This window comes from Oreochromis niloticus, unplaced genomic scaffold (assembly GCF_001858045.2).
Source record: "Oreochromis niloticus isolate F11D_XX unplaced genomic scaffold, O_niloticus_UMD_NMBU tig00003245_pilon, whole genome shotgun sequence".
NCBI classification, from domain to species: domain Eukaryota; kingdom Metazoa; phylum Chordata; class Actinopteri; order Cichliformes; family Cichlidae; genus Oreochromis; species Oreochromis niloticus.
The window spans coordinates 56,910-128,998 of NW_020327822.1; the positions used below are offsets into that span (position 1 = coordinate 56,910).

The following is a 72,089-nucleotide window of genomic DNA, read 5'->3' on the forward strand; positions in this document are numbered from 1 at the left end:
TTGATCGAGTGGAGTGGGGTTATCTTTTTGCAGTCTTGAGGAAATTTGGTTTTGGTAACAATTTTATATCTTGGATTCATCTTTTATATGCTACTCCATTGGCATCTGTTTGTACTAATACTGTGAATTTAGAGTATTTTACTTTATTACGTGGTACACGTCAAGGTTGCCCACTCTCACCTTTACTTTTCACTTTAGCAATAGAACTTCTCTCTGTGACTCTCAGAACCTCTCCTCTGTTTCAAGGGGTTATTTGTGGTGGTACAGAACATAGGGTTGCTCTATATGCAGATGACTTATTATTATATGTTACAAATCCAACAATTCATTTATGTTCTATAATGAAAATACTTTAAAATATATTGGCTCTTTTCTGGGTACAAGATTAATATACAAAAAAGTGATTTTTTTCCTATAAACCCAGCTGCACAAGAGCTTAGTTAAAGCAATTTTGACTTCCACCTAGTTTCTTCAGGCTTTAGATATCTAGGAGTGCATATTACCAGTTCATTTAAAGCTTTGCAAACTAAATTTTAACCCTTTGCTGACCTATGTAAGGTTGGCTTTTCAAAGGTGGGCAAACCTTCCTGTATCACTTCTTGGCAAGATTAATATTAAAAAAATAAATATTATAAAAATGAATATTCTACTAATTTCGCTATCCTTTTCAGTGTATCCCACTGTTTTTACCTATTTCATTGGTATATATCTGACCCAGATTTCATCATTTATATGGTCAAATAAGACCCCCAGTATTAGTATGACCTCACTACAACAGGGTAAGCTCAGTGGGGGTCTCGCTTTGCCCAACTTCATGTTTTACTATTGGGCAGCCAACATTCAAAAGTATACCTATTGGCTGAACGATGCTCAAGCTATTTGGTGCCTTGGTTTCATCCCTTCCTGTTTCCCTGTTACAATTTACAGATAACTTTGTTGTAATTGCCTCTCTAAAAATATGGTATCAATTCCAGTGTCACTTCAATTCAGTCTCTGCTTCTGCTCTGACCCCAATCTCCAACAACCACCTCTTCCTCCCATCTCTGTTGGACTCCTCCTTCCGTATATGGGCAAGAAAAGGCATCAAATGTTTTTATGACTTTTTTTTAAAGATAACACTTTTCTCAGCTTTAGTGACCTTTGTTCTTTGTATGATTTGCCCTCGTATCATTTCTTCCGATACTTTCAAATAAGACACTGTGCATCTTCTATCTTGCCAGAGTTTCCAAGTCTGCCTCTCAAGCCTTGGTGGGAAGACTTATTCCAGTTGAAGCCTCACAGTAAGGCTCTAATATCAGAAATATATACTTTAATTATGGCATCGGGTAATTACTCAACCAAGAAAATTGCTTCATTTTTTGAAGAGGAACTGGGTCTTAAGTTTGGGGAAGGTTACTGGGACAAAATTAATATCTCAGCTTCATGTGCAAGACTCTCCCTTATTCAGTTTCAGACGGTATACAGATTACACTTCTCAAGATCTAGACTATCTAAAATATACCCCGGCATTCCTGACCTGTGCAACGGATGCAACACCTCCCCTTGTGATTTAACTCATATGTTTTTTGCCTGCCTGACACTTCAGTTATACTGGACTTTTAACTTTGAAGTGCTCTCTCATGTTTTGAGTGTTACGCTAAAACCATGCCCACTAGTTGCCATTTTTGGTGTTTCTGAAGATGCCACCCTAAACCTTAGTCGTAAGCAGCTAGATGTTATTGCTTTTACTTCATTGCTGGCACGACATAGAATTTTGCTGTCTTGGAAAGCTCCTCAACCTCCAGCCTGATCATGCTGGCTGGAAGATGTTCTTTTTTTTTTTTTTCTTTGTTTCAGTTTTTTCTTTTTCTTGTTTTTTATTCTCTCTGTGTGGGTTTTTTTCCTTTTTCCTTTATTTTTATTTTATTTTTCTATTTTATAACCCAGATTTTAATGGCCTAATCTGTATCTTTGTATCGGTTGGCACTTGCTTTATTGGGCCTGATATGTCAAATTGCATGTAAAAACTCTATAAATAAAAAAATACAGTATGTCAAAATGAAAACATAACTGTAAATTCAGACATGCGAGGTTGTGCTAAAAGAATGATACCAAACAAGGCAAAGTAAATAGTTTTTAAAGGTGAAATGTAGAGGTCAAATCAAAAGAAGTGAAAAATGGCCAATTATACCCTGGACCCCATGGTTAAACATTTTTTAAAAGTAACACATTAGTTACTTTTCAAGTAATTTATTACTTTTAGAATCTTGTAACTCAGTTACTTTTTTGAAGAAGTAACTAGTAACTATAATTAATTACTTTTTTCAAAGTAACTTGCCCAACACTGCAGGGGAACAATATGAGAACAGAACTACCAAGGCTGGATACGGAGCAATACTGGAAGAGCATATGGGAGAAGGACACAATCCATAATGGCGGTGCTCAGTGGCTAGTGGATCTGAGGACAGACCACAGAAACCTCCCTGAAAAGGGTCCAGTAACAATCACCGTGGCAGACATCCAAGGAAGGGTCTCCAGTATGAAGAGTTGGGAAGCACCAGGCTAAGACATGGTTCATGCCTACTGGCTGAAGAAGCTGACTGCACTCCACATGCACCTAGCGGCACAAATGAACCAGCTGCTAGTCAACGAGAGATACCCAGAATGACTAACCGAAGGCTGGATAATACTGATCCTCAAGAACAATGTTCCCTCTAAGCTACACGCATGCGCAATTGCGCACTGCTGGCACGGCCTCTGCACACAGAAAATCTGCGTTGCACACAAAAAAAAATCTAACCTGAATTGAAATTAAAATTAATACTTTAACAATTCTGTTTTGCAGTGTTAGTCAGTAAGTGACTGGCTGCTCCCGTTGTGGTCGCAAATTTTGAAGCCATCCTGATAACCTTCTCCCACCAACGATGTGGAGATCCAACCCTTTTAGATCCAATTAAAACCAAGACACTCAAAAAGATGCTCTGTAAAAGAGTAGAATTCTTGGAACAGAGTTTAATACACTGAATCATATGAACAGCAGGAAAAATACATACAGACATTTAGCAATAGAGTTACATAGCAGAAAGCAAGCAAAGCAAAACCCCGGGGTGTACAGCCTTAAGCACAGACAGCAGAGCAACACAGAGACGGACAGAGAGTAACAGCAGAGGGGAAAAAGTGCTGGAGGTGTCCTCTGGTCCCCTAATATATAGGGACCAGTATCCCCGCCCCCTGCTGCTGGGTAACTTTCCCACATGCCCAAACACAGCTGCAGGGGTCAGGTACAGGCCAGGGTACGGGCAGGGCTCTGGCTTAGGGCCCTGCCCAAAGGGACACCCTCAGGTTAACCCTTTGCTTTGCCTTCTGACAATAGGTCACAACATGGTCAAAGGTCAGACATTAATCCTAATTATTAAATCTTCACAATATATAATCTTATAACTACATAGGTTCTTAAAACACTTCAGTGTAGTTCAAAGTGTGTGTGTGTGTGTGTGTGTGTGTGTGTGTGTGTGTGTGTGTGTGTGTGATTATATCGTATCTCAGTTACAATGTTACTGTTTTGGTTGTGCAACATGATGTTAGGTGAATTGGCACGGATGGATTTAGTGGCAGAAACACACGGGCACAAGATAGTAGTGATGCAGATTTATATATGACGGTGGGAAAATATTTACAAAGGAAAGGGCTATATACAATAACAAGTAAAATGTGCAAAATGAGCAGAGCTCAAGAGATGAAACGGAGCCGAGGTATGCGGGTGGACAGATGACGCACCTGAGCTACCTGAGAACGAGGGACAAACAAAGTTAGGAGCAATGTCGATAACCGAGAGGGAAACTAAAGTAGACGGGGAGAGTTGGAGAGCTTACTTGAAACAAAGAAATACAGCTGTAGCAGTGGTCACAAACAGGTGCAAAGTAACTCCCCGTCACGGATCCAAGGAAGCCAATCACAAAGAAAACTAGGCAGGCGAGCAGGCAGGCGGGACAGGCTAGTACAAAGGAAAAAAGCAGGCAGGGGATAGATCTTAACACATGCAGCTCAATAGCGTGGAATCCATAGATTCAGCTTGCAACAAACGTTACCACTAGTGAAAGCGACAATACTCCGACACCAGACGTCCGTGACTCAGCTCCATAAATGCGCTCACTGATGACGTCCGATGCGCCGCAGGTGTGCCGGAATGCCATCAAGACCCTGCCCCGCCAACCTATGCCAAGAAGGGAAACAAAACCCAAGAACAACAATACATCTACCCACCACCTCCTAATACATGAAAGACGTTGAGTGTGTATTAGGGAAGGTTAGTTACCGGAGCTGGAGAGTGAGTTATTCAGGCGAACTCTCAACAGCATTAATTGCCCTATTACTGTAAAACCTTAATAAACCTCGGTGAAGGAAAATGTCTTGCGCTTAAGACTCTACATGAAAGTTAAAATATATATGTTCAGTGCACTTAGATATATAGTGTATATAGTTACATAGTTATACATATCACACAAAAATTCACCACACTGTATGGGATTAGAATGATGCCACCTTATCCCATAGTCCAGCAAATAATGCGATTCACATTCATGTATGCGCAGCTAATCAACGTCGTTGACTGGCTATGACAGCGTCTTTATGTGCTGATGTTTTAGCTATCAAAGCAGCGTGGCTGATGTGGAGTGAAGCCACGTTAATGACAACATGCACAACCATTGGAGATGTGAGCAGTGTGAGTACAAGAAAATAATTATTAGAATGTAATGTGTTAAATTTGCTTAGATGAGAGGGTCCAGCAGTAGATCAGATGAATAGGAAAGGATTTGTGTGTGTGTTTCAGTTTGGCTTAGCTGTAGGCCTGAGAGAGTGTGTAATTGTTTAGAGAGAAAGGAATTTACGGACACTGGGGGTCTGCCTGCCATAAAGGAGACAGGAAGCTACAGTTGGGGGATGCTGATGCTTGTACCTTTAATAAAAACTCATAATTGTTATAACTTGGAAGTAGGTTTGCAGGAGACTCTCCACCTGATCTGTAAATGTAAGACAGCAAGAGGTCTATGGCCCAGTAGATGCAGAGTGGGAGTCTCAGTGTTTGTAATATGTTAACTGTGTTTTCTATGTTGTGTAGAGGAATCTGGTGTAGCTTGGGTGAGGAGATTACTTTTATGACCGGCAGGAAGTCACGTATACAGAGACACACACACAGTGTTTTAACTGTTACACTCCCACACCTACATGCACACTCACACATACACACAGGTACGCGCACTTAGTCACTCACGTGCACTCACATAGACACACGGGTACGCGCACACACACACGCACTCACGTGCTCGTGCATACACACACAAACACAGAGTCTCCAGCACACCATGGGGGTTTTATGATGGGGTCACTTCTATAAAGCTGACTGTAACAAACAAAGGAGTGAAGATTTGCAGAGGGACACCGGCCTTGCACGTCTTCCCTTCTAGAAGATGCATGCTTAAATGAAGATGAAAAAAGATGAATAAAGGTTTTGTGAAATAACTACTGAGTCCGGTGCCGTCTCTGGATGATCGAGGAATAAAAAAGAACCGGGGTGAAACTGATTTCATAACAGCAGGACAGACGGAACAATTGACGGAAAAAGTGTGGACTTTCTACCAGTTTTTAAATTGTGTTAATAGGTCATGTAAAACCAGAGTTATGATAAAAATATATGCAATGTTTGGTTTTCTTCCTGAATACTATCGTTGTTTATGTTTACTGCGGGAAGAAACGTTAAAAACTGTGTTTTGTAAGGAAACCGCTCGAAACTACTCTCCGCCTCTGAGCAAACCCCCCCCCTTTCCTATTGGTGGAAAAATTTATCATTTCGACCAATCAAAAAATGATATAACAACATGGCATTTAGTTGTTTAGGAAGGGGGTAAGTTTTAGGAGTGACAGCGGTGTTTTGAGATGTGAGAGATTTCTGACATTTAGCGCAAATCTTGTGTAGTTAGTGTGTAGTCTAGTCAATAGTTTTGTTGTGTGTGTCAGAACAATGAGGCGACTGCTAAATGTTACAGGTGTTACAGGAGTGATACATCTCCTGTTGTCAGGCCTGCAGGTATCAGGCTGTTGTTCTCCTTTATCTCATAGTGGACAGAAATTATTTTTTGGAGTGGCACAAATAATTTGTGTGGCATCAAATTTGATGCAAACACCTGATTGTTCTGTAAATAGTTTGAAATGTGATTTTAGGTAAACAGCTGCAAAAAAATTTTTTGTTTGCAAAACAACAATAACTTTTTTGAATAAGTAACTATATAATTAATTGCCCAACATTGGTCATTATATACTGTATTTTGCAGAGAGAGACACCAGGACTCTCTCCCAGACCACAGACTCATAATACAAGTCAGAGCTTTATAAAAAAAAGTTGAGTTCAAGTTATTTTTCCTTCCAATAGTATTAACATACTACACAGGTCATCAACAAGATTTTTTTTGTTGTTGTAATTTTCATTGTAAGTAGGCGAAAGCACTTAATTAAAAGTAGTCTAACATAAATGTAAATGCTGTAATTTGATTATTTTAATAAACCATGTAACTTGGATGTATTCGATGCTGGCGTGACCACAGTGCACACATCTGCTGTTACTCACAGTGGTCCAAGGGACTGCTCAGGGAGTTTGTGTGTTCGCTCAGACACATGAAAAATTAGAGGGAACATTGGTTGTGCATGTTTCTTCTTCCTCCCAAATTGTTATTTGACTTATTTTGAAAAATTTGGTCAAGGTGATTGAGCCTTTGCCTCAGATTTGATAACTGAAGACTCCAACCTTAAACTGATGTATTATATTAAAATCTGTGATTCTGAATTACACTTAGACACTGCAATAGGTCATTCAAATATTTAAGTTGCTTTTGAAGGTTACATAGTACATACCCAACTGAAATGAGGTTTACAAATAAGAAAAGAGTTGACTACAAGTAGCATATTCGTTTAATATCATTGGAGGGAACTGTATGCAAGACACATTTAAAACAAGCATAATACACGACACATATAAGTTATGTTATGTATAAACAAACCTCCAAAAGTTGAATCTGTTCATCTGGACGTAGCGTTTTGTGGGAGAAACGTTTCGTCACTCATCCAAGTGACTTCTTCAGTCTCAGCTGACTGCAGGTTTTTCCCCAATCTTATAAACAGGACGTACTACATTTCACGGATCACATTAACTCGGTGGACCGACACATCAAATTCACCAGGGAGGATAGGAAAAGTGGCAAGTTAGCTTTCTTAGACTGTGAGATTTCCATCAGTAATGGGGGACATCTAAAAGCTGACGTGTACCGTAAACCTACACATACGGATCAGTATCTAAGGTTTGACTCTCATCATCCACTGGAGCACAAACTGGGTGTCATCAGGACGCTACAACACAGAGCGAACACCATCTCCACTGACACAGCGGCCAGGGAGGCAGAAGAACAGCACATCAAGAAGGCCCTGAGTAAATGTGGTTATCCCAGCTGGACTTTTGTCAAAGCGGGAAAGGCACCTAAAGAAAGCTCCAGCCGATCCAGGAGAGAAGGACAACCGCTGCCCAAGCGAAAACCTGTAGTGATCCCATATGTGTCAGGAGTATCGGAACAGTTGAGACGCATTTTTTCTAAACACCGGGTCTCTGTGGCTTTTAAATCCCAAAACACGCTGCACCAAAAACTGGTCCACCCCAAGGATCGGGTCCCCCGACACAAACAGAGTAACATAGTGTATGCTGTTAAGTGCCAGGAGGATTGCCAGGATTTATACATCGGGGAAACCTAACAACCTCTAGCGAAGCGGATGGCACAACACAGAAGAGCTACCTCGTCAGGCCAGGACTCTGCAGTCTATTTACACCTACAGGCCAGTTACACTCTTTCAATGATGAGGATGTACACATCCTGGACAGGGAGGAACGCTGGTTTGAGCGCGGAGTCAAGGAGGCCATTTACGTGAAAAGAGAAAGACCATCTCTGAATCGAGGAGGGGGCCTAAGGGTACATCTTTCGCCATCTTACAATGCTGTGTTTGCAGCCATTCCCCAACTCTCTTTGAATGGTACTCATGGCCATTGATCAGTGTTCTTTGATCAGTGGGTTTTGGTCAGTGGTTGTTGATCAATGGTCATTAGAATTTGCATAATTATGATTAAGGAACTGACCTCACAGCCCATTGTTCCTTCAGTGGGCTGGTTTCAGTCATTATACAAATGTACTGTTTATAAGATTGGGGAAACCTGCAGTCAGCTGAGACTGAAGAAGTCACTTGGATGAGTGACGAAACGTTTCTCCCACAAAATGCTACGTCCAGATGAACAGATTCAACTTTTGGAGATTTACTTTCCTGGATGATTGAGAATGCATCAAGACATATAAACAAACCTGTTAAGAAGCCTGATTAATTACATAATGATGTGGAGGCAGGGAACTCACAGCACAAGCATACTCCTAACCTATTATAAGATTGTTTTGTATATTATTATATATAATGTATGTTGTTTTAATATCTAATGACAAGAAACAAAATAAGATCACAGCGAGGCACATGTGGCGATATTTATTCATCAAAATAATATTATTAATTAAATAAAAACAACATGTATTTTTTCACCCCCCAAAAATACATGCACCACAACAGCACCCTGATAGTTCACAGGCATGTCACATGGTATCAAACAGAAGTTGATAACTCGGCTCTGTAGAGTGGGTAATCATAGTGAAGCAGTTCATTTCAAGCTGTAGATGCAAGCTGCTCTTCATATTTGTGGCCACCAGATATCACCAACGAGCTTTGAGTATGAATTGTTTTTCAAAACAACTTTCAGAAAGATTAATTTGGTCATTGATAACCCTGATTCTCTTATCAGTGTGCATTCAGTCCTGAACTGCCACCTTCAGTATGATATTTTAGATAACACCTACCATGTGAACACTTTTTGAACCCTGCAAAGAGATATATAGTTTCAGTTTGATTATTTTATAACAGGCTCAAAGATCAGCAAAGGTATTCTCTAGAAAAAGTCAGCATAACGAAAATAAACTACACCTAAACTTGGTTTATATCTGACCCAGATAGACTGCAGGTCATAACTTCTTACATGAAGTTCAGTTCACCTGACACTCGGACCTGATGCAATATGCAATCAAGGTCAACCGACCCTGTGTTCGTTGTGCTCCGTGTTTATCTGATAAATACACCAAGGAATGTGCAGCAATGAACGTTAGAAACTGATCAGACAGGTTTGCAGTGACTCGTTAATCATTGTCTCAGTTTTTGTTTCCTGCTTAGCTCCAGTAAGCCACTTCACTTTGACAGCGGCAGTTTGGATCACTGTGTCGAAGTCTGGGGTCTTCATCTGTGGTAAGTCTTTGTTTATTTGTTTGTTTGGTTTTTGAGTCAGAGAACAAACAAACACGAACGTTATAACAAAACAAAAAGATTTGTTGTGAAAAACAAAAGGATTTTCTTTTCTAGATGTTACTGAACAAACTCTGAATAAAGTCAGACTGTTTTTCTCTGTCAAACTGTGAGCATATTCAAGATAACAAATGTCTGTCAGTTGTTAAAACCTTACACAAAGCTCCAAATGTAGCAGCAAAGTGTGAGAAAAGCTGTATTTATGTATATAAAGAACTGTTCTTGGAGTCGTGCAGAGACCTGCACTGAAAGCAGGACTTTGTCTCATCAAGGTGACTTAAAAGAAACTCTGAGCTTTCAATTCTAGGTACTTATGTGCCTATAAGTTACACTGCTATGGAGCAGGTCATAGTCTAAGCTGATCTGTGTTCCCGGCGAGTGTTTGATGGGTCACCTCCAGTCTTGGCTGAGCCTTTGTGCTTTTCTTTAATGTATTTGCCAAATAGAGATAAAACACAGAGCTGACTGCAGCAGCAAGTTTCTCAGATTGTCTTCAGGACAGCTACATAACCACAGGCTGCTGGTTATTGGTCTGCTGTTTACAGAGTGGGTGGAGTCAACTCACATAAATTGTTTCGGTTTCTCCTTTGAAAATGACTGCTTGATACAAACTCAGGAGCCAGCTGTCTAAAATGACTGAAAATGAAGCTCTTTTACTAAGGTTACGTAAAATAAACGGAGTATGTACCTGTCTGTGTTGAACTGTGACAATCATCAGTTAACACGACTTTGCAGCTGTTTGGGGGAAGAGTCAGTTTCCTCCTCAGAAAAAAAAAATGTGGGTGTTTGGAGGTGTTTGGTTGATTTTAAGCTTTAGAGTCATCAGGTTTGTTCTGCACTCTGTCAATCAAAGCTAGAGAGCTCACTTTTCTACTTTTAAAGGAAAATACTATCGCGGCTGAAAGAGAGGGTGCAGTAGCCCAAAGACTCATGGTTCATTCTGAAAAAAACCCCCAACAACTACAAAAACGGTTATCCTGATGATGACAGTTGTGATGTATACATAATAATCAGTGAGTTATATCCTTAAGAATGCTTAAAACACAAGTGGACATTTAATTTATGAACGTGACCCCTCTTATTTGACAAAAATACTATTGTGACAAATATTTTCTCATATTGTTTCAACAAATCATAAAGTACTGCACAAATTACATATTACACAAATTATAGCATCCAAAAAATGGTGATATAAAAACAGCTCTCATTGTGAAAGAGATTGAACAACTACTTCTGTAAAACTGATTTCAGGGCTGACTTCAAAAAGTGTAAAAACACATTTTGAATAATAATTTACAATAATTATTGAAAAGGGGAGAACAATCAAAATTTGTCCACTCGTCCACATCAGGTGGAGGCTGCAGGTACCAAAAAGGTAACCAAAAAAAGTACTGTCAAAATTACATTTGCACTTTTTAAAACAAACATTTTTCTTGTTCTTTTTCAGATTTTCAGAACAGCTTTATATTGAGAATGCCTCGCTTTTGCAGTCAGGTGTCACTGCTCTCTGTGGTCTGTAAGACAGAATAAAATATTCTAAAATAAACACACACATATTTTTCACATAGCTTAAAACCCAGGCTTTCTTTAGTAAGCAAGATTTACTCAAGAGTTAATAGACATGTACATAACTTCACTCGCACCCTTACAACAGTACAAGTTTTTATCCACTACAGACTAATACGATATCTGTTTTAGGCCTAGCACAATTACATGGCCATTTCACTGAATATACTATGCATGGCAGCCACTGCAAATTGAATGCATTTCTCAGAACGGAAGAGGCTAACTTTCAATATAAGGAGGATACATAATGATTAAAAGTCTTAAGCCACAACTAATTTCTTTATATTTTACTTGGGAAATTGGAAATAAGTGCAGCAATTTCTTGAAATATGTAGTGTAGAACCACAAGAATTCCAAACCACTGAAAACCAACTGCGGGAGCCACATCAGCAGTATTAGCAGTCCTTTCTTGAAGGAGTGGTTAATTTTCACTTCATACTTCTAATTCAAATGAGTCATTATAAATTTAAAGGTATTCAAGATGAATTTTTAGGTGTTTCATTAGTGATGACAACTAACCCCTGGGATTGATATACAGGGATGTTATACTATAACAATAGTTTACAGCAAGTAGAAAAGGCCAAAGACCAGTAGTCTTACAATTCGGATGGAGGAATAAATATCTTCCTTGACTGTGAAGCCTGGGCCTTCACCTCCTCTAGAATTCACTGCAAAGTCTGATTCTGCTAAAAAACAAGAAGATTACATGGTTTACTTTAATGGAGAAATGATACAGCAATCTGAAAACATTCCCATAAAAATATTTCAATAACATAAAATAATTAGGAATGTATTAGCAACTTTTGATTTCACTGGCATTTCAGTTTAACATCTTTAGTGACAAGATAAAGTTAAAGTTATTATCTTACAGTGGCTCTAAAGAGCAATCAGTGTGCTGGTATCATAATATTGTAATTACTGGAAAAAAATTCTATATGCATTCAAAATACTAACCCAGCTGGCAACTTTGTTGTGCCCCACGTATGGTTAAAGTGGAGTACACAAGTTCATTTGAATCATCTGAAGAAGAAAAAAAACAGCTGTATATAACATAACCAGTTATAAATACTGATATTACAGACTGAACTTGTGCTTTTTCTGTCTGTGGATTTATGCTGTGGTTTGACATAAGACATGTTCAGATTAGCACAAACACCAGATGGGTGGAAAACAAAACCCTGAATATAACACATCAAGAGGAGGTAAAAATATGTATGCAGCGCTTCTCAAACATTACACGATGACACTTCAGCTTCCAAATTTGACTCTCATGATTCTAGAAGGTTAACCTTTTAAAAATATTAAAAATATTTTAGTCTCTCAAATGAAGTGGTGCATGTAAAAAAAAAAGTGTTAATAATTCAGACATTTTGTGATTATCACACTGAGCTAAAGAGAAATTTAAATAAAATATCAAGTAAACTTCAATGTATCAACTATCAAATACTCTGCTTTGTGGCAACATATACAACAGAATAAAAAGAACCATGTCTTTCTAGCAATTGAAAAAAAAATATCAGTTGACACAATGACACTATTTTGCTGCAAATCACTCACCTGCTTGATTGGCTTCAGCAGAGTGTGATGTTCTTGTTAGTATCCTTTGTAAAGGCCACGAACAGAAAAGCAGAAATCCTGAAATGAATAAAAGACACAGGGAAAGAAGATGAATTCAAATTTAGCTTTCTTCTTTAATACAAAATTAGATAAAAAAGAAAACTGAAAGCCATTTCCTGGTTAATGTTTTGGTCAATCATTAACATAATCATAAAGAACACGATTTATAAAAAAACTACAAAAGTTAAAAAAACCTTTTAAAGTTGTAAGCCAATATAGCAGTGAATTAAAAATAAGTAATCTATTCCAGAATTTTAGAGTCAAATCCAGTACTAGACTGCTACATGTTTCGTACACTTTGTGTTTCGTTGAGTCTTTTGCCTACAGTTTATAAAAGTAGCAGTCATTTTTACCTCCACCTTTCCCTGTATGAAGAAATCGACCCAGCACAGTCACCAGTATCATGATAAAAATGATGATGGCAGTCCAAAGCAGGGCGATGACATATTTGTAGTCAGAACCAGGACGGTGAGTCTCTTCATGAGGCAATGCAGGTAACGCTACAAATAGAATGTTTTTGTAGTTGAAAATGATGCATATCATAATAAATGAATAAAAAAATATGCAACAGTTATTGTTTAATGAGCACTTTTAAATTAAATTTGTGCCAATTAATATAAATAATTCTCTCAGTTTTCACACACATTCTTTTTTTTCCTTCTGTAGTGAAAAAAAAGAAAGCTGAACTTTTCTTCCAAGTTTCTAATTACTGGATCTGATCATGTGCCTATACATTTACATTACTTTGCTTAAAGCTTAATAATGAGGTATTTCAATTCAAGGATGTGTTGATACTATGACTCACCTTTCATGGCCAGCCAGCTTCCCGGTGAATATCCAACATGAGGGATGCTGCACTTGTAAAGGCCTTCATTGAGCTTGGAAAAATTGTTAATTTTTATGTTTTCTACAGCGACTTGTTCCAACTTGATGTCATCTTTGTAGAAAAATGCAAAGTTAGTAGAAGATGTCTTATTTCTGCAGAGAAGAGTAACACTGCTGCCTTCAGGTATAGCAAGAGTCAGACTGTCCAGGATCACAGAACCACCTGAGCAACATGTTTAAAACAAAGAATCACTTGTTTAAAAAAATTACAGAAACATGTTTGTTATGTGGATTCCTGGTGTTAATCTATTAATTGATTGATAATACTTTATTCATCCTGTGGGAAATTGGGTTAAGGCTGCCAGCCATGCCAGTGCCATCTTACCCTTCTGACCAGACACACATCACAAAAACATCACATGGGGTTGACAGGTCAGAGAGCTATAACAATGGAAAATGCACAACATGAGGAAAGATGAGGAGAAAAAAAACACCCCCCGAGACTGAGCTCCAACAGGGAGATCAGTTTGAGAACAGAAAATAACACCTCAGCACATGAATCATCACATCTCACAACATAGAAAACATAAGCTTCGAAGGCATTTGGAGGGCGTGGGGGTGTGAGTGCAGGTCTGTGCCAGTGTACATGCGTATGTGTGCGTGTGTTCCGTGTTCAACCGAGAGAAAGTGTCCCTTCACCCGGTTAAGCAAAAGTCAACAATCTTCGATCAACACGGATGGCCTTGAAGGAGGTACAATGAGCTCTGACAACAATCCTGTTATCATGGAAGAATATTTGTTGTTCCAGTCAGCTTCTCCAAGATGTTATCCATATTGCAGAGCCATGAGCTTCGCCAAGATCTTATCCATATTGCTGAGTAATATGAATACTCACAACCCTGCCAATCGTCTATCATGTCGGCCAGCCTTGTGGGATTTTGAACAGCTGTAGCCGCTTCTTGTACTTCGATAAGCCAGGTCCAATCAGCCAGAACTCTGTTATCGTGGTTCCGAATTGGTAGATGTCGTTCAATGTCCTCCATGGAGGGTGTCGCCAGACACACGACGCAACTGACCATCGAGTATCCGGCAGCAAACATCTCCGTGGGACAGTCGGGCTCTCCCAAGCCCAGGAAGGTGTCAATTCCATTACGTGATCAGTTGATCAGATCCATAATTCTTTAGGTTTTAGAGAACAAGACTGAGAAACTCTTTGAGGGTTAGTGAATAAGCAAGACTATACAAAAGACATGAGAAGCCAAGCAGGAAAGATAAGGGGGAGAGAAGGTGAAAAGTGCGACCGCCTCCATCAAGAGCCGATTACGGCTCTGGAAAGATTATGTAAAATTCTAGTTTGATAAAGAGAAAAATACAGTTTAACTAATATGCACAAAAATACAGGGTTCAAAAACATCCAGATAATACTCTTAACTGGCAGAAGGTACACATGATTACTAATGCAAGTAACTGCGTGCTCTTTTCATAAATAAACACACATATATAAATATATAAATACATGAATAAGTATAAAGCAAATTGATTTGCAGTATAAATCAGATATAATACACATACCGGTGACTGTGATGTTGATAGTATTACTTCTCTTTCCACCTTTAGCCCCACACCAGTACTCTCCACTGTCTCCTTGATAGACTTTATCAAACACACAGGAGGACCCTGATGATGTCTTCTTTGTTATACATGCTGGATTAAATGTTTCATTATTTCTAAACCCTCTCAGCTGAGTGGAGCCATCACAATGCAAAGACACAGATTCATACTCGAAGTGCTGCAGTCTGTTTGGAGTAACACGAGGGACAGCTGCATCTGAAATTAAGAATTTATTTGTTACCTATTCACTTGTTAAAACAGAAACTGTGTAAATGCTTTTTTCTTTCTTTTTTTAAAACTAAAATGCCTTCAAAGATAATTTAGTAATTCAACATTAACAAATCACTTTACCTTAAAGTCAACAGTTAAATTTATCAATAAGAAATGCAAAATGGAAGAGCCTGATATTTTAGGCACATACAGAAAATGTTTTAGCTAGTTTGTTGTTTATACACAAGAATGAATGAGTTCTAAATAAATTATTACACAAAAAATAAACTCACCCTCATCCCAAGTGCAGCTTTTCTGAACTTGTGTTCCCAGAAGAATAAATTCAACCATCACTTGAAAAACAAAGAAAAAATAAGTCCTTGATGTTTTTCCTTAAAAATAATCTATAACTAATATATAAACTCATACAAAAAACTGAGACTTGGTACTTACTTATCCTGAAGCACAGACTTGTGACTGCCATGTTGCCTACTTGACTCAGTGTTAGACTGAAATACATATAAAGTATTTGAGGCCTTCCTCTTCCTGTGCAGAGTTAGAGACACACTCATTGTGGCCTCAGTCTATAAACAACCACTGCTGGGGTTTATACCGTCCTTTCCCTTTAAATACTTACTCTACTTAAGTAGAGTTTATTCACAGACACAACAATCACAATGTGCTGAACAACAATCACAACACAATATAAACAAAGAAACATATTAAAAACAAAATTTAAGGTAAATACAAATAACAAAAGAATGTTAGCAGAAGGCCTGATTAAACAAAAAAGTTTGTAACTGTTTATTGTTTTAGCAGTGTCAGCTAATCGGAGTTGGAGCGGTAAACTGTTCCAGAGCCTTGGTGCCACAGACTGAAAAGCTATGTACCCTTTACTCTTCAGTCTTGTATGAGGCATAGCTAATAGATTATGAGCAGCAGTGTGTTGGACAAGAAGTTGAGATAAATAATATGGAATTGTTCATTTAGTGCTCTGTATGGAAGTGTGAAAATTTTATAACTATTTCTAAAATCAATTGGGAGCCAATTTAAATAAAATAAAATACAGGCAATGTGAGCTCGCCTGTTTTTACGCTTCACTCTGCACGCGAGCCTTGTGCTTTGCGCTGGGAAGGGGGGGGGTTAGTTACAGTCACAGTAGCACAGGAACAGAGCGGGACGGAAAGACAGAGAAAGAGAACAAGGGACAACAACGTCACATTAGAAAGGTATAGTAATCATCCACAACTATTTTCAGTTGCAGATGATAAAGGATTCAGAAAGTTTATTCATGCAGGCCCATATGACAGAGAATGTGCTTCTTCTTTTTGTTTTCATATTTTAATTTATATTTAATTGTGTTGTGGTTTGCAGTGTTTTGTGTTGTTTCACTTTAAATTTCTTTAAGAGGAAAAAGCTCAAAATTTAAATAGTTAAAAGTTGAACTGTGAATAGTTGGTTTTTGTATTACAGTGGAAGCTCGACTTACGAAATTAATCCGTTCCCGAGGGTCTTTCGTAAGTTGAAAATTTTCGTAAGTCGAAGCACCCATTGCGGGTTTTGAGTGAGGCGATGCTGAACGATAGGCTATAGGCTAATTGCTAACTAGAACAACATTACGTCGTTCAAGTGGAACAGCAAAGCGCAAGTACGGTATTCGTAAGTCGGGGTTCCACTGTATATGATTTATTTATTACATTTTATGTGGAGTGAATAAATAAAAGTATATTTACGGTGGCCCCTAGAGACAAAACATGTACAAACTCCAAAACATGTACAAACCCTGAAGCACGTACAAACCCTGAAGCACGTACAAACTCCGAAGCACGTACGAACTCTGAAGCACGTACAAACCCTGAAGCACGTACAAACTCAGAAGCACGTAAAAATTCAGAAGCACGTAAAAACTCCAAAACACGTACAAAACACAACAGAAGTGCTCCAGAATGCTAGGCGCAGTGTTGAGCTTTTGTTACCTAGTGGCTACACAAGCCAGGAAGTACCAACGACTGGATTAGGTGTGTGGTAGTAACAGGTAAATGAACATTTTTTTTTTAACTATTTGAATATATATGAGTGCTTGTGTATAAATACAAAACCATACACATATGCTTTCAATTGTGTAATTTAAGTGATCTAGGTAGCTGTGTTTTGGAAGTTCAGTTCATGCTAGAAATGTGTTTTGGAGTTTGTACATGCTTTGTCTCTAGGGGCCACCACATGTATTTATATATCAACATATATAAATAAAACCACTTTTTTTACATTATTAATTCCTTTTGTGCATAATTTTATATTATTGTAAACAGTGATGGGAATAACGGCGTTACAAGTAATGGCGTTACTTTTTTCAGTAGCGAGTAATCTAACTAATTACTATTCCTATCGTTACAACGCCGTTACAGTTACTAACAAGAAAATGTGCTCCGTTACTATTTCTCAACAAACAGACGGTTGAAGCTGTGTTCATCTTACTGCATCTTATATCAGTTGCACGGAAGTAGCTGATTACGTAAGTGGTCTAGACGCTACAGCTTTAACCCTTGTGCGCCCGCAATGACCCCAGGGGGGGGTGCGGGGGTATCGGAGTACCCCGGTCGGGAGAGTCGTACGCCGGTCGGGAGAGGGGTATTGGAGTACCCCGGTCGGGAGAGTCGTACGCCGGTCGGGAGAGTCGTACGCCGGTCGGGAGAGGGGTATCGGAGTACCCCGGTGAGGAGCGCGACGGCAACATCCTTGTGTTTTCACGGAAGGGCGCAGCGAGCGGAGGGGGCCGACTGTTGGGTTTGTGTTTTATTACAACCACAACACCCCACCCCCTCCCCCCCCAAAAAAATTAAATTAATAATGGTGCTGTGGTTATCGTTGTGGTGGTTCGCGGCGGCGGTGGCCTCCGTGGAACCGTACTCCCTCCGCGGGCACTCGGACAGAGCCTTGGCGGGGTCCGACATGACGATCAGGTGTAGGATCGCGGACATGGGCGAGAGCCAAGACCTGACTCAAATCTCTTGGCAGCGGCAGACGAGGATGTTCCCCCAGAACGACAACTTCATGACCGTGCTGCCGAAAGACGGGGTGGTGTACGTAGAACCCGACGCCCCCGGCGCTTCCTCCCCGCAGGAGCGCGAACGCGTAAAGTTCATCGAGGATTTCCGCGAGGGCAACGCGGACGTGCTGATATGCAACACGCGAGACGAGGACTCGGGCACGTACACCTGCATCTTCACGCTGTTCCCCGCGGGGAACAACAAGGTGGAGATCGAGGCGAAGGTGTGGACGAAACCGAAGATCACCATCCGGGCGATCCCCGCGGTCGCTGACGGAGGCGCGGAAGAAAGGCTCATTGCGGTGTGTGCCGCGGAGGGAGGCAAACCCGAGCCGAGGGTGAGCTGGGCACGTGGAAATGGGACGGCCATCGAGAAACAAGACCGGGATCTCCCTATAGCAGAGACCAGAGAAGCTAACGCGGCGCACGAGGGCGCGGTAGACATCGAGAGCGCCCTGGTCGGAGTGCCCTGGGCGGACTGGAACGGCGAGAAGCTGGCGTGCGTGGTGGCGAGCTCGGACGCGGAGACCGTGGAGGTGCGGCTCAACACGACCTACGCGCCCGAGGCTCCCGCGGTGACGCTCGACAGGGAGACCGGAGAGCTCGAGTGCCGGGCGGACGCCAATCCGCTGGCGAGCGTGTCGTGGGAAAGGCCGCACGAGATAACGTGGGAATGCGTGGCCGAGAACGAACACGGAACCAGCAGATCGAGAGTTTACCGTGTAGAGTCGACCCCGGCTCCCGTGACTGGGGCGCTGTACGGGCTGTCGTGCTTGGCCTTAGGGACGACGGCGTGCATTGTGTTTATGTGCTGTCGTCGCAAGCGGGCCCCGCGTGCGATCCAATTGAAATGAAAACGCGTATCTGTCTGTCTGTATGCAAGTGTAATACCTTCACTTTTCTGTTTGTTTGTTTGTTTGTTTGCCCTTTGTGCAAAGAATAATGATGATGGTGATGATGATAATGATAATAAAAACAACATTGAAACAAGATCGCTTGTCATGGTGGGTTTTTCTTTTCGTACGAATAAGTGCATTTCTTAGCAAAAACTCAGTGGCACAAGCAACTGGACCAAAAAAAAAAAAAAAAAAAAAGAGCGGTGGGTGATAAGAGAACAGATCCCAGGTACTAAGCCCGCTGCGTTTTGTGTTTGTTTTCCCCACCCCACCCCACCCCGTAACACCGCGGACCACGATGTGTTTGTCATACGCTTGGGTTATCGAGTACTACTAGTGCGTGACGGGGCGGGGGGCGAAAACGCACACACACAAAACCTGGGCTATGTCGCGCACCAGACCTTGGCAGCAACATAGTAAGAATAAAACCGAGATCCGGGGAGCAGCGGTCGACACCGAACAATCGGTAGCTACTACGTTACCCTCGTGGTCACGTCCGGGTCCTCCTCCGTTATTGAGACCTTCCACGTTTCACTATCGGGGGTTGTCCGCAGGTGAGGGAGAAGAGAGCCAGCCTAAGGCGCCCCACGCGTTATCAGAAGAAGAAGAAGAACAACAACAACAACAACAGCAAGATGAAGAAGAAGTTAGCCAATCGCGTGGTAGGTATGAGGAAGGTTCGCAGAGTGAAGATTTCAAACATGTCCTGTCACACAACAGGCAGGCTCTCGGCTCGAAAGGCCAGTCGAATGAAACACAAGGAGGAAGAGCGCGGCTCTCGCTCCGCGAGGACTGTTTTTGTGGGTCGTATGACGAGCAAGATTATCGCAGCGGCTCTGTCTGCGATCGCGCTGATTGCGGCCTCGGCGGGGATAGCGATCCTGGCGTGCTAGTGCGCGGAGCCGGTGAGGTCGAACAGCACGCGGACGACAACTATAACAATGACTACGGCTATGAAGAAGAAGAAACACCACGACGACTATCTCCTCGAGGAAGGAGGCCCTACCGAAGAAGCGGCCGGGCGAGACGAGGTCTCGACGTGCATGGCCTTCTTCCCACCGGAGATCGAGGACAGAGTGATCGCCATGACCAACCTGGAGGCGTCCAGGCGCCGCGAAACCCTCAATGGTGCTGCATTACAATCGCACCAAGGGAGGCGTCGACAACCTAGACAAGGTTGTGGGGACATACAGCTGCAGGAGAAAGACTTCTAGGTGGCCCGTGGCCCTTTTCCACAACATGCTGGACGTGGCGGCCTACAACGCGTTCGTCCTCTTGATCCCTCTTTCTTTCTTTCTTTCTTTCTTTCTTTCTTCCTTTCTTTCTCTCTTTATTTTCTTTCTCTCTCTTTTCTCTCTCCCTCTCCACCACCGAAGACGTTAACAAAAGGCTACCTATTGGGTCCGCCCCCGCTGCCGCAGTCCTTTGTCCAGTTTCGCAACGAGACCTGGGTCCCCGCGCAAGTTCCAGCTGTACCGCGGCCTGGGGATCCATGTGACCCCGCCCCCAGCGTTTGCCTTTTTTTTTTCCTTTTGGTCCAGGCCCAGGGGTGCACAAGGGTTAAGCAGCTGCGCGCTCCCGCGGACGGTAATCACGATCACTGTCTAGCACAACACCTGGAGCTAAGGAGGCAAAACAATCGTATGAGTGCTGCTGTTTGACTGAGGAAGAATAAAGTAGCCGTGATAAGCCAATCACATGACCACTTAATGACAAAGCAACAAGGTGATATATACCAGTTTATAAACTGTGTTGATAGGCCACGTAAAACCAGAGTCATGATAAACAATATATACGTGTGTTTTTCCTCAATAGTTTCATCACGTTTACTGTCTATGGACAGTGCTAGCAAGCACTCTCTGCTTATGAGCAAAAAACCCCCCAAAAAATCAAAAACAGGGGAAGTTTTAGGAGTGACAGCGAGAGAGAGAGAGAGAGAGTTTTGAGATGTGAGAGATTTGTGAAGTTTAGCGTGTTTGGAGTGTGTAGTTAATGTGTTGTCTTGTGTAGTTAGTGTGTAATGTTGTGGATATTTTTGTGTTGTGTGTCAGAACAATGAGGCGACTGTTGTCTCCAGGTAGAAAAAGGAGTGATACACCTGCTGCTGTCAGACCTGCAGGTATCAGGCTGTGATTTTCTCCTTTATAGTGGACAGAAATTATTTTTTTGGAGTGGCACAAATAATTTGTGTGGCATCTTATTGAATGCAGTACACTTGATTGTTCTGTAAATAGTTTGAAATGCTTTGAAAAGGTAAAAAGTAAATGGATGCAAATAACTTTGCTGTTTGCAAAACTTGTGCATAGGATTTTAAAATTAATCAATTTATATTTGCATTTAAAGTTATGAAATATGATTCATTAACATGTTTGTGGTTGTTACAGTAAAAAATATCACTTTTTTCTCGGATTTTATGTTTTTTGTCTGATTTTAGATCAATTGTGTTAATACAGTATGTCAAAATGAAAACATAACTGTAAATTCAAACACGTGAGGTTGTGCTGAAAAGGATGATACCAAACAAGGCAAAGTAAATAGTTTTTAAAGGTAAAATGTGGAGGGAAAATCAAAAGTAGTTAAAAATGGCCAATTATACCCTGGACCCCAGAGGGTTGAACTTTTTTTTTTTTTTTAAAGTAACGCAATAGTTAATTTTCAAGTAATTAATTACTTTTAGAATATTATAACACAGTTGCTAACTTAAATACTTTTTTGAAGAAGTAACTAGTAACTATAATTAATTACTTTTTCAAAGTAACTTGCCCAACACTGATTGTTAATAATAAATTAATTAAAGCAACGAAACAACCTGAAGAGCCGGTTCGGAGCTGAAAGAACCGGCTCTTTTTAGTGAGCTGAGCTGAAAGAGCCGGTTCTCTAAAAAAGAGCTGGAAATCCCATCACTATTGTAATGACTTCTTTACAGGCATAGTGTCATGGTTCTGGGTCTTTGTGACCCAGCATTTTGAATTCTTGTGTTTTGTTATTATTTTGTATAATGGCTTATGTTCTGCATACTTCTGCTGTTTTGATTATTGTTGTTGTTGTTGTTGTTGTTGTTGTTGTTGTTGTTGTTGTTATTATTATTATTATTATTAATATTATTATTATTATTATTATTATTATTATTATTGTTATTATTATCCTAGGTTTTGGTTATGGCTGTTTTAGTTCTTAGGTTTTGTCAAATGGTTTCCATGTGTTCCATGCTGTGTCCACTCTGTGCCTTTCTGTCCCACGTTTAAGGTCTGTTCTGTCTCCCCAGTCTCTGTTAAGTTTACAAAGAGTTCAGTCAGTGTGTTTCCTGTTTTAGTTTGAACGTCCGTGTCTCATGTCAGTGTTTCTAGTTTGTTTTCCTTGTCTCGTCTGGCCTAATTACTCCCAGATATGATCTCCATCTGTGTCTCATTCCCTTGTTATTCCTCAGTGTTTTTAAGCCTCTTGTTTCTCTTTCTCAGTGTTGCGATCTTCCTCATGCATGTCTGTGTGTTCCGCCTGCCAAGTTTATGTTTGTATTCCAGTTTAGTTCCTTCTCGTCTCCAGTAATAAAGCAGCCATTTTGAGTTTAAGTTTTACCTTTGCGTTGAGTCTACATTTTGGGTCCTTTCCTGCCTCCCTGCACGCAGACCATGACACATAGACTATACGGTCTTTAAGTGATGGCATGATGAACCCTGCTAACTCACTGCTAACTTTTAATTCTGTGAAATTTCATAAATTCTGTTTTCATGGATTCCTGGATGTTAAATGTAATTGCTACACCTGGTAAAGCAGCAACGCTGATCATTTTATTACAGATGGAAGTATTTAAACAGTTTTTCAACTCTCAGTGATAACGCAGTGATTGTTTGACATAGGGACTTGCAGCGGAGTTTGGGCCCAGACATGGCTAATGACATCAGACTTAAAGACCGTATAGCATTGCACGTTAAGGAGAAAATTATTTTGAGCAAAGAAAAGTTTAATTTGAGTGAATAAAATAAATTTCTGCGGGCAAGAAATGAATTTCAGTGTTTGCGATTATCCATATACACACACAATACCAGCCCCTCTTGCTCAGTTGTTGGCATTTGCTCTTGCTCAGATCTCTGCTCTGTGTGCTGACAGACATCTGCAGACATATTTTCAAAAGTGCTCCAATGTTTCGGGAGATGCCTGTTACCCACCAGCTTAAACGTGCTGCTGTTGTTTAGAGCAACATCCACTGGGTTCCTCTTTCTAGCACAAAGTTGACAATAAACAAACAAAGGATAACTGTTTGCCTTTCCTGGACTGCGCGGTGCACATTGAAGAGAATGGCAACCTCAACATTGAAGTTTACCGGAAGCCCACACACACGGACCAGCACCTCCTCTTTGACTCCCATCACCCTCTGGAACACAAACTTGGAGTAATTAGGACCCTACACCACAGAACATGTTCCCTCTAAGCCTGAGGGAAAAAAGAAGGAACACACACATGTAAAGGAAGCACTCAAAACATGCGGTTATCGTAACTGGGCGTTTATAAAGTCAGCAAAGAGGTACAGAAAAGAAGATCAGACACCAGCGAGGGAGGATAAGAAAGACAGATGCAACAACATTGTCATCCCCTATGTAGCCGGTGTATCAGAGAAACTCAGGAGAGTTTTCTCCAAGCACGACATCCCAGTGTACTTCAGACCCAGCAACACACTCAGACAAAAATTGGTTCACCCGAAAGACAAAACTCCAAAACACAGACTTAACAACGTGGTGTATGCTGTACAGTGCAGCGAGGAATGCCCAGACCTCTACATTGGAGAGACCAAACAGCCACTTCACACGCGCATGGCACAACATAGAAGAGCCACCTCCACGGGACAAGACTCAGCAGGTCATCTGCATCTAAAGGACACTCTTTCGAGGATGCCAGTGTTCACATTTTGGACAGAGAGGACAGATGGTTTGAAAGAGGAGTGAAAGAAGCCATCTATGTCCACTGTGAGCGACCATCTTTGAACAGAGGCGGTGGTTTACGACACCAACTGTCTGCCATCTATAATCCAGTTTTGAGTTCCCTCCCCAGATGCCTTAACGCCCACTCACATCCTGGGCCATCTGTCCTCAGGAAATCGCATGATAAGGTGGGGCCAGGTTTCACAATGAGCTCACCCGAAACCCTGGCTGATTGGGACCCACACCCGCTTTCACACCTTGGCTCATGTGATTAGAGGATCATCAGGGGGGGCCTTTTGTCCCTCTTTGGGGGCATACTCCCACTAGGTTTAAATCTGGGACTCTCTGCCATTTGTCCTTAGAACTGAAGAAGCTTCTCGGATGAGAGGTGAAACGTCTTCAAGCAACTTAAAGAAGTCCAGACGCTTTTCTTTGCAAGCTCCTTTGTTTACGATGACCTGGATGACTGAGAACCTTCACAGACATATCGATAATCACAAATACTCAAATTCATTTCTTGCATGCAGAATTGAATTTTGTTCTCTCAAATTAATTTGAGAGAACAAAATTCATGAGTAATCAGATACTATACCACGATTATTACCACTTGTCTTTGCAGATAAGCAAAAAGAAGCAATCGCTTGACTGATTCTTGAGTGTATATTGGGTAGAGCTATAATCATGGTTTCAGTCTTGTCAGAGTTTAAAATCAGGGAATTTTTTGGTAGCTGGTCACTAATCCAGCAACAACCCTAACCCTAAGGTTAGGATAGGTTGAACTGCCTATCCTAGCCTGTCCTAGCTGGACAACCCAACTGGTGAGGTTTAAAAGACATGTACAATTCATCATCATCATCATTTATTTATATAGCACTTTGGTCTACCAGGTGTGTTTTTAAAGTGCTATACAATACAAATATACATATAGTAATAAAATACCAGAAATCAGACATAGCAATAAAATTAATAAAAAATGTCAGTTACCTACAAAGTTAAAAGCCAGGGAGTAAAAATAGGTTTTTAATAAGGACTTAAAAACTGGCACTGATGTAGCCTGTCTAATATGGAGAGGAAGGTTATTCCAAAGCATCGGCGCTGCAACAGAGAACGCTCGGTCTCCTCTAAGTTTCAGCCGTGACTTTGGGACCGAAAGCAACAACTGCTCAGCTGACTGACGGGAACAAGTGGGGACATAGGGCTTCAGCAAGTCAGACAAATAAACAGGTGCCAGACCATTTAGAGATTTAAAAACCAATAAAGGACTTTAAAACGGATCCTAAATTCAATTGGAAGCCAGTGTAGAGAGGCCAAAATCGGAGTGATGTGATCAAATTTCCTTCTGGCAGGTAAAAATCGTGCCGCAGCATTTTGCATTAGTTGCAAGCGTGACAAAGTGCCCTGCCCAACCCCTATTAAAAGAGAATTGCAATAATCTAAACGTGAAGTAATAAAGGCATGAATAACACTTTCCAAGTCACACTTGGAAAGAAAGGGCTTAACCTTTGATAAACGTCTGAGGTGATAGAATGCTGATTTTACCACCCCATTTACGTGGTCATCAATGGTAAGTGCAGAATAAATTTTAACTCCGAGATTTGTGATCGAACTCTTTAGTTGGGAAGTCAAAGCTGCAAGATCAACATCTGGAGTGTGAGAAAAACGATTTGGGCCAAATAAAATTGCTTCTGTCTTCCAATCATTAAAATTTAAAATGTTTTTTGACATCCATGCTTTAACATCAGTAAGGCAGTCAAGCAGCGGTCGACTTGGGAGACTATCAAAATGACTAAAAGGTAAATAGAGCTGGCAGTCATCTGCATATGGATGGAATGGCACTTTATGTTTTCGGAAAATCGCGCCAAGAGGCAAAAGGTACAGTGAAAACAATAATGGCCCAAGAATAGATCCCTGTGGCACACCCGAAAGCAAAGGGGCCACAGAGGATGAAGCCGACCCCAACTTAACACAAAAGGTCCTATTTGAAAGATAGGACTTTAACCACAAAAGTGCCGAACCAGAGATTCCCACACACTGCTGTAAGCGGGAGATCAGCAAATCGTGATCCACTGTGTCGAATGCAGCGGTCAAGTCCAACAAGACCAGCACTGCATATTTACCACGGTCTGTCGCTATCAGGGTGTCATTTATAACTTTTACCAGGGCTGTCTCCATACTGTGAAATGGCTTAAAGCAAGACTGAAAGATTTCTGACAATTGAGAGTCATTCAAGTAGTCCATCAACTGAGTATAAACAATCCTTTCCAGAATCTTACTGTCATGGTCCGGAGTCTGTGACTCCGTGTTTATGTTTTAGTTTATTATTATTCTGTGGTTTTGTTTATTCTGGGTTTTTGTACTCTCCTTTTTCACGTTTCATGTTCCTGTGTTCTGTGTCCCCCAGTCTGTGTTAAGTTTGTGTGTTGTGTCATTACGTGTATGTGTTTCCTGTTTTACTTTGTAGGTCTCTGTCTGAAGTCAGTGCATTCTGTTTACGTTTCCCCTGCCTCGTCAGCTGTGATGTCTCCCAGGTGCGTTTCCCTCCTGTTTCCCATCCCCTGATTGCTGGTGTGTGTATTTATAGTGTGTGTTCCCTCATCCTCGTTGCTGGTTTGTCTGTGTTGTTCCCCTCGATCTTCCTGTGCATTCTCCCCGCATTGTTCTCCCTGCATCTCTGTTTCATGTCTCAAGGTTTCAAGGTTTGTTTTTGCTTAGCTTTTCCCAGTTTAGGTTACTCTTAGGCAGTGTTGGTCAAGTTACTTGAAAAAAGTAATCAGTTACTAATTACTGATTACTTCACCCAAAAAGTAATCCCGTTACTTTACTAATTACTTATTTTCACAAGTAATTAATTACTTAGTTACTTAGTGACTTAGTTACTTTTTAAAAACACGATTTACAACCTGAATAGGTGATAAAGCAATAGATCTTTCAGCCCAACTCTACTTTTTCTGCATAATCCATCATACAAAACGTAATCAAATGGAAACGTCTCTTTTTAAAACTTTAAACTTTAAATCTTTTAACTTTATGCATCAAGCAAAAACTTAATTATATGCAACATTCTCTGACTGGAAGAAATTTGTTTAACATTTAAACCTATTTTCTGCACATTCCAGCACATAAAATAAAATATTTTTTTGTGTTTACACTCACTCTTTCAAATAGATGCAAGTAAAACACAGCAGAAAATAAATAAAATCAAAGACTCAGCGGTCCTGTTACTCTATTTTCACCTGTAAAGCAGGACTGGGGTAGGCGGAGGTTTACCCTGGTGCAGGTGTGCCGCAGCGGTCAGTGGAAGACTCCGCGAGTTTCTCTGTGAATTTCACATTACGTCGTAGCGCACTCGCTGCTTGCTTGGAAGTTTAGGGGTTTTTTTCGCTGCAAAAAGAAGTTTTCTTCCCACGCACAACATACACTAATGTTTTTGTCACTTTTTATGGAATCAAACTCAAAATAAGGTCAGTACTTCCACGCTTTAAAGGCTGCATGCTCATACTCTCTCCCGCACTGTCCATTGTTGATCTGCACACAGCTGTTGTCAGGAACGTCGCACTCGCTTACGTCACTATCATGAGACATTCTCGCAAAAAATCACGGTTTTAGTAATGCAGTAACGCAGCGTTCCTACGTGAAAGTAACGGTAATCTAATTACCGTTTTTGCAATAGTAATCCCTTGCATTACTCGGTACTTGAAAAAAGTAATCAGATTACAGTAACGCATTACCATCTCTGCTCTTAGGTTTTGGTTTTCGTCCACCTCGTTCCTCTTTGTTTCACCTTTATGTTAATAAAGCTCGCTCACTTCCGTAGCAGTCTGCATCTTGGGTCCTTAATAACTCACACACTTACTAAGAAAGGGGAGCTTAGAGATGGGTCTACAATTTGATATGACTGAAATGTCTAAGCCTGGTTTCTTGAGTAAAGGATGTATGACTGCATGCTTAAATTCCCTAGGTACTTGACCAGACAAAAGACTAGTATTAATAATGTTCAGAATGTGTGGTCCGATGATAGGAAACACCTTTTTAAGAAAATGGGGAGGAACAACGTCATTTGGAGAGCCACACGGTTTAGCATTCAACACAAGTTTCTCTAAATCAGATAAAACAATTGGTAGAAAAGCAGATAACAAACTTGAGCAAGCACCATGCATGGCTGGGTCAGCAATAGGTAGAGTCGGAGGTCTCAAACTAGCAACCTTGTCCACAAAATAATTAAGAAACTTATTGCACATAACCGCAGAAGAGTGCCAAAGAATATAGCCTTCTGTATTAAGTACAGAATTTATAGTGTTATATAGAACACGAAGGTTATGCGAGCTGGCAGCAATAAGCAGCAGACGTGTATATTAAAATCACCAAGGAAAAGGATCTGGTCGTACCGTGATGCACAGTCAGCAAGAGACTCTGAGAACTCAGATAAAAACTCCTTATTATACAGGGAGTGCAGAATTATTAGGCAAATGAGTATTTTGTCCACATCATCCTCTTCATGCATGTTGTCTTACTCCAAGCTGTATAGGCTCGAAAGCCCACTACCAATTAAGCATATTAGGTGATGTGCATCTCTGTAATGAGAAGGGGTGTGGTCTAATGACATCAACACCCTATATCAGGTGTGCATAATTATTAGGCAACTTCCTTTCCTTTGGCAAAATGGGTCAAAAGAAGGACTTGACAGGCTCAGAAAAGTCAAAAATAGTGAGATATCTTGCAGAGGGATGCAGCAGTCTTAAAACTGCAAAGCTTCTGAAGCGTGATCATCGAACAATCAAGCGTTTCATTCAAAATAGTCAACAGGGTCGCAAGAAGCGTGTGGAAAAACCAAGGCGCAAAATAACTGCCCATGAACTGAGAAAAGTCAAGCGTGCAGCTGCCAAGATGCCACTTGCCACCAGTTTGGCCATATTTCAGAGCTGCAACATCACTGGAGTGCCCAAAAGCACAAGGTGTGCAATACTCAGAGACATGGCCAAGGTAAGAAAGGCTGAAAGACGACCACCACTGAACAAGACACACAAGCTGAAACGTCAAGACTGGGCCAAGAAATATCTCAAGACTGATTTTTCTAAGGTTTTATGGACTGATGAAATGAGAGTGAGTCTTGATGGGCCAGATGGATGGGCCCGTGGCTGGATTGGTAAAGGGCAGAGAGCTCCAGTCCGACTCAGACGCCAGCAAGGTGGAGGTGGAGTACTGGTTTGGGCTGGTATCATCAAAGATGAGCTCGTGGGGCCTTTTCGGGTTGAGGATGGAGTCAAGCTCAACTCCCAGTCCTACTGCCAGTTTCTGGAAGACACCTTCTTCAAGCAGTGGTACAGGAAGAAGTCTGCATCCTTCAAGAAAAACATGATTTTCATGCAGGACAATGCTCCATCACATGCGTCCAAGTACTCCACAGCGTGGCTGGCAAGAAAGGGTATAAAAGAAGAAAAACTAATGACATGGCCTCCTTGTTCACCTCATCTGAACCCCATTGAGAACCTGTGGTCCATCATCAAATGTGAGATTTACAAGGAGGGAAAACAGTACACCTCTCTGAACAGTGTCTGGGAGGCTGTGGTTGCTGCCGCACGCAATGTTGATGGTGAACAGATCAAAACACTGACAGAATCCATGGATGGCAGGCTTTTGAGTGTCCTTGCAAAGAAAGGTGGCTATATTGGTCGCTGATTTGTTTTTGTTTTGTTTTTGAATGTCAGAAATGTATATTTGTGAATGTGGAGATATTATATTGGTTTCACTGGTAAAAATAAATAATTGAAATGGGTATATATTTGTTTTTTGTTAAGTTGCCTAATAATTATGCACAGTAATAGTCACCTGCACACACAGATATCCCCCTAAAATAGCTAAAACTAAAAACAAACTAAAAACTACTTCCAAAAACATTCAGCTTTGATATTAATGTGTTTTTTGGGTTCATTGAGAACATGGTTGTTGTTCAATAATAAAATTATTCCTCAAAAATACAACTTGCCTAATAATTCTGCACTCCCTGTATTTTGGGGGTCGATAAACAATCGCACACAACAGCGAAGACGAGTGGCCCAGTTCACACAAATAGAGTTCAAAGCTGGTGTGCAATTAAATGTCATTACCATAAAATGGTCAAAAAGAGAAGAGAGAAGGATTAAATGATGCCGGCTTCATGAAGCATGTCAAATGAGAATAATAATGGACCTAGAATGGAACCCTGAGGGACCTCACAGGTCAAACAGGCAGGGTAGGAGGAGAAGCTGTTCACCCTAATAGAGAATGTCCTTCCAGATAAATAGGAGAAAAACCATTCAAGGGCTGAGCCAGAAACACCAGTCAAAACCTTAAGCGTATTAAGTAAAGTATTATAATTGACTGTATCAAAGGCACCCATGAGCAGTGTTGGTCAAGTTATTTGAAAATAGTAATTAGTTACTAATTATCGATTACTTCTCAAAGAAAGTAATCTGGTTACTTTACTGATTAATTATTTTCAAAAGTAATTAGTTACTTTATTACTATTGTTGTTGTGCACGGGAGGAACCTTCCCTGCTCAAGCCCGTAGACAGCAAGCAGAGGGACCTGATTTGCTCGAGCCAGAGGGGCTTGCCCAGCCCATGTTGGAGTCACCGTTCCATCCCGTCCAACGGCGTGTTCGCCAGAAGTGGGATCTGCTTCGTTTCTGCCAGGGGTGAACACGTTGTGTGGTCCTGCATGCCGGCCACCTGCCAAGCCACCTGTGAGCCTCGGCTTACGTCCTCTTCTGCTGCGCCGCCAAACTTTCCTAATCACCATCGCCACTGGACACACAGTCGCCCCCCCGATCCAACCCTTCCCTGCCGCTGGTCCATAGGTTGGGGACACCGATCTTCATGGCCAATTTCCTCCCTTCCCGAGAGGCCTGAGGGTATGCCAGAATCTCTTTGAGGCAGTGAAAAAGTCTTTTTCTATGAATTCCTCCCACACCCGAGTTTTTGCTTCAGCCACTGCCCAAGCTGTGTTCCACTTGGCCTTTTGGCCTTCGGAGCCTTTTCAGCTGGCTCTGAAGTGCACAAGCTAACCAAGCCCAATAGGAATGCTAAGTGAATTGTTTTGTTTTTTTTTAAACATAAGAAGATAGGAATGCTGCTCGTCTCCAGTGTACAGTTATCCTAAAAATATAGCTGTCACTTTGTGATACACATATGGTATGCCAATCTGACAATGTATGATGAGTGGCAAAACACTTGCATTCGTGCTCTGCTTTCTCTGGCAAGATTTCAGAGATGAACCTGAATGGCAGCAACTGAGGTATGCTGAGGTCCATCCTGTTCTCTAGTGGCGGGGGAAAAACAAACCCTTTTGCTGAGACGGGAAACTCTCCATGTGAAATTTGATCGCCTGTAGTGGATGACAGTTATATATGTCTGCAACGATGTGACACCGGACATAAATGTAAAAGCAATACTGATTAAACATTTGAAATAAACAATCACATAGACAGAGCAAGAGACAGAACCAGGTCAAACATAGGTGCCATATATTCGTCTCAAGAACTGGCTTTGAGTCAAGATTTGAAAATGATGAGGTTAAAGTTTTATTCTAAAGAACTGATGTACCGAAAAAAAGACAAATTTAACCTAAAAGTAGCTTTCACTGGCGTTGTGTGGCTGTCAGTGGCTGGACCCATGTGCAGGACTCAGAGACAAAACATTAACTTAAACGGTAGCTTTATTTGCTGGAGAGTCACGCTTGGCGAAACATAAACAACAACTTAAACTAACTAGACTGGAGATGCTGAAGGTAGACGACGATGAATACACACACAACGAACGTGGAGGACGCAACAACTGGCAGGGAAAAACACTGGGCTTAAATACATACTGAGGTAATTAGGGAATGTGAAACAGGAGGAGAGCACAGCTGGGACTCATCAGACATGACAAGACAAGGGGAGGCAAAACTGCACACACTAACACAAGACAAAGGCTTTCACAATAAAACAGGAAACATGAATCACAACTCAGACAGACAGAAAATGGCACATGGAACTGAACAATGGCTGTGTCCGAATTCAGGGGAAGGATTCTCATAAGGACACTACCTACCTACGTCACAAGGTAGTGTCCTTAGACGGACGGGTAGTCAGGAAGTGAGAAGGCCTGGACAGCCCCCTTTTTTTCTCCATAGAAACTTTATTGAACAAACAATGAGTATCCAACATAACAGATGGGCTGTGGACAGCCTCCTAGCCTTCAACTCCGCCCTTACTTGCGTGTTTTTCCGGACGCTAGCGCCACAGCGCGAAAACTTTAAAATGGACCCAGAAATGTCGCTCCGTTGTTTGGACAATTTTATTTCTCAAGGAGCTAGAAAAACCTTATCGTCGCCGCCCGCACGTTTTGTACCTTAGGCTCATCAGAGACAATCATAAACAGGTAAAATCATTTCCTTTAATCTACACGCATTTAGGAATTACTTAGCTAATTACACGGATAATTGAAATATCGCCGGCATTGTGCCAAAAAAGTGTTCGCCTGCCAAAACTGATTACCAATGTTTCCGAGTGTAATATGTGAAATATCTTCATGTATGTTGGTAAATAGACTTCGGTGAACATGGTTTACTAAGGGGTTTTATATATACAATAATTACCTGTTGTTCAAGTATCTTTATAACTCTGGTTATAATGTAGGTACAATTGATATATTTGTTGCGCTGTCTGCTGTCCTCTTGGCCAGATTACTCTTAAAAAATAAATTTCTAATGTCAATAAGATTTTTTTTTAACTGGATAAATAAAGGATATATAAAAGTCACTGCCAAAAACTGAATGCAGCTTCTACCTTGTTACAGGAATGTTGCTGGTGGCAGGTGACTTGATATCACTAATGAGGGACACATTTGACATGTTTCACATATTATAGACCAACAAGTTATTCATGGCAGGTTAAATACGAGCAATCAGTTTAGGGCAAAAAATGGAAATCAGTTTTTGGCAGACGATCATTTTTTGCCACAACATCGGTCATTCTCACACATATACTGTATCATATAAAATATATAAACTAAATATATTTATTATATAGAATCTAATCTTTTGTTTGTTTGTTTTTATACATAGCACTTTATCAAACTGTTGTCTGCTACAGAGTTACAAGTATTATACTAATAATATAGCATCCACCATCTCCTGCTTGCATATCTCTGTAAACATCTTAGTGGTGTGGCAGCCATGAGTGAGCCAGCCCTGCAAACCCTGTGGATGGACGATGCAGTGGACAGTGGGAGGAAGCATCCTGAAGCTCTCTTTGCAGACCACCCTGTGTGATTCTCCACTCGCCCACCAGAAAAGACAAACCACAGGTCTCAGTTGCAGCAGCTCATCCATGTCTGATCTTGCTCGGGCAGATTCAGCAACACTGCCAGAGACTTCCTGTAATCTATTACAGTTGTTAAAGAAACGGTCCAGGAACAGGTCACTCAGGTTAATCCTGTGTGAACAACTGTAAATATTGTTTTTCCATCTTTACATACTGTGTATTTGAAATATTCTTGTTTAATTGTTATTGTTATTTACTTTATTGCTATCAAATAAATATCCAAGTAATATTGTTCAAAGTTAGCGTTATGTTTATACGTGTTACAAATGCCTGTAAATCAAATTGAGTTCAGTGACAATTACTGTTTGTTTGAATCAATTTATTAATAACATAAAACCTTTAAACTAATGAAACACATATAACAATGTAACAAATATATTCAAATAAATAAATTTCTCAATACATAACTCATTTGGGAACTAATCTTTCTAGACGTGAAAACAGTCTGTCCGTCCTCTCCCTGCTCTCTCCTCTCCTCAGCCTCTCTTTGCTGCCTCATGTCCTCTCTGATGAGGTCTAGCAGCTCATCATCCCCATCTCTTTTCCTCTTTCTCCCTGTCGTAGGTGGCTGAGCCGCTTCGTCATCGCTGTTGTTTTGGTCACCCACTGCTGCGCTTGGCCCTGGAGTTTCCTCAGGGAGAGAGGACATTAGGACAGGAGGCATAATGGAAGGCATCTGTCCTATCACCTCATCCATGAGGGCAAACCAGGGCCAAGTAACAGCAGTGGGCTTCCCACTGACCCCCTCTCCTGAGCCTGGATACTTGTAATCCTAAAGGCAGAGGAAATCAAAAATGACAGCAGGCAAATAAAAACACCACAACAACTCTTAGTAATTGCACATTTATTAACTTGTGTTCTTGAGAATTATCTTCTTGATAACACACATACGTACTTTGTATTCTTTAAAGTTATCTCATGTCTTCTGGCCTGCAAGGGGGTGACTTTCCCCTGCAGGCCCATCTTCTCCAGAATTGTCCTGATCAGACACAACAAATAAGAGAAGAAAGGACACCATGGCAACTATGTTAATCCCTAAGCCCAAAGGTTTTCACAGCAGAACACCAGAGGAACACCGTCTGGACATCACAGGTTCTGTACAGCAGCGGTCCGTGAGTCGTTTGGTACCGGGCCACGAGAGTTAAGGCTCCGGTGTGAAATTTATGGTTTTCAGGGGTTTTATCATTAACTCGGTTTCCCTGAGTCTTTCCCTTGTTGTAGTTGTGTGTCTTATTTTGAAAGAAATATTTACACGTTACCATAGCGACCAGAGAGCATTAAGTGGCAGAGAGGAGGATGTTACTGTCAATATTGGCACATTTTCAGGAGGACGCTTCTAATAAAGTTACACAGTTACACAGTACATTCACGTTTATTATTATATTTACAAAATACCACAGTTTTTGTCTTGGTCGGATCATTTTATGTGGTTGTATTTATCCGCGATACCTTAAAGGCCGCTCCGTGTCTGACATAAACCGGTCTGCGGCTCAAAAAGGTCGGGGACCGCTGCTGTAGAGCATGAGGGCTAATAGGACCGTACTCATATGAATATGATGTGTACATTGATTTATTCTTGTACATCCATGCCGTAGCGGCCCAATTCTTCACCCCAGTGAAGAGGTGATCGTTTTCTCCTCGTTTTAATAAATTAAGCCGTTTGGTCTTTGTTCCCCACAACATATCACCAATTCGAAAAAATCAAAATTAGCTGTATGTAAGCGGCAATACATGAAAAATCGCGGGACCCCCGATACAAGCTGGTTTACGGTTATTTTAAAGAAAAGAAACGTGTCTATGCAGATGCCCAAAGCTTAACAAAACGACCGCTATAACAATTTAACTTTTGTACAACCAGATTTTCATATACTTACATATGAAAGTGTTTTCCTCTCCTGCTTCGACCACCATCGTTATCAGAAACAAATCTCCTCTATGACCCGCAATGAATCCTGGGATATAGTAGGACATGAAGGATACATCAGACCATCCTTAAAATTCAGGGCAAAGTAGGACGCATTTGTCGCCAATTTTGAGTGCTCTTTGAATTCGGACAGCCTTCGTCGGGTCGCCGTGACGTCATTGCCTCCAGATATGGCATTGGCGCATCCTTCCCCTGAATTCGGACACAACTAACCCTCAAATTCGCGGAAAAGTAGGACACATTTGTTGCCAATTTTGAGTGCTCTTTGAATTCGGACAGTCCTCGTCGCGTCGCTGTGACGTCATTGCCTCCAAATATGGCATTTTAAGCATCCTTCCCCTGAATTCGGACACAGCCTATACATGAAACCACAATTCCTAAAGCATGGATAACAGAAACATGAAACTCTAATAATAATCATCATCATAACAACAAGAGAATGAGAAAACAATCCAAAACACCAAGATAACTGAACCACAAAGTACCAGAGAAACATAAAGAATAATCCATGATGCAAAAGTAAACCAAAACATAATAAACTCAAAATACTGGGTCCAACGGACCCAGAACCGTGACAATAACAGTAAACAGTTACCTTGCAACAGGCTCAAGGTTCTTGAGTAAGATTTTACAGACACATATACTCTCTGGATGTTTCACAAACTTAGTAATGATTTACTAAGTCAGATTGTGTGTTTCTTTTGAAATGAGTGCCACTTCATGCAGCAGGTATGTTGTATTTTTATTTAAATTTTTTTTCATGTCTAATTTATATCTTACCAAATATCTTGTCTAAAATACCATCTCATACAAAATACATCTAATACATCTTCTAATACTCAGCAGCAGGTCTACATGTATGGCTAAGGGACACATTAGAAATTTCTTTTTATGGCTGCTTGGAAAAGCTGAAATTTTCTGTGTGTCAGAAGACTGACTAAATGTTATTTAATCAATATTTTTCAAATAAATACATTTTTAATGTCTGAATTTATATGTTTTATTTTCAAAAATTACAACTATGACATGGTATCAGAGAATGTCAAAGAAACGGTTGTATTATATACATTTTTAGTGAATCATTTCATAATTACAATTTATAATAAAAAAATTATCCAAAAAGTAACTGTCACTTAAACCTCAAGGGCATTCGAATTGAATGTGAAAGTATTAAACTGACTTGGCATATGTTATTGTTTAATTAGTGACTATTTCTTTGAATTATTCTTTTTTTCCATTTCAGAGCTGAATAATTCATCAGATGGCTGGACTGTCCTTTTATTCTCTCAGTAACTGCATTCTGCATGTCCTTCTTGTATATTATTGTAAGTAACCTCTAATATAAGATCACAATTATTATTTTTGTGTGCGTTTTTAATTAGTGGCTCAAATTGTCTTGTTTAAATGGCACATATACATTTTTCATTACTTTTTTTCTCCTTTCTCTACTCTGAAAAAAGGTTTTGTGTTACTTTTCAACATTCCTTTTGATTCGTAAGAGCTGTAATTTTGGTAACTATATTTAAATAATGTATCTACATTATAACTAAATGTGACATCGTTAAATTACATGTCATGATGAAAAATATGCAGAGGTTAAATATTTCCAAGGAATTAACATATTTGTTGTAAAGTATTAAAGTATTCTGAAAATTAAAATAGAATAGAATAGAATAGAATAGAATTCAACTTCATTGTCATTGCACATGTCACAGGTACAGGGCAACGAAATGCAGTTTGCATCCATCCAGAAAGTGCTTTAGTCGTGATATAGATATATTACAATATATATTAGCAATAATAGAGATGTGTAAGTATATTACAGAATGGGGTCTATTATGGTATGTTATAATGTACACAGTGTGAAGTATGTTATGAATATTCTATAACTATAAGTATGTACAGGCTGTAGTGAGTACAAGCTATGTACAGGCTATGAACAGGATATAAATATGAAATAAAAACTATACAGAAATCTGAGATATACAGTTATACAGAATGTGAACTATGTAAGTTATAAACAGTTGTGGGATTAAAAATTATCGTATGTACAGAATGATTATCTACACAGAACTATACAGTAGTGGTAAAGTGCTAGTGGTTGTGGGTGTGTGTATGTTCAGTCCATGAGTTTAACGTGGGTCAGATGTCAGGAGGCAGAGTTCAGGAGTCTGACAGCTGTGGGGAAGAAGCTGTCCGGTTGTTCAGTCTGACGTCACTGGCCGTGTCTGGGCCTAAACTCCGCTGCAGGTCCATATATCAAACGATCACTGTGGCATTACTGAGAGTTGAAAAACTGTCTAAAGTCTTTCATCTTTAATAAAATGATCAGTGTTCTGCTCTACCAGGTGTAACAATTGAGTTTAACATCCAGGCATCCATGAAAATGGAATTTATGACATTTAACGGCGTTAGAAGTTAGCAGGAAGTTAGCTCGCTAGCTTCTATCTAAATACAATATAGCATGTCCTGACTGCGGGGTTTTGGAAAAAAATTCAAACGTACAGCTCTGCTATCACTTCCAACATAAATGAAGACAGAAAACTAAACAGCAGTGACGTTTGTAGGGTTACTGAAGTTTGGCTAGCTGGTACATAATGATGTGCTACGTGACCGCTAGCGACACAGCTATGTTAGCATAACATAAACAAGCTAACTTTTTTTCCACTCGATAGAAGTTAACGTGAGTGTTGTCGGTGGTCAGGAACAAATGTAATCGCATGGCAGGATGCTGTAAAAGGACTAAACTTCAGCCAGGAGAACAAGTGAGATAATCCATCCACAATACGAGGTTAGTCATTCATATACTGCTGCATGGGCTGTGCTGTAGTTACATCGTAAGGTTTTAAAAACTGAGCTTAAATAAATGATTAGCGGTAATAAAAGCCGAGGGAGGTCAACAGTGATCACTGACTGTTTTTAGGAGCTTTTTGAGATTAAATAGAAGAAAATACAAAACATTAAACATGTTAACAACACAAAAGCCATATTAAACGCAGACTGCTTTAGGCCCGGAAGTAGGATTCGTCACGTCATCACTGAACAACCGGGTTCCGGTACCTGGTGGTCTTAGTCCGGAGGCTCCTGTAGCGCCTCCCAGAGGGCAGGAGGGTGAAGAGTCTATGTGATGGGTGACTGGGGTCTTTGATGATTTTCCCAGCCCTTTTCAGACACCGCTTCCTGTAGATGTCCTTTATGGCAGGAAGTGGTGCTCCGGCGATGCGCTGGGCAGTTTTCACGACCCTCTGCAACGCCTTCCGGTCCGAGGCAGAGCAGTTCCCGTACCAGACTGTTATACAGTTGGTCAGGATGCTCTCGATGGTGCAGCGATAGAAGTTCACCAGGATGTCTGAGGACAGGTGGTTCTTCCTCAGAGTCCTCAAGAAGAAGAGGCGCTGGTGAGCCTTCTTGACCAGCTTGGAGCAGTTGGTCGTCCAGATGAGATCCTCGGAGATGTGGACTCCCAGGAACTTGAAGCTGCTCACACGCTCCACAGCCATCCCCTTAATGTGGATGGGTGGATGTGGGTCAGCATTCCTCCTGTAGTCCACGATGAGCTCCTTAGTCTTCTCGGTGTTAAGCAGCAGGTTGTTTGTGTCGCACCACTCAGCCAGACGATCCACCTCCTCCCTGTAGGCGGCCTCATCGTTGTCACTGATGAGGCCAATCACCGTGGTGTCATCTGCAAACTTAATGATGGTGTTGGAACCATCAGCAGGTCTGCAGTCGTGGGTGAAGAGGGAGTAGAGGAAAGGGCTCATCACACAGCCCTGTGGTACACCGGTGTTCATTGAGATTGTTGATGAAAATGTCAGCAAGGACAATAAATCTTTCCAACAATATTCAGCAGGATTTCTTGGAAGTTCTCATTCATAAATAAATTAATTACGTGATCTTTTCTTCTCAGGTCAGTCTCGGTTGATTGGTCCAAATCAGCCAATTACTGCAACAGCTGGAGAAGACATAACTTTGCAATGTCACCTGGTACCTGGAGAAAATGTTGCTTCGATGACTTTGGAGTGGACAAGACCTGACCTGGACCCCAGATTTGTGTTTCTGTGGCGTGCAGGCCAGGACCTCATAAATATGAAAAACCCCTCCTACATAGGTCGATCATCATTGTTCACTGATGAGCTGAAACATGGAAACATTTCACTGAAACTGTGCAAAGTAAAACCTGCAGATGAGGGCAGATACAGATGTCACATCCCAGAAAAGAATGAAGAAGCTTTTATTGAGCTTGTGGTTGGTAAGTGAACAAATTATATACATTGTGAGTACACAGTGCAGTTAAATTAGGTTGAATCAACACAGTTTTGAGTTATTGATTGTTACTCAAGCTTGGAAATGAAATATAATTATTATATGAAAATATTTACTATATTATTATTGACCAAATAAAAAAAAATCTGAATTATCATTAAAAAATGAGGCAGTGCGAATGAAGTTTGTATCAGATATCTATTATTCAAATATTATTTTTGATATTTTTATTGATTTGCATTACTGATCAGTATTTTAAATTGTACATTTCATCCAGCATCGAGTGCTGTCTCCTCACCTGTCATCAGCTTAGAAGGGATTGACAGAGACAAGACAGGAGTGATGTTAGAGTGTAAATCTGAAGGTTGGCACCCAGAGCCTGAGCTGCTGTGGTTGGACGGTGAGGGAAACCTCCTCTCTGCTGGACCTACAGAGACCCTCAGAGGGCCTGATGACCTCTATACTGTCAGCAGCAGAGTGACTGTGGAGAAGAGACACAGCAACAACATCACCTGCAGAGTCCAACAGAAGCAAATCAGCAAGAGCAGAGAGACACACATACATGTTCCAGGTAAATATCGTTCATAAAATGTATGATATGCTTAATTTCAGCCTAAATCAAAATCTGTTGAAATAACATGTAATTCTGTGTTTATTGTTTCAGATGAATTCTTTGAGCTCACATCCAGTTTTTCTGCTCCCATTGTTATTGGTTTGGCTGTTAGTTTGGCTGTAAGCATCATCTTGATTTTGATTGGAGTCTTTTTCATCTGGAGACAAAACAAAACAAGTAAGAGACAAATTAATTCACCACGCTGTCTAAATTAATATCTCAAGTTATTCTAACAGGTTTTGAAGCAACAGAAAGACACATTTGTGTAAATTACACTTATTTTTTTATAAGCAGCTCAAAATCATTGTGTGTTAAAGCATAATATATGCACTTCATAATTTAGTTTAAAATGAGATGATTTTATGCTGCATTATCATTTTAGCTCAAGAGAACGTCATATTGTAATCTTGTCTATGCTTTTAACAGATGTCAGGGGAGCTCACTGTGATGCATATAAAGAACAAGAAACAGCAAACCGCCCTGAAAGTGACAAAACTAAAAGAGACCAAGAGCAAGAGAAGCTCATGTCACAGGAGATCGTTCCAGTGAGTGATATGAAAGAAACACAAGAAAATGAACAGACAGAAAAATATGAAAAATAATCAGGATATTACATGTATGTGAGGAAGAAAGAGTGTGAGTGGAAAGAAAAGAGAGAAAATGAAAATGAAAATGGCACAAATAAAAAGAATATATGAATAGCATGTCCAGGGTTAGCTAACAGTGAAATAAATATTTTAGAGCAATAACAGAGAAATAGTTTCCATCTTCTGTTATAAGAATAGATGATATTTTTCTGCAGTCCTAATATTTACATCTTTTGTTCAGTCATGTGTCATTGTGCAGTTTGTTATGCAGGATCTCACAACAGAAATGTTTCTTTTTATATTTTCTCTAAGTCTGGAGCACTTCCCAAAACTCAGCAACTGATCACTCTTAATCTCCACTGTTTCTCATGAAGAAGAGTCCAGAGTTCTTCTGTAACTAAAAAAAGTCATATTTCCACAAATTTCCAAAAGATACAACTAAAAAAAGAAAATCAGATGTGTTCACTTTTAAATTAAAACCTTACATAATGTTAACATGTTTAAGCTATAGAGGCAGGATGGTGGTTAGCATAGTTGCAACAACACAGTCCTGGGTTCATACTGTTAATTTCTTATATGAAAACTGTTAAAGTTTGCATATTTTGTCATAAACTGAAGTGAAAATTTGATAAAAGCACTGACACTTCATAGATTAGAGATAATAAAATTAATTCAGTCAATTTTCAGTTTAATTTGAATATTTTATTATCGCTCTCATATACAGTTACCTTAGTTTAGGGTCAGTTAGAGGTCAGATTCTCTGTGTGAGCTCTTTTAAGAAAGAGAGATTTGAAACAAAACACAAATGCCTCAGTGGTTTTCAGACTGCTATGGTTTAACAGTCCAGATAGTTTTGTTCAGTCTCACATTTGTGTTGATATATGTTTTTCTGTCAGCTTGAGCAAAACCAACATCCAGATGACAAGAAATTTAAAAGGGCCAATGAAAAACTGAATTACGATCTGAGGAAGAACAATGGAGAGTTCAGCGAGCCGAAGAAAAAGGAAACACAATTTCACCGTGTCAAGACCAAGTTGACCCATCCCCCCCCCACCACCCCCAAAAAACCTCTATCCATTTTTGTAATGCTTCACCTCAAAAGAAACCAGGAACCTAAACTCATGAGAAATAAGTGAACAAACACACTACCAAACCAAAGACAAATACAGATGTGCTACAGCTAAATTAAAGGCTGCCTGCAGCAACCACTGAAAACATTTATGTTCCTAATGATTGACATCACTCACCCTATGACCACGCTCACAGTGAAGCTAGAAATGCAATCATATCAAATTATCATCAAAATTCAGAAGAAACCTTAAATGTTTTGAAGATGTTATAAAAAAAAAAATATGAGCATAAGTAACACTTTTAAAAAATGCAAAAAATGTTGGGGTTCGTTTCAGGCTGAACATTTCTGTTGATCTGTTTGTCTGTTAGTGTGATAAAAACCAACATGCAGCTGAGGAGAAGCTGAAGGAGGCCAATGAAAAACTGAAAGAGGCTCATCGACAACTGGAGGAGAAAAATGCAGAGATCAGCAACATGAAGAAAGAAGTAAACACACAGATAAACATCCACATTTCCATTATGTTGACTCACATTCAGTAACAGAAACCTTATCCTAACACTAACAAACAAATGCGTAGATTGACATGTATCCATTAGTTTCCATTTTGTCCTCAAAAGAAAGTAATCTAAACTCCAGTCGGGCAAATGTATTATCCATTAAAATGAGTGATGAACAAAACGACAGACACATTGAGCTAGAGCAGGAAATATTCATGTTCATAATGATGGCAGCACTCACTGTTCGACCACACCCATAGTTAAGTTAAGGCTAAACCGTTGTGATGATCTGTTTGTCTGTTAGTGTGAGAAAAACCAACATGCAGCTGAGAAGAAGTTAACGGAGGCCGATAAAAAACTGAAAGAGGCTCATCAGGAACTGGAGAAGAAACATGCAGAGATCAGCAACATGAAGAAAGAAGTAAACACACACAGACTCTTGTTTTGAACACTTCAGGACAAACACATTTATTTACTGGGACCTCGCTCTATCCTCAACCATAAACAAACAAACAAACATGCAGTACATTTACTAGTATTACTTATTTTATTGTCTTTTTAATGCCTATAAAGGAAAGAAGGACCCAAACTGAGTGTGTAAAAACAGATTTCTATTACAAACACAGACAAAGACTCACATCCACACAATAAGAGACAGTGGAGAAGGAAATTCAAGGTTTGCTTCAAAAACCCTGAAATTGTTCAGTAATCACAGAGTAGAAGTTAAAGCCAAACAGCCCGAACATTTCAGAGACTTTCAGGACTCTTATTTCCTTGTCTGACAGTTCGTATTGAAATATGTATATATATATATAGAAGAAACATGCAGAGATCAGCAACATGAAGAAAGAAGTGAACACACACAGACTCTTGTTTTGAACACTTCAGGACAAACACATTTATTTGCTGGGACCTTGCTCTGTCCTCAACCATAAACAAACAAACATTTACATGTATTTTACACTTTATTAATGCTAAAAAAGAAAACAAAAACCCAAACTGAGTGTGTAAAAACAGATTTATATTAAAAACACAGACAAAGACTCTACTGTCTGTTATCTAAAGAAAAAACAGGAAGACGACTAGACCCAATGTCATGTCGTCTTCTTGAAAAACTGGACTGCGAATAAAAACTGGAGATCAAATCAAACACTGTTTCCCATAGGCTCAAATATCTTGTCCATCTCTCCCTCTCGCACACAATAATCTGCATATGTTATCTCTCTCAGCCAGACACAAGCAAACCACATCCTGAGAAATCTCAGACCAGTTTTGAGGAACAGAATAAGAGCGGCTCAGCCAATCACAGCTTAAAGACAGGTGACATCACTGTGGTCGAGGTCGACAGAAATGGCAGCTATATCCGTCTCAAAAACACTTCCAGTAAGGTACTGCTCCTTGCATGCTGATGAACAATGAGTACTACCTAAACACAAACAACATGTTCAAAGTATTATAAACACTTTGAATGAGGCAATAATAAAGTTCAATATGTGTTAAATCCATTTCCCCCCTTTTTTCCATTCTCTTCTTTTCCTTTTACAGAATAAATTGATGTCAGGTTGGAAGTTAAAACTACAGATCAACAGTGACAAACCCGTCACATACGAATTTAAAGAAAACTTTACACTGGATGCTGGAAAGACACTCGTTGTGAGTCTCTGTGTTACTAGATTTTCTCTTTCAGTCTCTCTTTTGTTACTTTTAACTTTTAACATCTGTGACCTTTTTATTGGTTACATCTACAGTTACGGAAAGATGCTATCAAGAAGCCAAATGAAACTGATGCTGACCTGCTGTGGATATACCTGGCCAACTGGAACATTGGAGACGGCGTGAAGATCGACCTCATCGGCAACACTGGAGAAGAACAGATGCTGTTTAAAAACAAGATCATGTAAAATAATCAGAGTAACTTATCTGAGGGATAAATTAAATAAGAGCATTATTGCATTTTATATATTTCATATCATTTTATGTCAGTTAAAAATTTTGTGTTTTTATTGAATTAAAAATATGTAAATAAAAAGATCTTCAAAAAGGAGTCTTTATTATTTTGAGGTGCAACACAAAAGTAGTTTAACTGCTATGATGTGGACAAACATGAGACTTTGCTGTGTGTTTTAAAGCTGAGGGTGCATGAGTGAAAACTTGAAAACAAGATCTCAAGATCTCTTTTTTAATTTTACTTAGAAAAGTGATTTAAAAAAAAAAAAAAAACATAAGTCACAGCGACCACTTCCTAGTTGACTATTTGCATTAGAGATGTAATTTTTGGTTTTTCATCCTTTAGCACAGATTATAGAACAGGAAGTGTTTTGTAGTTAGCATAGTTAACACCCTACCAAGGCCCTGAGAAATTACCCGAATAACTACGGGATAAGGATAAGGCCTTACCCTGTACCCACCTAATTGGTGATGAAATGTGAAGTTACAATTCTTTTCCATAAAAAAGCATTTTTATTTTGTATATAAATAAATGTTGATGTTGTGCGACGGGATTGTGTGCCTTAATTTTACTTATAATGTGCCAAATCACTACAACAGATGGCTCAAGACAATGCCGTCCAGAGTAAGGATCTTGTTAGCCACAGTGTTTCTAAGATTTTTACACCCCGTTACAATAACCTCAGTTTAACCAATAAAAGTGGGTATAATCTGCATAGCAGTGAAAATGTATGCTATGCCTTCTAAAGCATGTATAATGTAAACAGAACTGGTCTTTGCACAGAAGCCTGTGGAGTTTCATAATTAACCTCAGTGTTAGTGAAGAGGACTCTCCATTTAACAATAGCTGTAATAAAATGTTATAGCAGGGAAGATTTCAACATTTCAATATGAATGAAGGCTGAAAAACTGATTAATGTCTGATGATCTTTTCTCTGCTTCTTCAAGTTTGTAACACTGAACATATTAAAGGATGATTTAAGGTTCACAGGAACAGTTTAATTAGACACACGTTTACTATTTTTCTTTATACTCTTTCTTATTTCATCACTGATATGTTAAATATGATTACTATCAGAGGAGAAAATGAACCCTGTGTAGTTTAAAAACTTTAATGTAATCAAACTGCAATGTTGTTGAACTCTGATGGATGTGTCTTTTAATCTTGTCAACAAAATCCTTAATCTTCTAAATCTGCCATTTATCATCTTGTGATAAGTTCTCTCTGCTTCACCTGTCCTGTGCAGCTGGTCCAACCCCTACCTGCCTGCCTCCTTAAACTGGTGTGTTTTAATCTCTTTACCTCTGTTGTGAACTTCACACAAAGTTTGTGGTAACAAAATCAAACTGACGAGGATCTCGTTTGAAAAACACACACTCGCGAGACAAAATAAAAGCAGACTGCTCAAAGTGAAAGCAGAGCCCTCACAGTTGGTAGTACAAAAACACAGTGACAATTAGATACCCTCACTCCAAAAGCATAAATATAAAAAATGGAATCTCCAACAATATCATCCTAAAAAATGGCACTGAGGGGGGTGTTACAGTGAAAACAAAGCAGCCAAATTTTCACCTTAAAATGTTGAAGTTTAGTAAAAACAATGCCCTGTAGTTTAATACTGTCGTTACAGACAAAGCAGATGTTTAAAGCATTTGGACGCCCATTTGAAATGCCTTAATTTTCCTTATCAGCTGGAAATATTAAAGCCATAAAATGACTGTTTCGAGCGGCTAAAAACTATTGAACAACAGCAATGTTAGTCTGTTCCAAAATTTGAATGCACGTGTGTTGAAGGTGCGGGTCTCATTGAATAATTAAACATATTTCCCTTTAATTTCTGAGCCACAAAAAAATCCCAACAACTTTTAATTTTCTTCTGCTTGTGTATCGGCCTCGGGTAGCTCTACTTATCATTGCTGAGTGAGTTGTCTGTTTGTGCTACTTTTTCAAGGAGCAGTCGATTATTGGCAATTGTGACTTTATGTGTTTAGTTACTTACTTAAGTGGAAGTACTGTGGAAAGTTTTACCTTACATACACAGATTTGACAGCACAGAATCTGATGAGGTTCAGCAGGTTCTGAGGTAAATGTTTACAAGATGTTGTATCCTATCCAAAAGTTCTTTGCAATTTTACATTGATGAACATTATCCTTAACATATTTGACCCCCATAAAGTACTATGGCCATCACACTGTCATTTATAACTGTTTTAATAACTCGTGTCTTAAGTGATTCCATCACACAGAAAATTAAAAAAGCCACATGGTTCATTTACATCACAAAATGTTAGAAATATAAGCCGTTCATAACAACCTGAAAGGTTGGGAGTTTAAAATGCAAACCAATGGAAGCAGAAGTAGAAGACTATAAGGTCACAGAGCACACACTGTGTCTATTATTGTGTAGAAATTTATAAATAAGGGCTTAATAAAGACGCCTCATTTCTTAAGAAATATGCAGGTACAGTGATCTTTATCAAAAGTAGAAGTTACATCTGTGGCTAAACCATTGTACACCACAACTTTAAAAATCTATAGTGTGTGAGGCTGTGCAAATAAAGGGGGACTTGCTGTTGTGCTGCTTTTTGAGTGTTTGAACCCAGCATGTGACAAACCATCTGTTGGGGGTTGTGGATTTGACACCTTAGCATTGTGAAAGTGGGGAAACATGTTTGTGGCTGAGCATAAGATTTCTGCTTACAACATAGAATCTCAGTTCTAAATGAAATTCAAAATGTTTTTGTAAGTGTGGCTAATGTATAATTTGACTTCTAAGACATGCACACACACACACACACACACACACAGGAAAATCAAAACACTTCAGTGTTGATGGACTCTGCATCCTCTACTTTCTCTCTTTCTTGTTTAACACACAATTAAAATCACTCCAAAAGAGTCTAAACTTACTAAGGAAACCGGTAACTTGTACTTTTACCTGTTTTATTAGTTATATTTAAGAAGAGTATAGTTCTTCACATGATTTTTTTATTCTTTTGTATTATGTACCACAGGCATACTGAACATTACAGAACAGGTGAATGGAAAAAAAATACACACAGAATTCAGCAGAACACAATCATTCAGCTTCAGCAGTATTTCTATTCATCTTATGAATTCCAGTCTAATGTAAACTCAGTTTGAGTTTAGTTTTGGTCTTAAACTCCAGAGAATACCACCTATCTCAATCTTATTATCTGATTATTGGCAAACACTTTACAGTGGTTTTCTTCTGAGAGATGCTGCTAATGATGAAATTGAGCCCAGAGAAACAACAACAAAGTTTAGTTCCTCTGGATGTTTCCATGGAAAATTGTTTTATCACTCATCCATGTGACTTCTCCAGTGTCACAGAGGAGTGATGAATGTATCTCCCAGAGGTGGGACCAAATAATTGTTTTGCAAGTCTCAAGTAAGTCTCAAGTCTTTATCCTCAAGTCACAAGTCAAGACAGACAACTTTCAAGTCAAGTCCCAAGTCCGAAACTTTGAATTTCAAGTCCTTTCAAGTCTTGTTTTTAAAACAATCTTGCAGTTTAATGTTAAATGTAAATAATACACCATATGTTCTTTTTTAAATCTGTATTCATCTCAACACCTGATAAAACAAGTGAACTTCAAAATATGCACAAACTAATTCTGAAATTGCACCTCTATAATGTACAGATCAATTGAACTTTGCCGCAAGAATAGTCTTCCTCTAAACTACAAATTCACAGAATAAACATTCAGTGAAAAACGCAAAAGCAGAACTTCCTGTTGAAACAAAAAGTGCTGAGATTTCCTTATGTACAAAACAATGAACCATCGCAGTAAATTTAGTGCAGTGTGATTAGCTTGTCCTCTCTCTGTATGAACATGTTGAACATGTGTGTTTGTATGTGTCCATGTGTGAGTGACAGAGGGAAAAAAAACAGAAACATTATATATGTTATATATAAATGAACAATGAACAAGAATGTGCACTTTAACTTATTTCAGTTAACTGTTCTGCATTGCATTTGCAAAAGACCAACTTGGCCAAAAGTCTGTCAGTCATTTGTGCACGACGAGGCCGTTGAATGATGCCACCATAGCTGAAAACTCGCTCCACAGCACTACATGCAGGTACTGCCAAAACTCTGGTGGCCACATGAAACAGAGAAGGAAGAGTCTGCTCTTCCCAACATCCTTCTACTGCCTCTTACAGTAAGTAGCAAAGAGTCCTCCATGTTCACAGTCCTCTTGATGTTCCTCACCAGGAGTCACAGGTTGCTCTGACTTTGCAGGATCTGCCGCATCTTGCAGGATCAGATCTGGCAAAACAAATTAACAACAGCAAAAGAGCCTTTATTACAATTTTAGACAAAAAAATTACAGAAAACATATACACTATATTCGACCTTTACCTTTAACTTTTTGTGTTACCTCTGTCTTTATGTCACAACTGCCCACACATGGTGTTCCATCCACAACAGAGAAAATGCTGGATCCAAAGCAGCTGCTTTAAGGTACACTGGATCTGAAAAGGGGACAGTGATCCCAACTTCTGCTCTAGCTATTCGCACACTGATAAAGATTCCAAGAAATCTTTTGTTCAAAGATGCTTGGAGACTCCTGACCAGACCATTCAGGAAACAGACTGAATGGTCTGAGCGATGGCGATGGCGGCACGCACAGACGCAGCGGCCCGGAGCTCCTACATTTTTGCACTTTTGGTGGCACTGTGTATCATTTCACACAGTCTGGGTTTACTTCAGTACAACAGAGATGATCTACTACAACTATTACAACTAAGCCGTGGAGATCTTCAACTAACATCCGAGTATCTCATCCCCCCCGGAGATCGTTAAGCAACCCCCGGGGCTACCCCGCGCACACATTCCCAAACCTCTGATGTTGAACTTCTACAACTGTGCCATCAGCAGCGTTCTGACGTACGGATTTCTAGTGTGGTTCCCCAGCTGCACCAAGGCCGACCAGCAAGCACTCCAGCGGGTGGTGAAAGAAGCTGGCAGAATTATTGGAACGATTCTGCCAGAGATTAGCAACATCTTCCCCACTCGCTGTCTGAGGAGGGTGCACAGTATCCTGCGGGACCAACATCACCCTGCGCACCACCTTTTCCACCTGCTGCCCTCAGGGAGAAGGTACAGGTCCATACAGGCCAGAACGTCCAGGTTGGCCAACAGCCTGTATCCACAGGCTGTGAGGCTCCTGAACTCTGCCCCCCCTCCTCTCACGGACAATAACCATATCATATCCAACTTATTAATAGCAGTGAACTGGTCTGAAAAACAGACAATTATCATATCTCACAGTACAATAATTGAATGGGTTGCACTGTTGCACTTTGTCATATTTCTCAGGTCTTTGTCTGAATGTCCCATGAACATTACCTGTTATATTCTCATGTTTTTCCTAAGGATCGTCTCATTACACTGAAGTCACATTGGGTTAAATAGTTACACTTGGGTCTAAGGGGAATTTAGTATTTATTATTATTTGTTGTAGAAGCTCCAAACACAATTTCATTGTTCTTGACAATGACAATAAATACTTGAATTGAATTGAATTGAATTGACTTGAGGCTTCAGTTTCTCAAGGCGGTGATTGAGGGACAGCACGGAGGGAACAACAGCACTGATCGTGACTATTTTCTCACCTTGTGTCGAAAATGTTGCTTCTCAAAAAAGCTTCAAGATGTCCACCATCTCCTTCAACAGGTTCCACTCTCGTGTTGTGAATAACAACTCCTTGTGCCCAGCCATTTCAAGAACAGCACAGAGTTTTAGATGTTCACATTGGAGAACTGCCTTTACTTGTCTCAGTGTTGAATTTCATCTTGTGATTACAGCAGCAGGGATCCCTTTCTGTTCACCAAATTCAGCTTCAAACACATCTTTGAATGTTGTGCTTGTGTGCAGTAGAGAGCTGAGCTTAGATAACTTTGAAAGTGAAGGAGATACCACTTTGGTCTCTGACAAACCATCTCTCACCACCAGCTGAAGTGTGTGCGCAAAACACTGCAGGCGCTGTGTCTTTGCCATAGGAGCACCTACTGTTGTGAAGCGGTCGAACACGAGCAGTTTGGATTTCAGCTGCATCCTCTCTGTCTCTTTCTGTATCCAGTGCACAGTGACACCAAGGAAACCCCTCATCCTTCAGTCTGACCAAATGTCCCCTGTGACTGAAACATGATCAGTCTCGCTCAACTGACTTTTTAACATTGAAGCGAGGTTCTCTGTTTTGGATATAATTGTTCTGCGACATACCAGGCTGTATTTTCTGTCAACTACTGTCAGAAGTGCCGAAAATTCTTGTTTTCCACAATAGAAAAGGGCAGGTTGCAACGAATAATCAAGTCACTTAATAACGTATTTGTGATAGCTTTCTGCTGTGGATGAGTCATGCTGTACTGTCTGGCACAAGTGTCCATAAACTGTGATATGGAAGGCTGTTGAGGTTCATTTGTGATCGTGTTTTTCATCTGGTATTCTTCAAATCTGCTAGAGGTAAGCATATTAAACTCATGTCAGAAATTCCATTACAGCCATTCATGAATTGCATTTGACTTTAAGTTGTTCCTACTAATCCTAAATAAACATTAACACTTAAACCCTCATAGTTTTCAGACAATAAAAAAAATTATTAAAACACTTTTCTCAAATAGTTCTAATAAGCAATGTTTAACATCCCTGTTAAGAATAACAGACATTTGCAAATAAACAACAGCTAATAATATAAGATCAAAGTATTTTATTTGATGTATTGACATAAATGACAGAAGAAAAAGGCCATGTATTGCAGGACTACTCAATTACACACTAAGGTGGGCTAGATTTTCTAACCAAAAAATTTCCCTGGGTCAGACATGCAAAAGTTAAATACGAGCTAGAGATAAACCATGCACTAATTGCAAATTAAACACAGTGGTTTTGAATTTTGATGTGATGGTAAAATAAATATTTGTCAGTCTAAACCGGATTAAATCTACGGGGTTAATGATGGGGAGAAGACGGAGAGAAACTGTCTTCCCCGAGTTCAGGTAAAGAACCCACTTTCTGAAATGGACCCTGCTCAAATGCTGTGCTACAGCTCATGCTCACATACATACGGAGTGTGCTAAGAATTAATAAAATGAATTAATGGTCCGCACTTTTTATATGATATGTTAAATTTTAGATTTGGGGTAAAACATCAAGTCTTTTCGACTAAACAGGTTCAAGTCCAATTCAAGTCACAAGTCATTGTTGTAAAAGTCCAAGTCAAGTCAAAAGTCTTACAACATTCAAGTCAAGACTAAAGTCATAAAATTAATGACTCGAGTCTGACTCGAGTCCAAGTCATGTGACTTGAGTCCACACCTCTGGTATGTCCCACTGAAAACCAATGTGTCCATTTAAAGTCAATTGACTTTTTTAAGGAGAGTTGTTATATGCTGTGCTCATGAGGACAATGAGTTTTAACTTGCAGCACAACACAAAAATAATTGAATTATAAATATTATAATGCTATTAAAACAATAGTAGGCTATGGGATAGTTAAGCCTAGAGCACCCTCTAGTAACAACACTCCTCACTAAAAATTATATGTAATTCAAAGACCAAAGTTGTGGCGTTCTCTTATTGTCATAAGACAACCACCCCTCATTACTAATTAATAAGTGTGGCGGGGCCGTGGCCTTTGGCCTGCTGCAGAGGAGGGTGATGCAGTGAGCTCACAGGGCAGCGTGGAGGCGGAAAGGAACAGGTGGGCAGAACTGTGTTGATGCGAGAAACCTTAATTATGTTTTGCAGTAAGAAGGAGCGGCTCTCTCACACACACACACACACACACACACAGCGGGAGTGACGGAGTGGCTGCGTCCGGGGCGGAAGCCAGAAACCGCAAGGGAAAAAGCACAGTCAGAAATAAAGCACTATTGACGCAGAAGTGTCTTTGTACAAGTTGTGTGTCACAAGAAGCTTTTCAGTTTCAGATTTTTATTCAAAATTGTCTTCAAAACTTGTCATGTGTCTTCACTATAACACAAAAACAAGGGAAATAGTAAAAAAAAAAAAATGTTAGTTTATCGGTTTTTAGTATAAATTTTCCAAGTCACAAAAATCAAAATCTTCAATCCATTAAAAGGTAAATTACCTTTGTCACAGACAATCCCTCAGGCTGGTTGTTTCCAATAAGTCAGCTCCTGGGTGCTAGTTTAGCTCAGTGGGTGAGCAAGTGAACATATGCTGTACCGCCGGAGAGCAGTAGACTTGGGTTTGAGTTCTCCTCACTTTCTCCCTGCTTTTCTGTCTATCTACACCTTTTCTATCTAATAGAGGCTAAAAGGCAAAAAAAAAAAAATCTTTAAAAAAAGTCACATCCATCCACTGAATGACAACTTTGTAAATTGCAGGTAAATAATGTTAAAGCAAACGTTAGCTGACAACATTTTAAAAGGTCACTTGTTCAGTCATACTATCTGAGCAATTCCACCACAAAAGGATAATTGATTAACTTTGTTTATCTGGTGCCATTCAACTGATCATAGGGAATGAAGAACAATTACAAAAATGGTGCTACACAGTTGACCATTTCTTCAGAAAAATTACAGACAAACAACAGATAAAACTAGCCTTCCTGTTGTGCTCCTGGTCAAATCTGACCGATTTACAAATTAAAACACTCATAAATATTGTGTTTTACATCTGATTGCTTCAAGGCCTTATGATATCCTGCACACTATGCACTTGAACATATAAAATTGATGAGCACCTCTTTCAGTGAATTTTTAGTGTAAGGGTTAGGTTACTCCATCACACCTTCTCTTGATTAAACTGTCCTTACAGAGCCTAGGGGTTGGCTCATTGCAACAGGTCTGCTTTGCTTTTGACAGTAATGGGCAATAACACACATAAGCTCACAGTGGTGTTGATACTGGATTAGGTAGAAAGACTAATTTCAATATACCCTAGTACTATTTGCACTTTATTAATGTGCTAACTTTTCTTCAGTTTAGGATAAATAACATTTCTCATGTTCTGCTTTGTAGCTTATATTTTAACTTTAACATCATGAGGCCAATCAAATCCATCCATCCATTTTCTGAACTACTTCTCACCTTGATAATCTCACGTTGATGTATAACAAAATAATGTTATTGCGGTGGCAGGGTGTGGTTTGTGGCCAAGCTGCAGGAAATGGGTGGTGCAGTAGGTTCAGAGGTCAGTGGCTGGCTGCCTGGCAACACTTCAAAGTTCAGTTCTTTACTTAAAATATGATTAAGCAACCAGAAAACAACAGTTTTATATGTTTACTAAATACTTACTTGAATGTTTGAATTAGGAAAATTGTGAGATCTGACTTTCAATAAAAACCTAATCTAATACATCACACTGTGCTGATAAACAGACCAGCGTACTATCCTTAGTAAGCTTGTTAGCCAGTTAATTATTTGCAGATAGTCTGTTCATTTTGAGAAATGGACTGCATGCAACAGGTAAGCCATGCTCTGACTTTAATAGTAATTTTAGCCTGTTGTTTTAAAAGTAGTTGTACATTCACAGCTCTCAACTATTTTATGTACCATGTGTAGAAGCCTACTAGTTTTAACAACAACTCAAGAAGTTATTAACAGTAATGTAATGGCACAACTAATGTATGCCTGGATTTTCAATAAATTTACAAATGTGAAAGTGAAAAAGTGAACCACTACCACAGAGGACATTGTCTGTTTACAAAAAATAGAAAAGAAAAAAGATTCAAACAAACCACTTGAGAAAAACTCAGTTGAACATTGTTCAACTGATTTCCCAACAACTTTGTGCTGTGACAGTTTTAAATGGTTTAAATGAAATATAAAGAAATGTAGTTATAGCTAAAGGGAAATGTGTTAAGCTTTAAAAACTGACTGTGGTTGACTCTGGTTTGTATACTGTATCATCTGCATCACTTTTGTGCTGTTTGTCTCTTTCTCTAGATGGATGAACTTTTACTTCAAAAATCCCGTAGAATTGTCACTACTTTGGTTCTTTCTATTCTCCTACAGTGTTGTAAAGGCAACTTACCCCTACCTTTATGCACTCATGTTTATAAATGTCATTTCAATAAAGAATTTCAGTTGAGCTTGCAGGTGTTAATAATATTATTCCAAAATTAATATCTTAAATTAGAACGGTTGGGGAAGTCTTGGGAAAATTATTGCTATAGTTCCAGGAGCAGCTGAAGGACGAGAGATCATAGAAGCTACAAAATGATATTGAAATGAAAATAGTAAAGAGTTATTGAAGAAATTGAAAATTTATAATAACTTGTCGACCCAATTCTTGTCCTTTAATGTCATTAAAAATGTATCCCGCAAATTCCCCCCGGTTCAAACAGGTCAAAGAAATCATTAAAGGTTATGATGATAATCATGCCCTTATAAACTGTGGGTAAACTTCTTGCCACAACTGTACATCACAGGAAATTGTAAAAACATGTGAATATACACTACAGCTCAAAATTTTATTTATATATTTATTTTTTATATACAGGTCAGTCTCAGTTATTTGGTCCTTCTCAGCCAATGGTGGCAAGAGTTGGTGATGAGATCACATTACCATGTCATTTGAAGCCAGCAATTGACATCATTGCTAAAACATTAGAGTGGACGAGGGCTGACCTCGACCCCAACTTTGTTTTCGTGTGGCGTGCTCATCAGGAATTTGAAAAGACAAAACATCCGTCCTACAAAGGAAGATCATCATTGTCCACTGATGAACTGAGACATGAAAACATCTCACTGAAACTCTCCAATGTGACTCTGTCTGATAAGGGGAGATATAAATGCTTCATTGATGAAATGGATACAGAATGTTCGAATAACCTTGTTGTTGGTAAGTAGATTCACATTCCTTTTTTATGGGGGAGTGGAACTGTTTTTACCAAAAACAACAGGTCTCATCATCAGGTCTGTTGTGACCAAGAAAAGAAAAAAGAGGGATTTCGGTAATCACCAGCTGTTAATACAGCTGTCTGTAACATTAAACCTCTGGATATTGATCTGGTCATTTAAGTAGCACAGGAGGTTGTTAATCAATTTCAGCTGCTTTAGTGTACTAGATGGGTAAAAATGAGACAACTGCCAAAACAGGAATTGTTTTACAGCTCAAGGCCACTGATATTTTTCCCTCCCAAGCTTTTCTGGCGGTTTTGTCACTGTTTTAGGCTAGGATCATTGTCACTACTGGTAGCATGAGATAATACCTAGACCCTACAGATGTTAAACGGGTACTCCAACTCCTCCTGAATGGCATATAAATATGTGCTATTGTTTTAAGAGTATTCAGGAGTTAATGTAGGAGAGGTGGACAGCAGCTTAGATTTTTACCCCATCAGTAGGATTGGTGTTTGCTTGTGTGTGCGCAGAAGAACAGGATGGTCACTGACAGATACCCACAAAAAGACACGGAACAGGTCACTGGTGTGAATGTTTCTGCTAAAAAAAACAAAAACTTTATATTTCACGTGTGTTTGTGTGTATTTGTTTTTCTGCATCTGTGTCTGTCTGAATGTCTAAATGTGCTTGTAAAAGAGATTAGTGTCTGTAAACCTTTAAAAGCGTATGTGGTGGCTTTAGTGAAGGAAAGCAAGCACTCTGAAGTTTACTGTGTGACACATTTTGTGCTCTATCTATTTTTAGTGGCAAATTTTGGTGAAATGCTCACATTTACATGGTGACAACTGAGCTACAGAGCAGTGTGTGTCACAAAACATGGAAGCAAAGAATTTGTCAATTTTATAAATATTTTATAATGGAATTACTTGTTGAATCATTGCAGCTTTAATAAATATTGTTCTGTTTTTATCTATTTTTTTTGTTTGTTTGTTTTCTGCTCAGCATCAGATGTTGCTTCCTCACGATTCCTCAGTTTGGCAGGGATTGATGTAGAGAAAAGAGAAATAACACTGAAATGTGAGTCTGCAGGCTGGTATCCAGAGCCCGAGCTGCTGTGATTGGACGGTGAGGGAAACCTCCTCTCTGCTGGACCTACAGAGACCCTCAGAGGTCCTGATGACCTCTATACTGTCAGCAGCAGAGTGACTGTGGAGAAGAGACACAGCAACAACATCACCTGCAGAGTCCAACAGAGGAACACCAACCAGAGCAGAGAGACACACATATATGTTCCAGGTATGCACCTTTTAGAAAATGTATCAATACCCAGAAAGGAAATGTTGTTGAAAAGTTACAGACTTTCTAGTTAATTTAGCAAATTATTTAATAAATTTAATCAAATTTCATCATAGTTAATTTGATGAAGGAAATATATATTTTAGAAATACTAATAGAGGATATAACAAACAACACAATAATAATCTAAATAATTTCATTTTGTGTTATTCACAAGTTGCATGAAAATATCAGCCAGTTTAAAGCAGCATAGACTGATTAGTTTGCAGTTTTCTGATAACATCTACAGTGATGCATTACATTAGACAGACTGAATCTATATTACACCAACGGTAGTGGACTATATTTTTATACAGTGGCTTACAAAAGTATTCGGCCCCCTTGAACTTTTCCACATTTTGTCACATTACAGCCACAAACAATGAATCAATTTTATTGGAATTCCACGTGAAAGACCAATACAAAGTGGTGCTGTTACGACCAGTCTAGGGCCAGGCAATAACGTGAGTGAGGCACTCGCTCCCCGCGCCAAGACCCAAACAGCCACAGGAAACAAATCCGTTCTTAATAATGTGATTTATAAAGTGGAAAAAGAGGAACAACAAAACGGGAGTGTCAACCCTTCAGGGTGAGCCAAGGCCAAAATAATAAACAAAAACAAATCTACACAAAACCCGCACCCCTGACCTTACCAAAACAAAGTTGAAAAATAAAGACAGAGTCTGACCTCCTTAACTAATTCAAAGCAGAAGAAAACTGGTGATCAAAAGAAACGGCAGCTCACCCCTACCCACTCCACTTCCACAACTTTCAAACAGCACTGCAGCCAGCGGCTGCCACAGGTACACTGCTGGGTCATGAGGAGAAACGCGAGGACCTCTCCTGCAGTAGCACTCCAGCCTCCTTTTAATGGGCGGGTCCTCCAGCTGAGACCAGTCACGTCAGGGCGGTGTATCCACGCACCAATGGGAGCAGGGCCCTGGCACAGCTGAATTAACATAAAAAGATACATCACCTGCACAAAACAAACACATGAACAAGCAAGTTCGTAACAGGTGTACACGTGAGAAGTGGAACGAAAATCATACATGATTCCAAACATTTTTTACAAATAAATAACTGAAAAGTGGGGTGTGCGTAATTATTCAGGCCCCTGAGTCAATACTTTGTAGAACCACCTTTTGCTGCAATTACAGCTGCCAGTCTTTTAGGGTATGTCTCTACCAGCTTTGCACATCGAGAGACTGAAATTCTTGCCCATTCTTCTTTGCAATATGTCTGTGGTTGGAGGATCTGTTTGTGCCTACAGAAACCACACACACACACACACACACACACACACACACACACGTACCCACACTCTCATCCTCTTGTGGGCACGTTCTCAACTATGGCTATTTTTTCCTCTCAATCCCAAACATTTGCAAGTGTTCTGACCCGACACTCTGAAGTGATTGCTGCCAGCTCAGCTTTCCTGAACCCTTCTAAACACTTATATTCCCCTCTCCGGCCTGTGGGTAGTCTATCCTTCAAGCTCGGGTCCTCTACCTGAGGCCTGGGAGGTTGAGGGTCCTGTGCAGTATCCTAGCTGTTCCTAGGACTGCGCTTTTATGGACAGAGATCTCAAATGTTGTTCCTGGGATCTGCTGGAGACCCTCCCCTATGCATTGGGGTCACTGCACCGAGTGTTCCAAATAAGGTGCACTGTTATGTGTGGGGAATCTCTCCCCTTTGCAAACCCAGCAGTAAGGTGAAGTAATGTCTGGGTCTTGTGCTTGTTCATGAATCTGGTCTTTGCTGACATGCAGAATACGTTGTGTTAGCATCTTAATGAAGCAGAAAGGAAGCAGGACGTACCGTGGGCCTCGAACTCCAAGAGGGTCAGAGCATCACAAGAAAACACAGGGAGGCACGAGTGTTTGCTCATGCCGCTTTTTACCACCATTTTAATTATAATCCTGAACAGAAGCTCACAGATATAAAAACAAACAGAGGGAGATGTTGCAAATGTCTGAAAACTTGATGCCTTTGAAAAGTTTAGTTAGTGGGAAAAAACTTAAAAACCGCAACTCCTTGCATTCCCAATCCTCCTCTTCTTGCCTGAAACCTGTCTGTGCCAGATTTTACTTTTTATTAGCTTGGATTAGTTCTCTACACTTGTGTATGTGCAGGCTAGGTTAACATTTATAACTGTTTAATAGTTCAGTATTGTTGAAATAACTACTTTAGTAGATTGTGGTGTGTGTATGTGTCTGTGTGTGCGCCTGCCTGTCAGCAGCTGTGCTGAAGTTCAGTGCCATCTGGAATGCTATTTGTATTGATATTGTTGCAAATGAATATCATAATTCAGTATTCATTTTTAGTAAGTGAGTATAGATTTTTTTTGACAATCGAAACAGAAACATAGTGTTATTATCTTTTTGATTGTTCCAGATGAATTCTTCATGTTCACATCCAGTTCTGCTGTTCCCCTCATCATTGGTTTGGTTGTTAGTTTGGCTGTAAGCATCATCTTAAATTTAATTGGAGTCTTTTTCATCTGGAGACAAATCAAAACAAGTAAGAACAAATTAATTTACCATGCTGTGTAAATTATGATCTAAAGTTACTCTCAAAGGTTTAAAGCAACAGACTTTGTTGTGTGACTTTTTTTAAACTTCTTTCAGCTTTGTTTAATGAGAAAAAATCTTACAGCATTTGAAATGAATTCATTTTAAAATGAGATGATACTAGAAAAGTTTGCATTTCCTGCGAAAATGCTGTGTGGATGCCGGAACGCTGAAGCTGTCGGCTGAAAATGACTGAAAAATTTGAAAAGCTGCAAAAATTTTATGGCAGTAAAGAAACTGAAAAATTCTGCTGAAAACAGGTGAAAAAACAGAAACTTTTGCTGAAAAGAGGTGAAAAGGCAAATATTCTGCTTAAAAGGTGTAAAGAAGTTCAAATTTGTACTGAAAGGAGGTGAAAAGGTTTCTTCTGAAATGAGCAGAAGATACTGAGATTTCTGCTGATAAGAGATGAAAGGCTGAAAATTCTGCTTAAAATAGGTGAATCAGCAGAATTTCTACTGAAAAGAGGTAAAGAAGTAGAACGTTGCACTGAAAACAATACTATGATTTAGCAGAAATACTATGATTGAGCAGAAGTACTAAGATGTAGTAAAAGTACTTTGATTTAACAGAAATACAATTATGGAGGAGTAATACTTTAAAATGGGAAAAATATTGATACACAAAGACATACACAGAGCCTAAAGGGAACAGTATTTCTGCCATGGAGCGTTAACAAGAATCTGAGGTCCATATTAGAAAAGCTGCTAAAATCATAAAACTTTGCAGAATTGTAATAAATTAGCAATATAAATTACAGGTCTGTGATAGTGTATAAATTTGTAGTGAAAAAAAAAAATTTTGAACAAGGTGGGATTGAACCCTCGACCTTTGAGCTGCAGACCTGTGTCATTACCGATTGCGCCACCTGGAAATGGGGCGGGCGTCTGAAAAACAGACACTTGAGCAGTCACAATTAGATCGCGGTGAGAGGCGAAAAACGCCGTTTTTTGGAGTTACAAAACGTCGTGTAACTCAGAAACTAGGAGGGCTAGCAGCATAATTCTTGTACTGGGTGAATCAGCGGACTTTGGTGTATTTTGACTGTGATTTTCATTGCTCTTTGTACCTCCGTCGCGGACATATGACGAGAGAAGAAACGGCTTCATTTTCAGAGTTTGAAAACTGAGAGGAGGACAGATTTCCACCCCTCAAACAAACGTAATTCATTGCTCAACGGTAAGATAATTGTAAAAACTGCTTCCACTGTGAGTGTCAGCAGTGTCTGAAGATATATTGGCACAAGCCTCATGTCCTAACTTTGCTTTGTTAAAGAGATATGACGATTTGAAAATGCCTCTCATTAGAGAGTCCCAGCGCTGATTTTGAACAGACTCTCCATTGACTTTCTATGGAGAGTTTTCAGACTTTGTGTTGGTCTGAGGAGATTTGATAAAAATCTGTAACTTCCACAACAGTGATAGTGACATTTTCTGAAAGCCAGCAAAAATACCTACGTTTTGATGTATAAATTGTGGGGGTTGAGTGGAAATTGAGCGAGTAGCAAGAAGTTGTTTGGACATGAAGAGAAAATTGAAAAAGGACAAGCTCTCACTCTGAGTTAATTGCATAGCAACCATAGCAACGCATGTATTTTCCGAAAAATCACAATTTTGCAACTGAAAACTTAAAGAGAGATAAGATTAAAATGGTAGAAGATCTGAAAAAGCTGAATCAGACAGGAATAGCCCAATAAGTTTAGAACATTTTAAAGTTTGAATGGAGTTTCTAGGTGAAAGTATGAGGAAGTAGTTAAGTTTGAAAAGCAAGCAAGTTTTAGCAGAATTGTGGAAGTTTCCCATTCATTTCAATGGGACAAATTAAAGGAAAAAAGTGTAATATTTTAAAAAGTATAATAGTAATAAACACCAAAAGATATAGCAGTCGAAAGCAGAAGTAGCAGAACAGTTCAGAGTTTGAACGGTGAACATCGGCTGAAAACTGAGGGAGTAGTTAAGCGGCAAAAAAACGGAGCAACTAGAATAACTAGAAAAACTAGAAAAATTTGCATTTCCTGCGAAAATGCAGTGTGGATGCTGTAATGCTGAAGCTGTCTGCTAAAAATAGCTGAAAAAGCTGAAAAGTTGCAGAAATTGTAAAAACTTTGCAGAAGCAAAGGAACTTTGCTAAAATGTAGTAACTTAGCAGAACTGTAATATCTTAGAGGAAACATAATACTTGGCAGAAATACAATAGCATAGCAGAACTTAGCAGAAACATTGTAACTTACCAGAACATGATAACCTCTCAAAAATACAAGAATTTAGGAGAAATAGTATAAGATAACAGAAAGAATATATTTAGCCAAACATTCTTAAACATTACAGAAATACTATGATTTAGAAAAACAGTACAACATAGCAGAAATGCTGTGATTTAAAAGAGACACTGTAATATACTATGAATATTGTAATTTTAAATAAATACTATGTATTAGCAAAAATACTCCAGTTTAGCACAAATATTATAACATAGCAGAAATACTATTCTATAGCAGAAATGCTATATTTAGAAAGAAAAATAGAATATAGTAGAAATACTATGATTTAGCAAAAATCCTACAATATAGCTTAATAACAATGATTTAGAACAGATACTATGATTGAGCAGAATAGTAATAACTTAAGTGAAAATATTGGAAAGGTAAAATGACAAGCTGAATAAAAAGGAACATGGTTAAGTTCGCTGAAAACTAATTGTTGTTCACCTGTGAAAAAATAAAATAAAAATACATTTAGAAAACAAAAACCAAATAAGAAAAGCCAACAGATACACACAAAATCAAATATGGATACACAAATGTACAGAGAGAGACACACACAGACAGGGTCTATGCCAGTCACCAGTCTGATTATATAATATTTTTATCCGACAATGAGATGCTGCCCTAAAAAGGGTCTTTATGTGTGTGTGTCTTTCTTTCTCTCTCTCTCTCTCTTACACACACACACACACACACACACACAGCAGCAGCAGAAAGTGAACAGGGTCTGTTAACAGCATGTTTCTAGGTCAGTCAAACAGCTGTGTGCTTCTCAATTTGAATCCACCAATCAGAGAGGTTGTGTGCTTTTTCCCACCAAAACTGGTGCACCAAGTGCAGGCTTTTACACATGCAGCACAGAGAGAGACAGCATTTTTGCAGTCTATTTCTCATAGTCAGGACTCCCCTCAAACAAACAGCCATAAATTCCTAACCGTAGGGGCTAAAACGGTCATTCTTAGACCGTTTTGTTCAGACGACATGGGGGAATCTTGAAATGTTGACCATTTAAAATAAAAATATGAAATATTATAGATATATGACATAGATGATTGGTTGCCTGGGAAGCCATGAAGGCCCCAATATGCAAATTTGAATGTGCCAGCCCTCAGATATGATTGGCTGGCTGGGAAGCCATGAAGGCAACAATATGCAAATTTTAATGTGCCAGCCCTGAGATATGATTGGTTGTCTTAGAAGCCATGAATGCCCAAATATGCAAATTTGAATGTGCCAGCCCTCAGATATGATTGGCTGGCTGGGAAGCCATGAAGGCAACAATATGCAAATTTGAATGTGCAAGCCCTCAGATATGATTGGTTGTCTTAGAAGCCATATAAAAAGCAGTAAAATTGTACTATGATTTGGTAGAAAAACTATAATTAATCAAAAATACTATATTTGGCAGAAATACAATTTTTTAGCAGAAACACTATAGTTAGCACAAATCTTATGAAATAGCAGAAATAGTATGATTTAGCAGAAATGCTGTATTTAGCACAAATACTGAAAAGCAGCAGAAATGCTATGACTTAGCACAATAGTAATAACTTAAATAGAAAAATTGGAAAAGCAAAATGAACAGCTGAAAAAATGCTGAACATGCTAAGGGTCCCTCAAATGTAATTGTTAAATGAAAAAAAAATCAGCAAAAAAAAGTATGACAGTCACGCAATCACAAATATGGACACATATGGAAACACACAAGCACAGAGAGACACACACAGGATCAAATTCAGTCAACCAGTCTAAATATATTGAATTTAAATCATACAATAAGATGCTCCCATAAAAACTCTCTCTCGCCCTCCCTTTCTCTCTCTCTCTGTCACACACACACACACACACACACACACAGGGAGAGACAAGCAAGTTTCTAGGTCAGTCAAGCAGCCTGGGACCTGCTAAATTTGAATCCACCAATCAGAGAGGCTGTGTACTTTTTCCCGCCAAAACAGGTGCACCTGTTTTTACACACATGCAGCACAGAGACAGGATTTGTGCTGTCTACTTTTCATAGTGAGGATTCCCCTCAAACAAATGGTTATAATTTCCTAACCGTAGGGGCTAGAACAGTCATTCTTATACCGTTTTGTTCAGAAGAGATGGGGGGGGGGGATCTTAAGGTGTTGACAATTTATCTTGAAAATATGAATTATTGAAGATATTTGACTTCTAATGCACCATAACTGAGTAGAGGCAAAGCCAAAACTGCCTTGACTTGCCCTCAAACAATGCTTTCTAACTCTAAATCTATATGGAGTATCGATATCATTCTTTCACCGTAAGAGACAGCAGGCTTTGGTGAACAGTCATGGAAATTTTCAGGTCTGTGTGGAAATCCATCAAAAAGATATGACGAGAGAAAAAAGTGCCTCATTTCCAGAGTTTGAAATCTGAAGAAATCTGAGGGAGGGACGAATTTCCTACCCTCAAACAAACCCAATTCATGGCCTAATGGTAATAGGTGAGAAAAAAATTCTTGAATTGTGAGCGTCAGGAGTGTTTGAAGATATATTGGCACAAGCCTCATGTCTTAACTTCGCTGCGTTAAGGAGATATGACGATTTGAAAATGCCTCTCATTAGAGAAATCCAGCTGTGATTTTGAACAAGCTCTCCATTGACTTTCTATGCAGAGTTTCCAGACTTTGTGTTGGTCTGAGGAGATTTGCCAAAATTCTATTATACAGAAATACTGTAATCAGCACATATACTGTAACATGACAGAAATTCCTCCACTTAGTAGTAATACTATAACATAACACAAATATTATGATTTGGCACAAAAACCATGATTTGGCAAAAATACTATGATTTAGCAGAAATACTATGATTGAGCAGAAGTACTAAGATGTAGTAAAAGTACTTTGATTTAACAGAAATACAATTATGGAGGAGTAATACTTTAAAATGGGAGAAATATTGATACACACACACATACACAGAGCCTAAAGGGAACAGTATTTGTGCCATGGAGTGTTAAGAAGAATCTGAGGTCCATATTAGAAAAGCTGCTAAAATCATAAAAGTTTGCAGAATTGTAATAAATGATCAATATGAATTAGTGGTCTGTGATAGTGTAGTAAATTGTAGGTAAAAAAACATGTTGACCAAGGTGGAATTGAACCCACGACCTTTGGGTTGCAGACCTGTGTCATTACAAACTGTGCCACTGGGAAAGAGAACGAGCGCCTGGAAAACAGGGTGATGAGCAGTCAGAATTAGATCGCGGTGAGAGGCGAAGAATGCCGTTTTTTGGAGTTACAAAACGTCGTGTAACTCAAAAACTAGGTGGACTAGAAGCATAATTCTTGTACTGGGTGAATCAGCAGACTTTGGTGTACTTTGACTGCGATTTTCATTGCTCTTTGTACATCCGTCGCTGAGATATGACGAGAGAAGAAACAGCAGACCTCAGATATGATTGGCTGGCTGGGAAGCCGTGCAGGCCCTGATATGTAAATTTGAATGTCTCAGTCCTCAGAGGATTGGCTGCCTGGGGACCTGGCAGAAATATATAGTAATAGTATGATTAAGCATGAATACTACATTTAGCAGAAATACTGTATTAAGCACAAATCCTATAAAAAGCAAAAATACTATATTAAGCACAAATCGTATAAAAAGCAGAAATACTATATTAAGCAATATAAATATCCTATAAAAATCCTATAAAAAGCAAAAATACTGTACTATGATTTGGTAGAAAAACTATAATTAATCAGAAATACTATATTTGGCAGAAATACTATATTTAGCACAAATCTTATAAAATAGCAGAAATAATATGATTTAGCACAATAGTAATAACTTAAACAGAAAAATTGGAAAAGCAAAATGGACAGCTGAAAAAATGCTGAACATGCTAAGGATCCTTCAAATGTAATTGTTAAATGAAAAAAAATCAGCAAAAAAAAGTATAACAGTCACACAATCACAAATATGGACACATATGGAAACACACATGCACAGAGAGACACACACAGGATCAAATTCAGTCAACCAGTCTAAATATATTGGATTTGAATCTTACAATGAGATGATCCCATAAAAAGGCTTTCTCTCTCTCTCTCTCTCTCTCTCTCTCTCGCTCTCTCTCTGTCACACACACACACACACACACACACACACACACACACAGGGAGAGAGGAGCAACTTTCTGGGTCAGTCAAGCAGCCTGGGAGCTGCTGAATTTGAATCCACCAATCAGAGAGGCTGTGTACTTTTTCCCGCCAAAACAGGTGCACCTGTTTTTACACACATGCAGCACAGAGACAGGATTTGTGCTGTCTATTTTTCATAGTGAGGATTCCCCTCAAACAAATGGCTATACTTTCCTAACCGTAGGGGCTAGAACAGTCATTCTTACACCGTTTTGTTCAGAAGAGATGGGGGAATCTTAAGGTGTTGACAATTTATCTTGAAAATATGAATTATTGAAGATATTTGACTTCTAATGCACCATAACTGAGTAGAGGCAAAGCCAAAACTGCCTTGACTTGCCCTCAAACAATGCTTTCTAACTCTAAATCTATTTGGAGTATCGATATCATTCTTTCACTGTAAGAGACAGCAGGCTTTGGTGAACAGTCATGGAAATTTTTAGGTCTCTGTGGAAATCCATCAAAAAGATATGACGAGAGAAAAAAGTGCCTCATTTCCAGAGTTTGAAATCTGAAGAAATCTGAGCGAGGGACGAATTTCCTACCCTCAAACAAACCCAATTCATGGCCAAATGGTAATAGGTGAGAAAGAAATTCTTGAATTGTGAGCGTCAGGAGTGTCTGAAGATATATTGGCACAAGCCTCATGTCTTAACTTCGCTTCGTTAAGGAGATATGACGATTCGAAAATGCCTCTCATTAGAGAAATCCAGCGGTGATTTTGAACAAGCTCTCCATTGACTTTCTATGCAGTTTCCAGACTTTGTGTTGGTCTGAGGAGATTTGCCAAAATTCTATTATACAGAAATACTGTAATCAGCACATATACTGTAACATGACAGAAATTCCTCCACTTAGTAGTAATACTATAACATAACACAAATGTTATGATTTGGCACAAAAAACATGATTTGGCAAAAATACTATGATTTAGCAGAAATACTATGATTGAGCAGAAGTACTAAGATGTAGTAAAAGTACTTTGATTTAAGAGAAATACAATTATGGAGGAGTAATACTTTAAAATGGGAGAAATATTGACACACACACACATTCACAGAGCCTAAAGGGAAGAGTATTTGTGCCATGGAGTGTTAAGAAGAATCTGAGGTCCATATTAGAAAAGCTGGTAAAAAGTTTTCAGAATTGTAATAAATGATGAATATGAATTAGTGGTCTGTGATAGTGTATTAATTTGAAGGGTAAAAAACATGTGAACCAAGGTGGAATTGAATCCACGACCTTTGGGTTGCAGACCTGTGTCATTACCAGCTGCGCCACTGGGAAAGACGGTAAGCATTTGGAAAACAGGGTGATGAGGAGTCAGAATTAGATCGCGGTGAGAGGCAAAGAATGCCGTTTTTTGGAGTTACAAAACATCGTGTAACTCAAAAGCTAGGTGGACTAGAAGCATAATTCTTGTACTGGGCGAATCAGCGGACTTTGGTGTACTTTGACTACGATTTTCATTGCTCTTTGTACATCCGTCGCTGAGATATGACGAGAGAAGAAAGGGCAGACCTCAGATATGATTGGCTGGCTGGGAAGCCGTGCAGGCCCTGATATGTAAATTTGAATGTCTCAGTCCTCAGAGGATTGGCTGCCTGGGGACCTGGCAGAAATATATAGTAATAGTATGATTAAGCATAAATACTACATTTAGCAGAAATACTGTATTAAGCACAAATCCTATAAAAAGCAAAAAATACTATATTAAACACAAATCCTATAAAAAGCAGAAATACTATATTAAGCAATATAAATATCCTATAAAAATCCTATAAAAAGCAAAAATACTGTACTATGATTTGGTAGAAAAACTATAATTAATCAGAAATACTATATTTGGCAGAAATACTATATTTAGCACAAATCTTATAAAATAGCAGAAATAATATGATTTAGCACAATAGTAATAACTTAAACAGAAAAATTGGAAAAGCAAAATGGACAGCTGAAAAAATGCTGAACATGCTAAGGGTCCCTCAAATATACTTGTTCAATCAAAAAAATCGGCAAAAAAAATATAACAGTCACACAATCACAAATATGGACACATATGGAAACACACATGCACAGAGAGACACACACAGGATCAAATTCAGTCAACCAGTCTAAATATATTGAATTTAAATCATACAATAAGATGCTCCCATAAAAAGGCTCTCTCTCCCTCTCTCTCTCTCTCTCTCTCTCACACACACACAAACACACACACACACACACAGGGAGAGAGGAGCAACTTTCTAGGTCAGTCAAGCAGCCTGGGAGCTGCTAAATTTGAATCCACCAATCAGAGAGGCTGTGTACTTTTTCCCGCCAAAACAGGTGCAGCCGTTTTTACACACATGCAGCACAGAGAGAGACAGGATTTCTGCAGTGTATTTCTCATAGTGAAGATTCCTCTCAAACAAATGGCCTTAATTTCCTAACCATAGGGGCTAGAACGGTCATTCTTACACCGTTTTGTTCAGAAGAGATGGGGGAATCTTTAAGTGTTGACAATTTATCATTAAAATATGAATTATTAAAGATATTTGACTTGTAATGCACCATAACTGAGTAGAGGCGAAGCAAAAACTGCCTTGACCTGCCCTCAAACAACGCTTTCTAACTCTAAATCTATTTGGAGTATCAATATCATTCTTTCACCGTAAGAGACAACAGGCTTTGGTGAACAGTCATGGAAATTTTCAGGTCTCTGTGGAAATCCATCAAAAAGATATGACGAGAGAAAAAATTGTCTCATTTCCAGAGTTTGAAATCTGAAGAAATCTGAGCGAAGGACGAATTTCCTACCCTCAAACAAGTGTAACTCATCTCAGAACGGTAATAGGTGGGAAAAAAATTCTTGAATTGTGAGCGTCAGGAGTGTCTGAAGATATACTGGGACAAGCCTCATGTTTTAACTTCGCTTCGTTAAGGAGATATGACGATTCGAAAATGCCTGTCATTACAGAAATCAAGCGGTGATTTTGAACAAACTCTCCATTGACTTTCTATGGAGAGTTTTCAGACTTTGTGTTGGTCTGAGGAGATTTGCCAAAATTCTATAAATTCCACAACAATGATAGTGACATTTTCTGAAAGCCAGCAAAAATACCTACGTTTTGATATATAATTTGTGGAAGTTGAGTGAAAATTGAGCAAGTAGCAAGAAGTTGTTCGGACATGAAGAGAGGACTGCGAAACCTACAGTGGCACACTGAAAGCCAAGTGCATAGCAACCATAACAACGCATGTATTTTCTGAAAAATCACAATTTTGCAACTCAAAACTTTAAGAGGGATAAAAATAAAACGGTAAAAGATTTGAAAAAAGCTGATTTATACCTGAATAGCCCAATAATTTGAGAACATTTTAAAGTTTGAATGGTTGTTCTACGTGAAAATATGAGGAAGTAGTTAAGTTTCAAAAACAAGCAAGTTTTAGTAGAATTGCGGAAGTTTCCCATTCATTTCAATGGGACAAATTAAAGGAAAAAAACGTAATATTTTAAAAAGTATAATAGTATAAAATACCAAAAGATATAGCCGGAAAGAGCAAAAATAGCAGAATAGTTTAAAATTTGAACGGTGATGCCTCCAGCATCCACACAACTAGAAAAATTTGCATTTCCTGCGAAAATGCTGTGTGGATGCCTTAACGCTGACGCTGTCTGCTGAAAAGCTGAAAAAGATGAAAAGTTGCAAAAAGTTGTATGGTGGTGAAAAACAAAATGTTGCCCTGAGCAGGATTCGAACCTGGCCCTCCTGGCTCAAGGCAGTTACTCATCTCACTGAGCCAAAGTCATTCTCACAAAGAAGAGGTGGACAGACTGATAATTCTGCTGAAATTAGCAGAAGCTGCTGAGAATTGTGCTGATAAGAGGTGAAAAGGCTGAAAATTTTGCAGAAAAGGGGTGAATCAGCAGAGTTTCTGCTGAAAAGAGTTTTGTTTTTTTCTGAAAACAGCCAAAAAAGCTGGAATTTGTGCTGAAAAGGGGTGAAAAAAATGAAAATTTTGCTGAAAAGGGGTGAAGAAGCTAAAGTATACCAAATCAAAGTATTTGTGCCAAAACATAGTATTTCTGCCATATTGTGGTATTTGTGCCACAAAAGTTACTACATTACAACATGAATACGGATTAAAGATGAAAGAAACTGGCAACAAATTCCTCCACTACAAACCAGTCTGATACCACTTCTTTGCAGTGTTCACGTTTACTAAGGCACTACCCAAAAGGCGCCACAAGAGGGCATTCCAACACAAGAGATGACCTATGTACACTGATGCACTTAGTAACAGTCAGCCTCCTACTTAGCCACTACGTAATACAGCGATATTACAGTGTACAAATTCACATTCACTATGTTTTGGTACAAATGCTGCGCTTTTAATTTGGCAGACACTATGATTTAGCAGAGATAATATGATTTGGCAGAAATACTAAACTTTGGCACAAATACTATAATGAGTGCAAGTACTTTAAGATAACAGAAATACTATGATTTAGCAGAAATACAATGTATTTGCAGAAACACTGTAATTTCACTCAAATACTTTGAAATAGCCGTAATACTATGATTTGGCAGAACATAACAGAAATTCTATGACTTAGTAGTAATACTATAACATAACAGAAATATTAATTGGGCACAAATACTATAATTTGGCACAAGTACCATGTTTTGGCAAAATCCCATAATTTGGCACAAATACTATGATTTGGCAGACACTATGATTTAGCAGAGATAATATGATTTGGCAGAAATACTAAACTTTGGCACAAATACTATAATTGAGTACCCAGATCTGGTCCCAAATCTGGGACTCTCGGCCATTTGACCTTAGAACTGAAGAAGCTTCTCGGATGAGAGGTGAAACGTCTTCAAGAAACTCAAAGAAGTCCAGACGCTTTTCTTTTCAAATTCCTTTGACAGCGATATTACAGTGTACAAATTCACATAAATTTGTAGGGGGAACAAACAAAGCAGGAACAAGCCCAAAACAATAAAATAACTGGGCTGCCATAGCTATCGCTAACTAGCACATACGCTAAAGGTAACTAAAACCAATACACACAAGTAGCAGGGTAAACATCTTAAGCATGGAACATTAACTCACATTTATGTGACACACACCATCCCCAACAAATACAGGATGGGCTATTTGCTCCCCTTCCCAGAAGCTCTCTCCTCAATCGTTAGCCCAGGAACGAAGGAAGACCATCTAGCTCAGAAGTCCCATGAATTCCCTCACTGCTCAGAGGCTGCTGGGTAATGTAGCTCACAATAACACAGGTTTTTCTACAAGCACAAATACTATAACATAGCAGAAGTACTGTGATTTTGTTGAAATACTATGCTTTAGGACATATAATATGATTTGGCTCAAATACTATGATATAGCAGCAATACTATGTTTTGGCACAAATACTATAATTGAGTGCAAGTACTTTAAGATAACAGAAATACTATGATTTAGCAGAAATACAATGGTTTTGCAGAAACACTGTAATTTCACTCAAATACTTTGAAATAGCCGTAATACTATGATTTGGCAGAACATAACAGAAATTCTACGACTTAGTAGTAATACTATAACATAACAGAAATATTAATTGGGCACAAATACTATAATTTGGCACAAGTACCATGTTTTGGCAAAATCCCATAATTTGGCACAAATACTATGATTTGGCAGACACTATGATTTAGCAGAGATAATATGATTTGGCAGAAATACTAAACTTTGGCGCAAATACTATAATTGAGTACTTTAAGATGAGAGAAATACTATGATTTAGCAGAAATACAATGTTTTTGCAGAAACACTGTAATTTCACTCAAATACTATGAAATAGCAGTAATACTATGATTTGGCAGAAATACTATGTTTCAGTACAAATACTATGACAAAGCAGAAATACTATGATTTAGAAGTAATACTATAACAAAAGGGATTCCTCAAAATACTATGAAATTGCAGTAATTCTATGATTTGGCAGAAATACTGTACTTTGTACAAATACAATGCTTTGGTACAAATACTATATTTTGATTTGAATACTATGATTTGGCACAAGTAGTATGATTTAGTACAAATACTACGAATTGGCAGAAATACTGTGACTTAGTAGTAATACTATAACATAACAGATATACTGTGATGTTGAAGACATAGTATGTTTTTGCACATATACTACGATTTGGCTCAAATACTATGAAATTGCAGGAATACTATGGTTTTGAAGGAATACTATGATTTGGTAGAAATACTATGCCTTAGTAGTAATACTATAACATAACAGATATACTATGATTTTGCAGACAGTCTATGTTTTTGCACAGCTAGCACAATGTGGCAGAAATACTATGATTTGGCACAAGTACTATGATTTAGTAGAAATACTCTTATTGGCACAAATACTATGTTGCAGTACAAATACTATGATTTGGCAATAATACTGCGTTTCAACACAACTACTGAGATTTGATTGAAATACTATGATTTAGAAGAAATACTATGACTTCGTACAAATACTACTATGTTTTGGTTCGAATACTATGATTTGCAAAAAATACTATGAT

The 72,089-nt window shown here is 39.2% G+C and overlaps 1 protein-coding gene across 1 annotated transcript; it reads left to right on the forward strand.

Annotated features, from left to right (window-relative positions):
• Positions 1-36,604: 36,604 nt before the first annotated feature.
• On the forward strand, positions 36,605-59,039 carry LOC100692319 (butyrophilin subfamily 2 member A1-like; the record flags this gene model as incomplete). Its single annotated transcript, XM_025904676.1, has 4 exons — positions 36,605-36,687; positions 39,270-39,611; positions 39,903-40,196; positions 58,914-59,039. Coding segments are annotated over exons 1-4 (826 nt in total), but the record flags the coding sequence as incomplete, so codon positions are not given.
• Positions 59,040-72,089: the final 13,050 nt, after the last annotated feature.